The sequence below is a fragment of the Arachis ipaensis genome, chromosome B4 (genome assembly GCF_059453495.1).
Source record: "Arachis ipaensis isolate K30076 ecotype BB chromosome B4, ASM5945349v1, whole genome shotgun sequence".
Lineage (NCBI taxonomy): Eukaryota > Viridiplantae > Streptophyta > Magnoliopsida > Fabales > Fabaceae > Arachis > Arachis ipaensis.
Window position 1 is genome coordinate 12900430 of NC_142439.1, and position 72089 is coordinate 12972518.

Here is a 72089-nt window from a genome sequence, read left to right on the forward strand (position 1 = left end):
AAATTTCAAATTTCAATATTTAAATTCCAAAAATTCAAAATTCAAAATTCAAAATTCAAAATTCAAAATTTAAATTTAAAATTTTAAAAATCAAACCTTTTCAAAATTTAAATCTTTTTCAAATCTTTATCTTATATTGTTGACTTTTTCAAAATTCAAAATTCAAAATTTAAAATTCAAAAATCAAAATTCAAAATTTAAAATTTAAATTTTAAATTTCAAATTTTAAAATTTAAAATTCAAAATTCAAAATTTTATTTTCAAATTCAAAAATTTAAATTTCAATAACCTTTTAATTTAAATTTGTTTTTATTTTTGTTTTTAATTTTTTATTAGCTACTATGAATTCTCACCCCTTTGGCTATGAATTTGGTTACAATCATGTTATAGGAAGAGGAGATTACAATGAATACCTGGGTCATGGATGGGACAATCAAAGATGGGAGGAGCCATAAGGATTTGATCAACCCTCTTGGCGACAACCACCTCCAAGGCACTATCAACAACCATTCTTTGATGCGTACCAAGACAATGGTTATGGTGGACCTCTTCGTGGCAATCAACACCCACCACAAAATACCTATGAACCTCCTCCCCCACGTAATTTTGAACCACCATACTTACAAGCCCCTTACCACCAAACACCACCATATGACCCTAACATATATCCACCACACCAACCACCATATGAACCACACCCAGAACCACCACCTCAATATTCACCATCTCCATATCCTTATCAAGAAGAACCACCTTCCTATTATGAACCCTTTCTCCAAAATAATGAACCCTCATATCCACCCCCAATCTCCAATGGATGACATCCTTCGTGGTCTTCTTCAAGGGCAAGCGAAGATGAAAAACAATGTACTGGAATTAGTGACTGCCTTAACCGAGGTAGTAAATCAATTAGCTTCCCAACATCTGAACACTCAAGGAACCCCCATGGTTTCATGTGGAGAATCTACTGAAGAACGTAGCATGAAGGAGACACTAGAAACTCCGGTGGACAGTGAACAGCACGACTTTGTATTGAAACAATTGGAGGAAGCCGTGATCGTTAAAGAGGAAGAAGTAGTTGCAGACTTAGGAGATGCAGATCCTCCATGGGAAAGTCAGGTTATAGAGCCTCCTTCCAAGGCGATTGAAATTGATGCTGAGGAGGGTGTACAACCTCCAAGGCATATCATAGTTGAAGACTTGGAAGAGGTTGGTCAAGAGATAGAGATTAAAGAAGAAGAAGCACAGCCTCTCATGCCCTTGGTGAGCAATGAAGAAGAGATTGAATTGGAAGAAAGCTACCAAGAGGAAGAGGTTGATATTGAAGAAACTTGCAAAGAGGTGGAAGTTGTCAGAGAAGAGCACAAGGGAGTGGAGCTTGCAAATTCGTTAGAAATACCTCTCCCAAGGCCATTACCGTCCAACACAATGTTCAAGTGGGTAAAATTCTTATCCTTGACCTTTACTTTCCCACTTGAATATGTGCTACTAGAGACGGATGGTCAACTTAGAGCTCTTTATGGCATTAAGAGTAAGAGGAAGATGGTCAGTGGTAAGAATTGTCCTGCAAGGTTCATTATGGTTGGAAGCTTTAAGTTTAAACGCAAAGGTTGGTGTAGAGCTCAATTAAATGGGTCTAGGAAGTTGTTTGGACACTTCAGTGAGAATTCTAAAGCTGAACCACCCGGATGGAATCATGATAATCAACTTGAAGACGGGTGTAGAAACAAGATTTGGGATCCAGGAATATATGAGGATCAACTTTGGGAGCTCAAAGCTTGTGAAGAACCCCATCAAAGCTTGAGGAATTTACTTAGTATTGATAGAGCTTATTGGAAGTCCAAGCATTGGTGGAAATTTCAAGACGAGTTCAAGCACAAGCCGCCATGACAAGGAGCTCAGCACATGTCCAACTTAAGGACTTTAACTAAAAGTGCTAGGTGGGAGACAATCCACCATGGTATAATCATTACTTTTTTCAGTTTTAATTTTATTTCGTTTTGTTTTTAAGTTTTATTTTATTCCATCTTATTGAACTTGGAATTATTCATAACATCTGCATCAACATCTGCATACTACATTCTGCATTTTGCATATATAAAAAAAAAGAAAGAAGCACGCACGCGACGCGGAAGCGTCGCTGACGCGTCTGCGTCACAAGTGCATTAGGAAGAAAAGAAAAATGAACAGAGAGTCATGCGAGAGCGTGGTTGGAGGCGTGCCTTAGGCACAAATATGCCCACGCGACCGCGTCGCTGACGCGGCCGCGTCATTTGAAAAATAGCTTCCCCACGCGTCCGCGTCACCCACGCGAACGCGTGGCTCTGTAAAATCGACGTAAAGGGGTGTATGGCAGTATGTTAGGCTGGAATGGGGTTGGACTCGTGATGGAAGCCCAAGCCCTCTCACGCGAACGTGTGCTCGATGCGTTCGCGTCGTTTTTCAAAAATGGCCATTTCACGCGATCGCGTCACCCACGCGAACGCGTCACCCATATTTTTGACAAGATGCATTTACAACAGAGAGTTGCGCGCACGCGAGTCTGCACTCGCGCCAATCGCACAAATCAGGCCACGCGATCGCGTGACCCACGCGATCGCGTGACCCACGCGTCCGCATCACCTAACCTTATCGCGTACCACGCGACCGCGTCACTCACGCGTCCGCGTCACTTGCGGCGCACAGCATATCCAAATTAGCCAAAATATCTTATCTTTTCTTCCCCCAAATCCTTATTTTTGTTTTCCCTTATTATTATTCCTTTCTTCTCTCTTTTTCCTTCTCTATTCTTTCTCACTTTTTACTTTTTACTTTTCCCTTTTTCTTTTCTTTTTACATCCATTTTCAAGGTTCTTTTCTTCTCCCCTCTCTACTTCTTCATTATTATTCCTTTTCTTTTATTCATGTTTTCTTATTACTTTCATTATGCATATTTTCTCTTTCCTTCTTTTTATTCCTTTAATTGGTGTTGGAAATTTATTTGGGTCATTATTTATTTCTATATTCTACTTGTGGATTTTTATATTGTTTGACAATTAATATTACTTCCTTAAAGGGTTGCTTGCATGTTCTATCTTATATTTTCCACAACATATTTACCATGCATGCTATGTGTTTGTGAAAAAGCCTGTATGAAATTGTGCATTATTTAAAAAAAAATATTCTATTCTACGACTTTAATGCCTGTTTTTCACAAAATCCCTTTTATATTTTATTGATTAAATATAATTGTCAATACAAACAGATTGTTAGTTTGAAAGAGATGATAATCTAAATAGGCATTTAATGCTTGATCTATGCTACTCATGCCTTTGCCAGCATGCCAATAAACATCTTGCATTTAATTGTCATCACATGCACTTGTTATATTTCCATTGATGAACTTTTCACATGTAGTCATGACCATGTGTTAACGACATCCTTCTTTACCGTGCATTGATTATCACTTGTACTATCCTCTCCCTTGCTCGAACCCTTAGCTGTACATGTACTTACCTCTTCCCTTTTCAGGATGGCCACCAAGAAGGGAAAAGAGAAAGCTACTCCCAAATCACCGGCAAGGAAAGGAACAAAAAGAGCACTAGCTGCGGAGCCACCCGTCCACTTGTACATCTTAGCATGCACCGAGGACGGTGCAATCTTTAAGTGTGGGGAGGTCGATACCGATCTCCATGGGTTAGTTATTTTCTTCTCAACACCAATATTTTATTTTCTTTGTTTGTTCATTGTTGCATCTGCATATTTGATTGCATGTTTTCTTGATTTTGTGCATATATTTACCACTGCTTGGTTAAAGTAACAAGTTACTTTTTAAGACACTATTATTTTTGAAAAAAAATTTCACTAATTTAAATCAAAACTTTTGTGTTAAACTTGTTTGAAGTTGTAAATTGGAACATGAATTATAGCTAAGAACACATAACCTATGAGATTTTGAGCTTATTTGTATGGTTACATTATTTAACCATAAATTTTTATTCTTGTGTGTTTTCTTCCCTATGATTGCAATCTTTGCTTTGTTCCATTCTATATGTCCACTATTTAGTGTATTTACATGCTTGCATATGATTGAGGCCATTACTTGTTTAGCTCACTAATCCCAAATAAGCCTACCTTTTACATCACCCTTGTTAGCCCCCTTGAGCCTTTTAATCCCCTCTGTTCTATAACCACATCACTAGCCTTAAGTAGAAAAACAAAAGTAAAAATCCCAAATTGAATCTTTGGTTAGCTTAAGATGGAGATTATGTATCAACTAAGTGTGGGGAAACATGGGAACATGGGTTGATAGGGAAGGATTAAATTAATAAGAATAATAAAAAATTTGGGTACCTACTCATGTGAAACAGAAAAATTAAAAATCCATATGCATTGATAAGTTATGTTTGCTTTTATATTTTCAAAAAAAAAATTCAATAAATAAATAAATAATAAGGGGACAAAATTACCCCAATGCTAAGTTAAGTTAATGAAAGATCAATGCATATGTGATAAAAACTAAAAGAAAGGTTGATGCATGAGTATGAGATGAAAAAAAGTGAAAATTATGGGTAGCTAGGCATGAATTAGAATTACATAGAATGTGTGTATGTTAGGTGAGAACTTAGGTTAGTCAAAGATTCATATTTTAGCTCACTTGGCCATACATATATCCTTACCCTTACCTTAGCCCCATTACAACCTTAAAAAGACCTCATGATGTTTGCGTTGATATGCTAAATATTTGTTGATTGGTTAGATGAAGAACATAGAAAGCATGACTAGAGAAGAGTAGAGTGATTACCCTATATACTTGAGAGATTAGAGTGATATACACTACTAGTAAGGGTTCAATGCTTAATTCTATGTTCCCTGCTTTCATGAGCTATCTTCTTACAAATTTACTTGTCTTTTATTGTATAATTTGAATTAGTGAAATCTGATTTATGTTTGTCTTGAAGAGCTTATTTACTTTTAACCAAGTAGGTAGAAACATCTTAGCATGTAGTTGCATTCATACATAGGTTGCATTGCATTGTATTACATGAGTCTTACTTTCCCCCATTCATCCTTTATAGCTTCTCTTGAGCTTAGCATGAGGACATGCTAATGTTTAAGTGTGGGGAGGTTGATAAACCACTATTTCATGGTTTATCTTATGCTCAATTGAGTGGTTTTTATCAACTCTTTACCCACTTATTCATACTATTCGCATGTTTTACGTTTTCCTTCCGGATTTGGTGCTATGATTGAAAACATGCTTCTTTAGCCTTTAAATTTGCTAATATTAATCCTCTCTTATTACCATTCGATGCCTTGATATGTGTATTAAGTGATTTCAGAGATTACAGGGCAGGAATGGCTCAGAGGATGGAAAGAAAGCATGCAAAAGTCGAAGGAATACAAGAAATTGCTAAGTTGTCCAGCCTGACCTCTTCACACTCAAACAGTCATAACTTGAGCTACAGAGGTTCAAATGAGATGGTTCTAGTTGCATTGGAAAGCTAACGTCTGGGGCTTTGCAACGATATATAATTTGCCATAGCTGCCCCGAAGTCAGGTGACGCGAACACGTGGATCACGCGGACGCTTGACCTGGCAGAAATGCAATCTACGCAAACGTGTGGACGACGCTTCCGCGTCACTTTCCCGCGACCTGTACGTACCAGAATACGCTGGGGGCAATTTCTGGGCTGTTTTTGACCCAGTTTTCGACCCAGAAAACACAGATTAGAGGCTATAAAGTGGGGGAATGCATCCATTCATTAAAAATGTCTTCCATTATTCACTTTTCATAATTTAGATGTAGTTTTTAGAGAGAGAGTTTCTCTTCTCTCTCTTAGGTTTTAGGATTAGGATTCCTCTTAAAGGATTTAGGATTTCAACTCTTTATCAGGTTCAATATTCCTTTTATATTTTTATTTATTCTAATGCTTTTATTCGTATCTGACTTATGTTGCCAAATTGGCTTATGAACTCTTTATGTTCAGATTGATTTTCTTTTATTAATGCAATTGAGGTATTTCAGATTATGATTTTTATTTAGCTCTTTATAATCTTGGCTTTCGTTGATTTATTGGAGACTCTTGAGTTATCAAACTCATCGTGATTGATAATTGTTATTTTTGCTAATTGAATTGAATTCCAATAACTCTAGTCCTTTCTTAGGAATTGGCTAGGACCTGAAGATCAAACTAATTAGTCCACTTGACTTTCTTTTGCTTTAGTAAAGGTTAACTAAGTGGGATTAAATCTCAATTCTCATCACCATCGATAATGATAACTAGGATAGGACTTCCAAATTCTCATACCTTGCCTAGAGTTTTATTAGCTATTGATTTATTAGTCCATGCAACCTATTTTTCTCATTAAACCCTTTTTCAAAAACCCAAAAATACTATTTTCCATAACCAATAATAAATCATACTTCCCTGCAATTCCTTGAGAAGACGACCCGAGGTTTGAATACTTCGGTTTATAAATTTTATTGGATTTGTTACTTGTGACGACCAAAACTTTTGTAAGGAAGGAATTCTTGTCGGTCTAGAAGCTATACTTACAACGGAAACTTATTTGTGAAAGTTCTAGATTGCGCGAGAGTTTTCGCTCTTCCAACGACATAACAAAAATTGATCTAAATTCTGAAATAATTCTATTAAAAAAGGTGAACATTCAAAACCTTGATCTTTGACATCTATTGTTACGTTTTTTTTTAAACTATGTGACAAAAATCTATTTTCTAAAAGCACTATTCAAAATTGTTACTATAAATAAAAAATTATGACTATAGACTAGTGTTCTAAAAATCGAACCGGACTGACCGGTTTGATCAAATTAATCAGGAACCGATTCTCTAGTCTATCTGATTGACACAAAAAATCACTTGACAAAAAACTAGTGAAAAAATGGTCGAACCGGAAATAAACCGGTGAATTGATCAGTTTTTTAACGCTTTTTATAATTTTAATTAAAAAAAAAAACCTCAAGCTGAGTTACAACGCCGCTAGCCCCGCCGTTTCCTCTTCAAGGGTCTCCTTGCGTTGCCAGGTCTGCTCGGGGCTGCTGTTGGCGTCGTCGTCTTTGCCTTTATCGGCGGTGGCTGCTCTGAAGTTGTGTCTCTGTCATTGTGCCATCGCAACCAGAAGTGGTCTCTACAGGTCGGTCCTCTTCTCGCCGTTGCGCTCGGAGCTCTTCTCCTTAATTACCATCGCGAAGGTCTCCTCGGAGATCTTCTCCTTGCTGTCGCATCTCTCTGCCACGATTATTGTTTACTCACAGTACGTAGCAACCCTTGCTTTCACCTTCATCCTCTAACGGTTGTTCAGGTCCACTGCTCTTCTGACTTTGAGTTAATTTTTCTGAAATAATTTTGTTGATTGCTGAAGGTACTTCTTTTAATTTTTTTTTTTTGTTGATTTCTGATGTTATTGTCTAATTGTAATAGATTTTGACTTCTGAGTTTGTCTTCTGAACTTTTAGATGTAATTGTTGATTGTGTTATAATGATGCATGTGTTGTTGGTTTGTTGATGTGATTAGAAATTGTATAAATCTTTGTTAATAATTCATACTTAATCGTTGACTGTATTTAATTTGTATAAGTTTGTGTTTGTGATTGTTGCTAATTATAAAATTTTTATTTTTGAAAATAGAATTTTTAATATTTTATTTTATATTTAATTAAACTGGTTGAATTCCATGAACCATTGAACTAATCATCTTACTGGTTTATTGATTGATTTGGTTTTTGGAACCTTGCTATAGACTATCTCTATTGTTACGGTTTTTAAACATGACATAAAGAAACCGTAGCTTAATTAAAGCTAAAAATGTTATAGTGAGTTTCGAATTCAGTGAGTATAAATGTTAAGAAAAGTGTTATTGTTGCATGGTCTTTCTACGACGTTGCCCTTAATATTATGCCGAATTCAATTTATTCTTAGGATAATTGAGATGATATATATATATTGAGGAATATTTGGGATTCTACAGTTTTACAAGTTTGTAAGTTGTGAATTGCACTATTTTTTTATGAAAATATATTTTCCATTGGTAAAATGATGAGCGAGAGAGTGACTAGTAATAAAAATTCTAGTAGTATAAAATAATATAGTCAATTATATTATTAATTTATTTGTTCAAGCAAGACTACTGCTTAATTAAAGACCGGAATCATATATGGTGGTAGACTCCATTATTGTCATCCACCCACCAAACTCCTCACACATCCAGTCAAATACATTGTCTTTGAATATTGAAATTTATATAAAATGACAAGATCGCCTTAATTATAAATATACTTAAGTACCACTAGTTAATAAATCAGACACAAATATTTTTGCTTCTAAGAGATTTAATTTCAACAAGACTTGGATGTAATGGAAATAATAAGCACGTGTGTGCAACTTTAATTTCAACATGACTTGGATAATGTTAGAGATATATCTATCTATATTATCTTTTTTTATTAGTTTAAATTTTTAGAATGAATGGTATATATCATGATATGATATCAAAATTTTATATCCAAAAATTTAAAATTCAACTCTTGATAAATTCTAAAAGAAAAAAATAAAATTATACAAAAATTAAGTAAATTCAAAAAAAATTTACTTAAAAAAAATTAAAGTATCAAAAATATAATTATTAATTCATTTATCTTTTGTTGTCAACGTAATGTTTTGGCACCAATAGTATCATGATAGATGTAATGGAAATAATATGCATGTGTGCCCAACTACCTACTGGATGCACCTATTCATATCCTTCGTAATTGGATGCAAATATATAAAATATTAGGTAAAAACTCAGGTGAAGTCGACTTCACATGAAGTTGATATTTGAGAGTCGTTAGATGAAAATTTAGTCAAATCAGTCAAATCATTTAACGGCTTTCAGGTATCAACTTTACGTAAAATCAATTACACTTAAGTTTTTATTTTGTTTTTTAAATTTTATAAAACAAAAAAGTAAAAATAGTAAAAATAATAATTTTTTATTTTTTATTTTTATTTTTAATATTTTTACTTTTTTGTTTTATAAAATTTAAAAAACAAAATACTAAAAATAAAACGAAAAAATAAAAACGGAAATCAAACCCGCACCCTTGTCTTCCCCTAACAATTCTGCAGCACAGTACACCCTATCCAACTTTGATTAAATAAACAGAGCCGCCACACATTAAATAAAAAAATTTTATTATATAATTGGATGCATGAAATAAAAGAAAGGAAATCTTTTACAAAAAATAAAAAAAAAAAGATAAAATATCTATATTTCTTACAACAAATAAAACACGTTAAATACCACAAAATTTTATTTTTTATGTAATTTTTTTTAAAAAATTCTTTAATAATATTTTCATGTTAAATGCAAGCTTTCAAAAATTAAGATATTTTTAACCAACCAAATTAAAGTTGACTGAAAAGAAAGAGAGAGAGAGAGAGAGAAATAAATACTTTATTCTACCAACCACAAAAAAATGAACCCATACATCAATTACTAAAGACGGAAAGATCTCTAAACAAATATGCCGCCAATCTGGTCCGCCATCCACACAATATCATGAATTAAATAACACTAAAACTACACAATATGTAAGTAACATGTTACATGCACAATTAATCAATCAAAGTCAAAGCAAAAGAATACTTCGTTTTTGAAGTTAACTAATTAAATAATAATCATTGTCACCATTACGACACTTTGAGTTAGCACGTTTTCAATTGAAAGTTCCAATTCACCCATTTAATTCCACATATGCCCCTACTCATGCATATAAATATTCCCCTTCTCCCTGCCTAAGTCTTCACCAAAATACAAAGCACATAGCTAAAGTTTGCTCTCCCAAACAACATAGCTAAGCTTTGTTGTCCCAAAGAACACAGCTAGGAAAAGATGGTCGCTGTTAGTGAGATCCGCAAGGCTCAAAGGGCAGAAGGCCCTGCAACGGTACTGGCAATTGGCACAGCAAATCCATCAAACTGTGTTGATCAGAGTACATATGCAGATTATTATTTTAGAGTCACCAACAGCGAACACATGACCGATCTTAAGAAGAAGTTTCAACGTATTTGTATGTATTTTTTATTTTTACTTTTGTTTTATTTAATATTTATCAAAGTAAAATTTATTATTTTATTATTATATTAATTAATACACAATATATAACATATCATACCAAACAGTAAAAAAAAAAATTTTAGTAAAGATAAAAAAGTGAAATTGTCATGCATATTAGTTTCATTAAAAATATCAATAAACTTGTACAACGTATTGGGTAAACTCTAATAATATTTTAAACTCTCATTTTATTATTTCACCATAAAGGATTTAGGGAGAAATGAGAATTATTAGCTATTCAAATACAAGGTAAACGTAAAGAAAAAATTTTGTCCATCGTCAAATATTTTCATAAATTTAAACACTGATAATTAAAACAATGAAAAATATAAACCAACTTATATCCTATAAAAATTGGGTTAGTTTAACAAAATTATATACAAATGAAAATTTACATATTTTACGGTCACCATTTAAATTTTCATAATTAGAAATAATAACTTGTTCAGTACATATATTTACCATTTTTGAAACTTCATCAAGGATATTGATAGATGTGAATTACATATTATTACAGGTGAGAGAACACAGATCAAGAACAGACATATGTATTTAACAGAAGAGATACTGAAGGAGAACCCCAATATGTGCGCATACAAGGCACCGTCGTTGGATGCAAGGGAAGACATGATGATCAGAGAGGTACCAAGAGTTGGAAAAGAGGCTGCAACCAAGGCCATCAAGGAATGGGGTCAGCCAATGTCTAAGATCACACATTTGATTTTCTGCACCACCAGCGGTGTTGCGTTGCCTGGCGTTGATTACGAACTCATCGTACTCTTAGGGCTCGACCCAAGCGTCAAGAGGTACATGATGTACCACCAAGGCTGCTTCGCTGGTGGCACTGTCCTTCGTTTGGCTAAGGATTTAGCTGAAAACAACAAGGATGCTCGTGTGCTTATTGTTTGTTCTGAAAATACTTCAGTCACTTTTCGTGGTCCTAGTGAGACAGACATGGATAGTCTTGTAGGGCAAGCATTGTTTGCCGATGGAGCTGCTGCAATTATCATTGGTTCTGATCCTGTTCCAGAGGTTGAGAATCCTCTCTTTGAGATTGTTTCAACTGATCAACAACTTGTCCCTGGCAGCCATGGAGCCATCGGTGGTCTCCTTCGTGAAGTTGGACTTACATTCTATCTTAACAAGAGTGTTCCGGATATTATTTCACAAAATATCAATGATGCACTCAGTAAAGCTTTTGATCCACTGGGTATATCTGATTATAACTCAATATTTTGGATTGCACATCCTGGTGGACGTGCAATTTTGGACCAGGTTGAAGAGAAGGTGAACTTGAAGCCAGAGAAGATGAAAGCCACTAGAGATGTGCTTAGCAATTATGGTAACATGTCAAGTGCGTGTGTGTTCTTCATTATGGATTTGATGAGAAAGAAGTCACTTGAAACTGGACTTAAAACCACCGGAGAAGGACTTGATTGGGGTGTGCTTTTTGGTTTTGGTCCTGGTCTCACTATTGAAACCGTTGTTCTCCGCAGCATATCCATATAATGCGCTTAATTATATATCTCTGCATATATGCAATTATGTTATTTTTTAATAATTTTTTTTACTCTAAAATAAGGTTCTAAATGGCTCATATTCTTAGATGAGTGAAAAATTAGACAAAGGTGTCTAAAGTTACTTCTTTATGCGAAGATTCAATATCAAAATTTGTAATTGTTATTAAAAAATATATCAAATTCTTTTCAATTGATGAGCAACATGACACATACCAATATTTGGGTTGTAATTTTATCTAAAAACAACTATAAACACCTTTGTATGAGGTTCCATTAAGATAAAGTTTAAAGTAGTAGGTATGATAGTACAAGGCTTGATGTTGTATTATGCTTGTAAGTTTTTATATTATCGCTCGTGTGTTTGATGCCTCTCATATAATTATCTAATAATGTCATTTTTATTGTCTAATTTTTAATATGTTGTCACTTGTCATACAAGATTGAATATAACAAAATTAATTTTATTGAAAAAGAATACTCATGTTATCTTGTATACTCATGTTATCTTTTATTGATATATAGTTGATTTTGATTTGTTAGATTAGTTTGTTCGTGTTTTATTTTTTATTTTGAGAATTTTGATTCTAATTAATATACTGATTTTTAAGGATTTTTTTATTCTAAATATATGAAAAAAAAAATGTGAGACGTTAATTTCTAAAAAAAAAACACGATGCTAGTTTGTGTGGTAATATAAAAGAAATGGTGAAATGTGTTTTATGGGTAAATATTCACTTTTTTTTTTCCGTAAGATATAGTGTACCTTAACCATCTTTAAACTTCAGCAAAGTCTCCACTCATCAAGAAAAATAGACAGTAATAATAAATATATATTTTATACTATTAGTATTATTATTTCATTACAAGAAAATCACTCATTCAACAACACTTTTTTAAGCTACATTTAAAAAGAGTAGCCTATTCATAGAACTAGAATAAGACCCACGCGATACGTGAGACGGTAAATTAATGATAGTATATAATAAATATTAGAAATTGCTATGTTTTATAGAATTAAATTAAATATGTGTAAACTAAAGTTAAATTTGAAAGGTGTTTTATTTAAAATAATTTGTAGTACAAAAGATTTGGATGTTAGAATTGTACAAATTAATATTTTTATTTGGTGGTTTGATTTTGCATTTGCTTTTGTTGATGGACTTAGTCTTCTTATGTAGTGCTCATCCTCTTTTTTTTTATTGGTTGTTGTTAGAGTTGTTGCTTTCTTCTTTCCGTCGTAGATTCTTGTGAAGGCATATTCTTTATGAATTGTTGAATTGTATGCACTTTCTATTGTGTTATTTGTTCCATCTTTGCATGTATGTTCTTCTTCCGAAGATGTGTCTTGAATTTGTATGATTTTCTTTCTCCTTAATCTCTTGATGGGTATGTGATCTTCGTCCTCATGATATTAGTGTTGGCGAAGTTGGTTCCTATAATCAATGAATAATTTAAATTAGAAATAAAAATGATGTCTTGAATAAGTGAACTTTTTCTAGAGTATTACCTGTTTTATTTGTTGTAATGGGTGTTGAGGTTCAGTGTATTGTTGACAATCTTTTTTGAGATTAAAATCATTTACTTTGACTTCAAATATAAGTGTAAGGTTGCACAAGTTTTTCAATTGGGATGTTGTTTCAATGTCATTATTTTTCTGGAGTGTCATTAGATTTGAAGCAGTTGTGCCCAACACTTTTTTCTTCGCCATCAAATAGTACAAAAATTGTTGTAGCACTTTGATATGAAATAAGTATTGGGTTGGTAACTAATAATTTGATAGATGAGATTATGAAAAGTATATAGGGTTACCTTATTGTTGGATATTGTGATGTTTGATTACATGTGCCACAAATGTAGTTGTCTCATTTTCATCTAATATAATCATTTCTAAGCAAAGAGGTTCCTCTTCGTTTGTGGTTGTTAATGTTTTTTACAGACGAATCACGCAAATTTTGATAAACCAATTGTCTATTTGTTTGGTAATATTGTCCAAGGAATGATACTTCATTAAGTAAGTTTGAGATGTTATGTAGTTTGGAAATAAATTTGTTGTGCTAAATTTGATGTTATTTGAAGGAATAGTGATAACTGATAAGAGACTTATATAAGTAGGTCAAATAGTATGAAATTTGAATATTTGTAACGTAAAATTTATTATGATTAATAATATTATTATGACATTTATAATATAGATGTTTATTATATTTAATGAGTTATTTATAGAAATTAATTATCGGGGGTTATAAACTTAGGGAGCCACTTAGATAAATACGCTAAAAACGTCTTTTTATAAAGATATTTTTTAATAATTAAAATTTAACATATATAATCGATTAAATCATGTTATTTTTATCAAAATTAGGCTAGACAAATTGATCTGACCGAAAAATGGGGAATCAAATCTTGAACTGGTCTAAATTAATATTATTTTTTATAGAAAATAACTACAATACCCTATTATAAAAAATGACTAAAATACTTCTATTATACATATTAATTTTGAGAATCCTAAATATTAGTCCTTTATTTTTCTATCGTAGGGTTAGGATTTACAATTTTTAAAATTATATATATATATATATATATATATATATAATTAGAGTATTTTAATCATTCTCTATAATAAGGATATTGTAGTTATTTTTTATAAAAAAAAATATTAATTTATATCAGTTCAAGATTTGATTCACCATTTTTTTGGTTAAATCAATTTGTTTAGCCTAATTTTGACAAAAATAATATAATTCAATCGATTATATATGTTAAATTTTAATTACTGAAAAACATCTTTAAAAAAAGACGTTTTAAGCGTCTTTATCTGAGTGGCTCCGATAAAGTTATTGTATAGTTTGTTACATTTAATGAGTTTTTTTTTGTATAGTTTATTTTTTTGCTGATTTGGAAATAATAAGTGATTTGGCAAAAATTGTGTTGTTGATTCTAAAATTTTGCCAAGTAAGCGATGTTGCTGACATGGCATTAGTAGGAGGAGAAACATGTCATAAAAGTAATGTGGGTAAACTTATGTATCTACTTTTATATATTAAGAATAGATAGGCTACACTTTATTCTCTGTGGTCTTTTTTTAGAAGAATAGAAAACACAGTTATCACGTCACTTAAAAAGTGTCTCCTTAAATATTAAAAAGATCACTTATAAAGCGTAGCCTTAATTTAATGTTTATGAATATACTTTTTTTTACCAAAAAAGACGCTTTTCAAGAGGAGTCTAATTGTTATGTTTTGGGTACGCTTCATAAACGTTTCATAATATAAGCGCGCTATAATAACAACGAATTTTATTTTCTTTTCACACCCATGCCCTTCTCCTTCGCAGAAAGCTAAGAGAGTGTTCTTTTGCCATTTTCTTTCGTTTTCACCTTCGTCTCATCATCTCTTCTTCATTGTCACTGCTCATCACAGCGCTCACCGGGTAAGCATTCTCTATCTCATTCTCCATTCTCTCTTCTCTCTCATTCTCTAACTCCCCCTCCCTGTTCAGTGTCAAAAAAGTGTGTGCACGCTCTGCTCTCTCGCGACCCCTCCTATTTTAACGAGTAAGCACGTAAACCACCTTTTGAAGGTTGATCCGCTGCTCCGATGAATCTATTGAAGAGTCAAGGTTTTCGATGAGGCGAAGCATCAATCCCTATTGAGCGAGGTAAGCGCCTGATGATGATGATGGTGAACAACAATAGCTAGTGAAGACAGAGAAAGTATGTATCAATTTTCAGTTGGTTCTGTGAAATTTGGGGGGTTTTGGGTTTTGATTTTAGGATTTTTAATTGGGAATTTTTGCTTCTGAATCTATATTGTTTCTTATTTTTAGGATTATAAGTTCTGTTTTGGGTTCTGATTTGCCAAAAATAAATTAAGTCAGGGGATCCATGTATTGGTCCGTCAATTACATTGGGAATATTAGTGCAAAATCGATATATCTGTCTCCATTCATATATAAAATTATAATAATTATTGATAGATAAGTAGATTAAAATTTATATTATTTTAATCTTATAAGAAAGGAATAAAGTATATTTTTGTTTCACTTGATTTTTGGTAACTTCGACAGGGTATCAAATCCAGCTTGTATCAAGATTTCAATTCGAGAAATAAATACGACTCTTCTAAAAAAAAGTGGGCTCAACGCAGGAATTACTAAGCGTTTGTGTCAAAACAAACTGTGTCGAAATACTGGTAGCAAATTGTAGCAAATAAAAGGAAGTACAAAAAAATGTAAGCTTTAAATAAATGAAAGAGTAAAATTAAAATTGAAAGAAAGTAAAATAACAATAAAATATTGAAAGCAAAGAAATAAAAAGAAATGAATTAAAATGAAAAAGAAAGAAAACAAAGGAAAATAAAATAAAAATGAACTTCTGGCACTCACATGCACTTGCACTCCATGATCTTCCGTTGCGTCACTGGGATTGAAAATTTTTGCAGAGTTTGGTGTGATGGTGAAGTATTTTTTATTGAAGTCTCTGAACTCTTGTGAACTTCTCCTATTTATAGACTATGAGAATAGACTTGACCATGAATAATTTTGCCCACGATCTCGCTTCCTCCTTTTTCTCAGGCCACGACCCTGCCTTGACTATAAAGAATCTTGACTCCCAAATTTTGACATTCCACGTATTCTCTTACCTTGGTCTTCAAGTAACTGCTTTTCGACGTTGACATTCTTTGCACTATCTTTCTTCGACTTCAGCTTGATCGTCTCTGCTTCTGTAGTCGAAACAATTGGTAGTCAAAATGTCTTCTGGTAAAAAAAATCTATTTTTAGTACCAACAATTTTATAAATGAATAGAAAGAAAATACCATTTACATCGATACGAGAAGGAACTGTCAATATTTCTTTAAGCAATAATTTCTCTGTTAGGATGGCAAAAAAATCTACTAAAATCAGTATCTGTAGATATTATTTGTGACAAGAAACTAATTGAGAACTCTCGAAATATCTACCGGGATGGGATATAGGTATCCACCCCACAAAGATCTACTAAATTTTTGTGAATAAAAAGTTATCTAATAATTCAATAAGGGTCTTGTAACACCCTAACTATCAAAATGTCACGCTTCCGGCTGCGCCACTCTGATAGTTCAGGTATTACGACGACTCTTATAATATTTAATACTAAAGTATGAGCCTGTTTAAAACTTAGACCGAATTTTTAATTAACATACATTCATACTCACAATATAAAGTACTATACTCACAGAAAATACATACATACATATATATATATATATATATATATATATATATATATATATGTATGTATGTATACATACATATACATACATATTAGTTTACAAGTATCTCATATCAAAATCCTTTCCCTCTTACAAAGCTTGTAAAGTTAAAGGCGAGGAAACATAAATACTAAAACAATACAGAAATATCGTCTAACAGAAAAGAAATAAGCTCTTCTAGTTATATTATATATATTATCACAATGTTTATAGGAAAAACCTCTAACAAAAAATCCTAATGATACCAAAATATTAATTAAGTAATTGCAACTAACATATAACCCAGAATAATGTATCTAAAGTAGGATTCTTTAATTATATCATCGTCCGATCCTTTGGCTGGCGACTGAAGAAGTTCTTGCATTGCTTTCTTGGGGAATAGAGAAATTCAATTGATAAAATCATTTTCAGACTGAGAACACAGTATACTTGAGTTTCCCTGTATCACACAAACCAAGATATTGATACACTTGTAACTAATAACTGCTACAACATCAATTTAAACTCTATATATATATATATATATAAGTGAAAACAAGTCATAGAATCAATTACATTTTGTGACTTTGTTTATGAATCATCGGTGATTGGTTAACATTTGCGATAGCAGAAATATTGTCAACACACTATAGCTAATGCTAATTACAGCTATTTACTAACGAGAATCATGCATGGACAACTTTAACTCTTGTCATTTTCTTTGGTATTCAAAAAACTGAATTATCAAAGTAGTAAGTACTTTCCAGACTTCCACTTTCAAGGAACACAAATCCAAAACTAAATCGTAAGATAAAAAATTGAAACTTGAAAACCTTAGTAGACACTTTTAAATCACAATTTTTAAATACGACATAACAAAAATTGATCTAAAGTCTGAAATAATTCTATTAAAAAAGGTGAACATTCAAAACCTTGATCTTTGATATCTATTGTTACGTTTTTTTTAAAATTATGTGACAAAAATCTATTTTCTAAAAGCACTATTCAAAATTGTTACTATAAATAAAAAATTATTACTATAGACTAGTGTTCTAAAAATCGAACCGGACTAACCGGTTTGATCAGATTAATCAGGAACCGATTCTCTAGTCTATCCGATTGACACAAAAAACCACTTGACAAAAAATAGTGAAAAAACGGTCGAACCGGCAATAAACCGGTGAACTAATCAGTTTTTTAATGCTTTTTATAATTTTAATTAAAAAAAACCTCAAGCTGAGTTACAACGCCGCTAGCCTCGCCGTCTCCTCTTCAACGGTCTCCTCTCGTTGCCAGGTCTTCTCGGGGCTGCTGTTGGCGTCGTCGTCTTTGCCTTCATCGGCGGTGGCCGCTCTGAAGTTGTGTCTCTGTCATTGTGCCATCGCAACCAGAAGTGGTCTCTATAGATCGGTCCTCTTCTCGCCGTTGCGCTCGGAGCTCTTCTCCTTAATTACCATCATGAAGGTCTCCTCGGAGATCTTCTCTTCGCTGTCGCATCTCTCTCCCACGATTATTGCTTACTCACAGTACACTACAAGAAAAACACCCATTCAGGTACACTTGAAAAGTGTAGCCAAAAGTGAAAAAAATGATGCATTAGGCTACGGCTACGCTTTCTGGGCTACGGCTACGCTTTTTGGAGTGATTCCTATTCGGCCGTTGCCTATTCTCAAAGGCTACGCTTTTCTGCACCAAGGGCTACACTTTTGGCGTTTGGAAATAGGGTGCGTTTTTCAAGTGATGCTGTCTAGGACCAAAGGCAACGCTTTTCAGCTTCCATTTTTGCCAGAATAGGCTACGCTTTTCAACACTACTGCATCACCTGTAAAGCGTAGCCACATTGTATACCATGGCTACCATTTATAAGTGTAGCCTTAGGTCCCTCTTTTTTTTATTTTCTGTATATATATATATATATATATATATATATATATATATATATATATATATATATATATATATCGCTCAATAAACGCTTTACTCCAATGAACAGACGAACCGAATCCTTTCTCGATGGGAAAGCTTGACCTTAATAGAGTGGACAGGCTCTGATCCTCGCTTTGCTGTCATTGGGTCACGAACGGGAAAAGAAGAAGGAGTTAGCGCTTTCACCTGGTTTGGTTCAGGAATTGGGTGCTATGGAGAAATAAAAGTAGTTTATCCCGTCTCCTTAAAAGGGGTGGATTGGTTTTCATAGCCCTATTGACCAGGAGAGGAGGCATTACCGCTCTTTGCTTTTCCTTTTAGAGAATCGACTGTGAACTCTGGTCATGGCATGGGAAGCTATCCTTCCTTATTATTTATATATTCTTTCCACGCTCCCTGAGAAGTTATTCTGGTTTTTTATTCTTTAGTAATGCATTGGTGCCTGACCCTTGCAATCCACTTTCATACTTTTACGCATCTCTGAACAAGCAAATCTCAATATATATATATGTATGTATATATAATATTCTAATAATTTTTTGTACAACATAATATTTAGTAATATGATTACATGTATCATTTTACATTCCTAATTAAATGAGTTAAATATTATAAAATAAAAATAAATACATAATAATAAATAATTTCTTTAAATAATAAAAATGATCTTTCAACAAAAAATATATTTATAATGAACCGAAAGCATTAGAATGAACATAATTTTGAATATTTATACATCTCACACTAAATTAAACATACCCACTAAATTAAACATATTCTAAATCAATTATCCATCTCAAAATCTGGCCTAAAGAGCATTTTTCTAGGAGGGACTATTAAAAATCAAGCTGGATGAGCTAGCATTACTGTCATAATCAAGATTCTCCTCTTCTATTGTTCTCACCGGGTGAATAGTGCTTGAACTTCCACCATCAGCCTTTTGAAGATGCTGTATCTTGGTAAGGCCGGTGTCACCGTTTCCCTTTGGTTCATACTGAGTCTTTAACGAGGGAACTTCTAAGCTGGGAAATGTAACTGGAATTAAGGAATTAATGAAGTCATTGCCATTCATCATATACACACAAGAAATAGAAAGAAATGAAATGCAGACTTTCATCGTCAGGGTTGCCATTGTTAGAGGGTAGTAAACTGTTGACAAATTCAGCATTATCAATTCTGGAAGGAAAAGTTCTGGATGAGTTAATGTTGGATCCATCCTTCTTTCTGTGACCTATAAGCTTCATCCTCAGTTTACTTGGGGAAATTATTCCAGTCTGCATAACAAACAACTTAATTAACAAATTAGAAGGAAGGCATCAACGGTGGCTAACTAATTTGAACTCCATAATGAAGAAGACAATGCAAAAGGTAAATTGAAATGGAGCTAAATGACATGAGGTTTGTGAATCCTCTCGTAGTCCATGAATAGAGATGAGATATCTGTGTATGCTTAACAAATGCAACAGCAGTGCAGTTCACTTCAACTTAGCTGCTTCAAGCTTGGTTTGCACAATGAAGGAATGAAGCATAATACACAAGAAACAATGAATCAATCAATGAATTTTTTGCATCAAGTTTCGGTTGCTGTATAAAAGTTGAAGTAGTTTCCAAAACATAATAAAGACTAAAGAACGTAACTACTATTTGACCTGACATGGTAATTATTTTGGTACCTTGTTTTCATAACTTGCTAGGTAGTCACACTTGATATTGTTGGGATGAGGCTCATAAAGATTGAAACGAAGGTTTCCAACATGTAAAACCATATTAAATGGTGCATTCCATTGAGGGGTTGATCCAAGTCTGACATCTGTTCTCCTGATTAAGTCCCCAACTTCTACCTCGACAAATGTTTGTAGGTCCTTGTCATCAAAACTGTCCACCGAGAAATTGGTTGTACCATTTTGAGGCCTCCTAGATCCCCCCCCCCACCCCCCTTGAAGCAACTCCTTGAAAGTTTACTAGCCGAAATCACTCTAATATATATACTGCCACCAACAGCCTTCTTCATCAAATAACCAGCAGGCAAAGTAAAAAGCTTCTTCCACCAGGGTCTTAACCAAGGTGTCAGTAAAAAGCTTTTCCTACAACAATTTAAATTCAAAATAAGCATGATTACATGAAAGGCTTCAAGCTAATATCCATTTACATAGAATCAGCTTCATAATCCATAATGCATTACAATTTCTAAGAGTTGCATCAAAACCGAAGTTCATATTCTTTCTGCAACAGCACCGCAAATAGAAGTCTTTTACGAAAAACAACACAACTCAAATTTTATTATTTTTCTTGGAACAATTATATTAAATCAAACGTAGTAGAAACACACCAGACAAGAAGAAACATTGGGCTATTCAGTGGCGGGAAGTGACTGGCTTCCACCGCTTCCAAAGGCGATTCCTATTCTCACCTCAAAAGTTGATACAACTGAATACAAAAGTGTTTTTCCATCCAGGATTGGTGTAAATAGAAGCTGCAAAATGAATATGAATCTTAGTAACAAAAAGATAAAGCACCAAACCATGTTTTTAATTAATGCATGAAAATCAGTTCACAGCCCCAAAAGTAAAGATACATATCCACATGTTTTCTTTTTCTCTAAATTTGCTTCTTTGAAATTCAAAATGCCGACATTGCTTCTACATACATCACCCAATGGAATAAAGAATCTAATCAGCTTTCACATAAAATAAATCAAGAATTATTATCCAAACCATCAACAATACAACACTCAAGAACTAGAATAACATGTTCAAAGTTCACTAACTAAAGCTAATTCTAATTTGAAATCCTAATTCAAACTAAGTTAAACCTAAAAATTCAAGTCTAATTAAATTCAAACAAAATCCAAACAACAAAATTAAAATTAACCTAGAGACTTCATCAGCTGTAAGATCAGAAAAAATGGAACCTAGTGCAAATTGACAAATATGAGTTACAGGGAGAGGGGGAGGATGCTGTTTGAACTTAGAAAAGATGGTCATACCAATCCAAAGTTCTCTACCTCTTAATTTGACCCAAAATGCAAATGTTGCAGCAAGTGAAATCCCACATAGATAGAATGCTCCTAGATTTATGAAAGGCCCAAGGTGCTGCCATCCATAGCCTCTAGATATGCAAACAGAAGATTTATGGTAGATAGTGTTTAATCTAACCTGGCAGCAGCCCCAATTCCAAAAGGAATAGAATAGTGTTAAGATCGTATCGAGACTGCACAAGAAAAATCTGACTTAGATTTCTAACAAGAAAAGTTATGCTATGTTATAAAACTTACCAAACTGAAAGAACTGATGTTTCAAGTTCTGGATCTGCTAAAATGATAGAATCAAAATTCAGTAAACAATCTCAACTAGAGGAAACAGAAAATAGTTCATAAGGTATTAGTTATAAATTCACTCAATTGTTTAGAGCTTCACACATTTATCCGATGTTATCAATCCAAATATCATCATCACCTACACAACTGAATGAGCACTTCCAGGTTCCAACATCAATTAAGATGAAAGAAATTCTCATAAGCTGCACACATGGTGCACGAATTGTGAATCACACTTTTCACAACTCGTACCACTGACCAGCAAGTACACTGGGTCGTCCAAGTAATACCTCACGTGAGTAAGGGTCGAATCCCACGGAGATTGTTTGTTTGAAGCAATCTATGGTTATCTTGTAAATCTTAGTCAGGAAGTCAATTATGTTTATCAGTTGAATTGCAAATAAACAAGAGAGCATGGATTAAAGGTTACTTGTTATGCAGTAATGGAGAATATGTTGGAGTTTTGGAGATGCTTTGTCTTCTGAATCTCTGCTTTCCTCTGTCTTCTTGTTCACGCACGCACGTCCTCTTATGGCAAGCTGTGTGTTGGTGGATCACCATTGTCAATGGCTACCTTCCATCCTTCCAGTGAAAACTACGCTCACGCGCTCTGTCACAGCACGGCTAATCACCGGTTGGTTCTCGATCCGGTTGGAATAGAATCCCTTGATTCCTTTGCGTTTTTCACTAACGCCCAGCCTTCAGGAGTTTGAAGCTCGTCACAGTCATTCAATCCTTGAATCCTACTCGGAATACCACATACAAGATTTAGACTTTCCGGATTCTCGTGAATGCTGCCATCAATTCTAGCTTATACCACGAAGATTCTGATTAAGAGATCTAAGAGATACTCATTCAATCTGATATAGAACGGAGGTGGTTGTCAGGCACACGTTCATGGGTTGAGAATGGTGATGAGTGTCACGGATCATCACCTTCATCACAGTTAAGCGCGAATGAACATCTTAGATAGGAACAAGCGTGTTTGAATAGAAAACAGAAATACTTGCATTAATTCATCGAGACACAGCAGAGCTCCTCACCCCCAACAATGGAGTTTAGAGACTCATGCCGTCAAAGAGTACAAAGTTCGGATCTAAAATGTCATAAGGTACAAAATAAGTCTCTAAAAGTTGTTTAAATACTAAACTAGTAGCCTAGGTTTACAGAAAATGAGTAAACTCTGATAGATGGTGCAGAGATCCACTTCTGGGGCCCACTTGGTGTGTGCTGGGGCTGAGACTTAAGCAATTCACGTGCATAAGGCTGTTTTGGGCGTTCAACGCCAGGTTTGGATCCATTTCTGGCGTTGAACTCCAACTTTTGATCCTTTTCTGGCGCTGGACGCCAGAATTGGGCAGAGAACTGGCGTTGAACGCCAGTTTACGTCATCTATCCTTGTGCAAAGTATGAACTATTATATATTTCTGGAAAGCCCTGGATGTCTACTTTCCAACGCAATTGGAAGCGCGCCAGTTCGAGTTCTGTAGCTCCAGAAAATCCACTTTGAGTGCAGGGAGGTCAGAATCCAACAGCATCAGCAGTCCTTTTTCAGCCTGAATCAGATTTTTGCTCAGCTCCCTCAATTTCAGCCAGAAAAATACCTGAAATCACAGAAAAACACACAACTCATAGTAAAGTCCAGAAATATGAATTTTTCCTAAAAACTAATGGAATTAAACTAAAAACTAACTAAAACACCCTAAAAACTATATGAAATTAACCCCAAAAAGCGTATAAAATATCCGCTCATCACAACACCAAACTTAAACTGTTGCTTGTCCTCAAGCAACTAGACAAATAAAATAGAAGACTAATAGGTTGAGAAGCAATAATATCTCAGAGTTTTTGAATGAAGCTCAGATTCTAATTAGATGAGCGGGACTAGTAGCTTTTTGCTTCTGAACAGTTTTGGCATCTCACTTTATCCATTGAAGCTCAGAGTGATTGGCATCTATAGGAACTCAGAATTCAGATAGTGCTATTGATTCTCTTATTTTAGTGTGATGATTCTTGAACACAGCTTCTTTATGAGTCTTGGCCGTGGCCCTAAGCACTTTGTTTTCCAGTATTACCACCGGATACATAAATGCCACAGACACATAACTGGGTGAACCTTTTCAGATTGTGACTCAGCTTTGCTAAAGTCCCTAATTAGAGGTGTCCAGAGTTCTTAAGCACACTCTTCTTTTTGCTTTGGACCTTGACTTTAACCGCTCAGTCTCAAGTTTTCACTTGACACCTTCACGCCACAAGCACATGGTTAGGGACAGCTTGGTTTAGCCGCTTAGGCTAGGATTTTATTCCTTCTTGGCCCTCCTATCCACTGATTCTCAAAGCCTTGGGATCCTTTTTATTACCCTTGCCTTTTGATTTTAAGAGCTTTGGCTTTTTCTGCTTGCTTTTTCTTTTTTTTCTATTTTTTTTGCAAGCTTTGTTCTTTGCTGCTTTTTCTTGCTTCAAGAATCATTTTTATGATTTTTCAGATTATCAATAACATGTCTCTTGTTCATCATTCTTTCAAGAGCCAACATATTTAACAGTCTTAAACAACAAATTCAAAAGACATATGCACTGTTCAAGCATTCATTCAGAAGACAGAAAGCATTGCCACCACATTTAACTAATTAGAATTTCTCTTATTAAAACTCGAAATTTTATTGCCTCTTATTCAAAAGATCTACTATTTTATTCATGTTTGCTGATGATGAGAAAAATAAACTATGGCTTAATTGGAGATAAAATCAAAATAGATACTAATTACTACTATATGACTCCTAAGGTGAACTTCTATACGACACTATCACAGAGTTAAAGTAGAAATTGGAATTTAACAACCTTTATTCTGGGGGAACAGGGGTTCCTCTGATCCTTGGGGTGCTCGGTCCTGCAAGAGATAACTTCTGGCGCTTCAAGTCCCTTAAGTCACGCCCTTGCTCCTCTTGTTCTTTAAACATATAGGTAAGAATTTGACTGTGTTCCTTCTGTTCTTTTATTATTTGCTCCATAGCTTCCCGGATCTTGGTGACAGACGTCTCAAGATACTCCCAATATTCAGATTGAGGGATTTCTGGGAGAAATTCCTGTGTTTTCTTCTTGGTGGGATCCTCCTGTGCTTGTTGTTTTTCCATTGATGCCTTGGTGATTGGTTTCTCAACTGAGATGTACTCAGTTATTCCCATCCTTACTCCAGCATCCTTGCAGAGCAGCGATATCACGCTTGGATAAGCCAACCTGGCCTCCTTAGAATTTTTGTTAGCAACTTTGTAGAGTTCAGCTGAGATCAGCTGATGAACTTCCACTTCCTTTCCCATCATGATGCAATGGATCATCACTGCTCTTTTAACTGTGACTTCAGAACGGTTGCTAGTAGGCAACAGAGAATGCCCAATGAAGTCCAGCCATCCTCTGGCGACTGGTTTGAGATCTTCTCTCTTGAGTTGATTTGGGATACCCTTTGTGTTGGTGGTCCACCTGGCTCCAGGGATACATATGTCCTCTAGAATCTTATCCAGACCCTTGTCTGTTCTCATCATTCTCCTGTTGAAGGAATCTGGATCATCTTTCAGCTGAGGTAGCTTTAAGATCTCTCTGATCTTGTCAGGGGTGGTATGAACAATCTTTCCTCTGACCATGGTCCAATATTCATAGAAGGCAGTTCCATATTAGCATAGAACTCCTGGATCATATTCCTTCCCACCTTCGTTTCAGAATTAGCTAGGACTTCCCAGTTCCTGATTCGAATTTGCTCCTGGATCTCCGGATATTCATCTTCTTTCAGATCGAATCTAACTTCCGGGATCACTGATCTCAGACCCATTATTTTGTTATAATGGTCTGAATGTTCTTTAGATAAGAACTTCCCTTGATTCCAAAGTGGTTTTGGAACACTCTCTTTCTTGCCTCTTGGAGTGGGTTGTTTTCCTTTGGGGGCCATGATCTTAGTGATCGCGGATAAACACACCAAACTTAGAGGTTTGCTTGTCCTCAAGCAAAAGAAAAGAAAGGAGAGGGAAAGAAGGAGAGCTAGGTGCACTTGTTGATGGGAGGGGAGGGAGGCCGAACCCAAATTTATAGGGAGGGAGGGGGTTTTCGAAAAAAAAAGAGATAAAGATATGATAAAAAGATTTATTTGGAAAAGATAAGATAGAAGATATAGTTTAAAATTGAGAGGATATGAAAGATTTTTCTGAAAAAGATAGATTTAGATTTTGAAAAAGATAAAGTGGAGGTTTTGAAAAAGATATTGATGAGTTGAAAAAGATAGATTTGTAAAAAAAAAAAATTTTGAAAAGAGTTGGATTGAATTTGCAAAGATGCCTGGTGCTTATGGATTAAAATACATTTGATATTTTTAGTGGTAGGGTTTTTAGAAATTATGGAATTTAGAAATCAGGGTTCTTAACATGTTTATGTAAGAAATCATGAATTGAAGTATGAAAATCAAGATTTAGAATGAAAAATTTTGAATAAAAATGAGTTTTGTCTCCTCCCTGCCATCCTGGCGTTTGAACGCCCAAACACTGCCTGTTTTGGGCGTTCAGCGCCCAATTGCTGCTCTCCTGGGCGTTCAACGCCCAGCTGCTGCCATTACTGGCGTTCAACGCCCAGTGGGTGCCCATTTCTGGCGTTGAACGCCCAGATTGCTACCATTACTGGCGTTCAACTCCCAGTGAATGCCCATTTTGGGCGTTGAACGCCCAAAATATACTTTTACTGGCGTTTTCTTGCCAGTGAGCTCTTTTTCTCTGTTTTGTGTGCCGAGGTCTTCTGTAAATGATTCCTCACCTTAGTGTCAGTGAAGTTTATATAAACAAATAAAAAAAATAAAAGCAGGGCAAAATGCTTAGAGGATTGTTGCCCCATGGCTGGGTTGCCTCCCAGCAAGCGCTTCTTTATTGTCTTTAGCTGGACCTTGCTGAGCTTTTAATCTAGCTTCAGCCTTGAGCATTCTTGCTCAATGTTGCCTTCAAGATAATTCTTGATTCTCTGTCCATTGACAATGAACTTCTTATCAGAATCAATATCTTGAAGCTCCACATAACCATATGGTGATACACTTGTAATCACGTATGGTCCCCTCCACCGGGATTTTAGTTTCCCGGGGAATAGCCTGAGTCTAGAGTTGAACAACAGAACCTTCTGTCCTGGTTCAAAGATTCTAGATGACAGCTTTCTGTCATGCCACTTTTTTTATTTTTCTTTATAAAGCTTGGCATTCTCGAAAGCTGTGAATCTGAATTCCTCTAGCTCATTTAGCTGGAGCAATCGTTTTTCTCCTGCTAGTTTGGCATCAAAGTTTAGGAATCTGGTTGCCCAGTAGGCCTTATGTTCCAGTTCCACGGGCAGGTGACATGCCTTACCACACAAGAGTTGGTATGGAGAGGTCCCTATAGGGGTCTTGAATGCTGTCTTGTAAGCCCACAGAGCATCATCCAAGCTCCGTGCCCAATCCTTTCTACGGGTATTTACTGTCCGTTCCAGGATTCTCTTTAATTCTCTATTAGAGACTTCAGCTTGCCCATTGGTTTGTGGATGATATGGAGTGGCCACCTTGTGGCGAATTCCAAACCGAACCATGGCAGAGTAAAGCTGTTTATTGCAGAAGTGAGTGCCCCCATCACTGATTAGTACTCTAGGGACACCAAACCTGCTAAAGATATGTTTCTGGAGGAACTTCAGCACTGTTTTAGTATCATTAGTGGGTGTGGCAATAGCCTCAACCCATTTTGATACATAGTCAACTACCACCAGAATATAAGTGTTTGAGTATGATGGTGGGAAAGGTCCCATGAAGTCAATTTCCCATACGTCAAACAACTCAATTTCCAAGATTCCTTGTTGAGGCATGGCGTAACCATGAGGCAGATTACCAGCTCTTTGGCAACTGTCATAGTTACGTACAAACTCTCGGGAATCTTTATAGAGTGTGGGCCAATAGAAGCCACATTGGAGGACCTTGGTGGCTGTTCGCTCACCTCTGAAATGGCCTCCATATTGAGATCCATGGCAATGCCATAGGATCCTCTGTGCCTCTTCTCTAGGCACACACCTACGGATTATTCCGTCTGCACATCTCTTAAAGAGATAGGGTTCATCCCACAAGTAATACTTTGCATCAGTAATTAATTTCTTCTTTTGTATCCTGTTGTACTCCTTGGGTATGAACCTTGCAGCTTTATAGTTTGCAATATCGGCAAACCATGGTGCTTCCTGAATGGCAAATAAATGCTCATCAGGAAACGTTTCAGATATCTCAAGAAAGGGGAGGGACGTCCCTTCCACTGGCTCTATCCGGAACAGATGATCAGCCACTTGGTTCTCTATCCCTTTTCTGTCTCTTATTTCTATATCAAACTCTTGCAGAAGCAATACCCATCTGATGAGCCTGGGTTTTGAATCCTGCTTTGTGAGTAGATATTTAAGATCAGCATGGTCAGTATACACAATCACTTTTGATCCTACTAAGTATGATCTGAACTTGTCAATGGCATAAACCACTGCAAGTAATTCTTTTTCTGTGGTTGTGTAATTTTTCTGGGCATCATTTAGAACGCGACTGGCATAATAAATGACATGCAGAAGCTTGTCATGTCTCTGTCCCAATACTGCACCAATGGCATGATCACTGGCATCACACATTAGCTCAAATGGTAACGTCCAGTCTGGTGCAGAAATGACTGGTGCTGTGACCAGCTTAGCTTTCAGCGTTTCAAACACCTGCAGGCACTCTGTGTCAAACACAAATGGCGTGTCAGCAGCTAGCAGATTGCTTAGAGGTTTTGCGATTTTTGAAAAATCCTTTATAAACCTCCTATAGAATCCTGCATGCCCCAGGAAGCTTCTGATTGCCTTAACATTGGTAGGTGGTGGTAATTTTTCAATTACCTCTATTTTTGCTTGATCCACCTCTATTCCCTTGTTTGAGATTTTATGCCCAAGAACAATTCCTTCAGTCACCATGAAGTGACACTTTTCCCAGTTTAAAACTAGGTTGGTCTCTTGGCATCTTTTCAGAACAAGTTTCAGGTGATCAAGATAGGAGCTGAATGAGTCTCCATATACTGAGAAGTCATCCATGAAGACTTCCAGAAATTTTTCCACCATATCAGAGAAAATAGAGAGCATGCATCTCTGGAAGGTTGCAGGCGCATTACATAGCCCAAATGGCATCCTTCTATAAGCAAACACTCCGGATGGACATGTGAATGCTGTTTTCTCTTGATCCTGGGGATCTACTACAATCTGGTTATAGCCTGAGTAGCCATCCAAAAAGCAATAATAATCATGACCTGCTAGTCTTTCTAGCATCTGGTCTATGAATGGTAAAGGAAAATGATCCTTTCTGGTGGCTGTATTGAGCCTTCTATAGTCAATACACATGCGCCACCCTGTAACTGTTCTTGTAGGAACCAGTTCATTTTTTTCATTATGAATCACTGTCATGCCTCCCTTTTTTGGGACGACTTGGACAGGGCTCACCCAGGGGCTATCAGAAATAGGAAAAATAATCCCAGCCTCTAGTAGTTTGGTGACCTCTTTCTGCACTACTTCTTTCATGGCTGGATTTAGCCGCCTCTGTGGTTGAACCACTGGTTTGGCATTATCCTCCAATAAGATTTTTTGCATACATCTAGCTGGGCTTATGCCCTTAAGGTCACCTATGGACCACCCAAGAGCTGTCTTGTGTGTCCTTAGCTCTTGAATAAGTGCCTCCTCTTCCTGTGAATTTAAAGCAGAGCTTATGATCACTGGAAAAGTGTCACCTTCTCCCAGAAACGCATATTTCAAGGATGGTGGTAATGGCTTGAGCTCGGGTTTAGGAGGTTTCTCCTCTTCCAGAAGAAATTTCAGAGGCTCTTTCATGTCCTCTGAATCCTCTAAATCAGGCTGAACATCTTTAAAGATGTTTTCCAACTTTGATTCAAGACTCTCAGCCATGTTGATCTCTTCTACCAAAGAGTCAATAAGATCAACTTTCATGCAATCTTTTGATGTGTCTGGATGCTGCATGGCTTTGACAGCGTTCAGCTTGAACTCATCATCATTGACTCTCAGGGTTATTTCCCCTTGTTGGACGTCAATGAGGGATCGTCCAGTTGCTAGGAAGGGTCTTCCTAGAATGAGAGTAGCACTCTTGGGCTCCTCCATTTCCAGCACAACAAAGTCAGTGGGAAAGGCGAATGGCCCAACTCTGACAATCATGTCTTCAATCACGCCTGATGGGTATTTAGTAGAACCATCAGCAAGTTGGAGACATATCCGGGTTGGTTTAACTTCTTCAGTTAAGCCAAGCTTTCTGATAGTGGATGCAGGTATTAGGTTGATGCTTGCCCCAAGATCGCATAAAGCTGTCTTGGTGCAATTACCTTCTAATATGCATGGTATCAGAAAACTCATGGTCTTTAAGCTTTTCAGGAAAGCTTTTCAGAATGACTGCACTGCATTCTTCAGTGAGGAGAACTCTTTCTATTTCTCTCCAATCCTTCTTATGACTCAAGATCTCTTTCATGAACTTGGCGTAAGAAGGTATTTGCTCAAGTGCTTCTGCAAATGGAATCTTTATTTCAAGAGTCCTGAGATAATCTGCAAAGCGAGCAAATTGCTTATCCTGCTCCTCTTTCCGTAGTTTTTGAGGATAAGGTATCTTGGCTTAATATTCTTCAACCTTAGTTGCTGCAGGTTTATTGCCTACAGAAGTGGTTGAAGAAGCCTTTTTAGAGGGGTTGTTATCAGCATTTGTGTGTGTCTGATCCCTCACTGGCGATTGAGTGCCAGAGTTAGAAGCTGGAGTGAAACTGGACGCCAGCTCCTTATTTGCTCCTGGCGTCTGAACGCCAGAACTGTGCCCATTTTGGGCGTTCAGCGCCAGATCTTGCCCATTTTGGGCGTTCAACGCCAGATCCTTGCCCATTTCTGGCGTTGAACGCCAGTCCTGCCTTGTTTCTGGCGTTGAACGCCAGTCCTGAGCATGATCTGGGCGTTCAGCGCCAGCCTTCCACCAATTTTCTGGCGTTTTAGTTCCAGAATTACTTTTCCCTGGGCTCTTACTGTCCTCAGGTGAATTTTGGGTGGTTTGCTCATTTCTTAGCTTTTTGCTGCCTTGAGGTGGGGTATTTAATGTTTTCCCACTTCTTAGTTAAACTGCTTGGCATTCTTCTGCTATTTGCCTTGACAGCTGCTGTGTTGTTTGCTTAAACTGTTCGTCCATATGTATATTAGCCATCCTTGTCTCTTGTAACCTTTCTTTGAATTCGGCTAACTGCTTTGTTAGAAAGTCCAATTGCTGATTGAATTCAGCAGCTTGTTTTACAGGACTGAGTTCAGCAGTTGCTGCCTTAACCTCTTCTTTCATGGAAGAGTCATTGCTTAGGTACAGATGCTGATTCCTGGCAACTGTATCAATGAGCTCTTGAGCCTCTTCAATTGTCTTTCTCATATGGATAGATCCACCAGCTGAGTAATCAAGAGACATCTGAGCTCCTTCTGGAAGCCCAAAATAGAAGATGTCTAACTGAACCCACTCTGAAAACATTTCAAAAGGGCATTTTCGTAGCATCTCCCTGTATCTTTCCCAGGCATCATAAAGAGATTCATTATCTCCTTGTTTAAAGCCTTGGATGTCCAGCCTTAGCTGTGTCATCCGTTTTGGGAGAAAGTACTGATTCAGGAATTTTTCTGTCAGTTGTTTCCATGTCTTTATGCTGGCCTTAGGTTGGTTATTCAACCACCTCTTAGCTTGATCTTTTACAGCAAATGGAAACAGTAATAGTCTGTAGACATCCTGATCTATTTCTTTATCATGTACTGTGTCAGCAATCTGTAGAAACTGTGCCAGAAACTCTGTAGGTTCTTCCTGTGGAAGACCGGAATACTGGCAACTTTGCTGCACCATGATAATGAGCTGAGGATTCAACTCAAAGCTACTGACTCCAATGGAGGGTATGCAGATACTACTCCCATATGAAGCAGTAGAGGGGTTAGAATATGACCCCAGAGTCCTCCTGGACTGTTCATTTCCGCTTAGGTCCATGATGGAGAAAGGAAGATGATGTAAAATAGAAAAAATATTTTTATTTATTTATTTATATATTTATTTCGAAAATGAAATAAATTAAAATAAATAAAAATTGAGTGAAGATTTTCGAAAAACTGAGGAGAGAGAAAGTGGTTAGGAAGTTTTGAAAAGGATATGATGATTTTAAAAAAAAAAGTTTTAAATTTTGAAATAAAAATCTGAATTTTTAGAAATATATTTCGAAAAATTGTTTTTAAAATAGAGAGAAAAGATATTTTTGATTTTTAAGAGGAAAGAGAAAAACAATAAGATAGCACAAGATTTAAAATTTTTAGATCTAATGGTCCTTATTTTCGAAAATTTTGGAGGGAAAACACTAAGGAACACCAAACTAAAAAATTTTAAGATCAAGACACAAAAAAAACTCAAGAACACTTTGAAGACTCACAAGAACACAAGAACATGAAGGACGAACACCAAATTTAAAATTTTTAGAAAACCAAAATAAATTTTCGAAAATTTTAAGAAAAATCAACAAGAAAACACCAAACTTAAAGTTTGGCACAGAATTTAGTAGAAAAATTATTTTTTTGAAAAAGATTTTAAAAAGAAAATAAGGATTCTAAAATTTTAACACAACAATAATAAGAGACTCTAAACAAAAAAAAGGAGAAATTTTTCCTAATCTAAGCAACAAAATAAACCGTTAGTTGTCCAAACACGAACAATCCCCGGCAACGGCGCCAAAAACTTGGTGCACGAATTGTGAATCACACTTTTCAAAACTCGTACCACTGACCAGCAAGTGCACTGGGTCGTCCAAGTAATACCTCACGTGAGTAAGGGTCGAATCCCACGGAGATTGTTGGTTTGAAGCAATCTATGGTTATCTTGTAAATCTAAGTCAGGAAGTCAATTATGTTTATCAGTTGAATTGCAAATAAACAAGAGAGCATGGATTAAAGGTTACTTGTTATGCAGTAATGGAGAATATGTTGGAGTTTTGGAGATGCTTTGTCTTCTGAATCTCTGCTTTCCTCTGTCTTCTTGTTCACGCACGCACGTCATCCTATGGCAAGCTGTGTGTTGGTGGATCACCGTTGTCAATGGCTACCTTCCATCCTTCCAGTGAAAACTACGCTCACGCGCTCTGTCACAGCACGGCTAATCATCGGTTGGTTCTCGATCCGGTTGGAATAGAATCCCTAGATTCCTTTGCGTTTGTCACTAACGCCCAGCCTTCAGGAGTTTGAAGCTCGTCACAGTCATTCAATCCTTGAATCCTACTCGGAATACCACAGACAAGATTTAGACTTTCCGGATTCTCGTGAATGCTGCCATCAATTCTAGCTTATACCACGAAGATTCTGATTAAGAGATCTAAGAGATACTCATTCAATCTGATATAGAACGGAGGTGGTTGTCAGGCACACGTTCATGGGTTGAGAATGGTGATGAGTGTCACGGATCATCACCTTCATCACAGTTAAGCGCGAATGAACATCTTAGATAGGAACAAGCGTGTTTGAATAGAAAACAGAAATACTTGCATTAATTCATCGAGACACAGCAGAGCTCCTCACCCCCAACAATGGAGTTTAGAGACTCATGCCGTCAAAGAGTACAAAGTTCGGATCTAAAATGTCATAAGGTACAAAATAAGTCTCTAAAAGTAGTTTAAATACTAAACTAGTAGCCTAGGTTTACAGAAAATGAGTAAACTCTGATAGATGGTGCAGAGATCCACTTCTGGGGCCCACTTGGTGTGTGCTGGGGTTGAGACTTAAGCAATTCACGTGCATAAGGCTATTTTGGGCGTTCAATGCCAGGTTTGGATCCATTTCTGGCGTTGAACTCCAACTTTTGATCCTTTTCTGGCGCTGGACGCCAGAATTGGGCAGAGAACTGGCGTTGAACGCCAGTTTACGTCATCTATCCTTGTGCAAAGTATGGACTATTATATATTTCTAGAAAGCCCTGGATGTCTACTTTCCAACGCAATTGGAAGCGCTCCATTTCGAGTTCTGTAGCTCCAGAAAATCCACTTTAAGTGCAGGGAGGTCAGAATCCAACAGCATCAGCAGTCCTTTTTCAGCCTGAATCAGATTTTTGCTCAGCTCCCTCAATTTCAGCCAGAAAAATACTTGAAATCACAGAAAAACACACAACTCATAATAAAGTCCAGAAATATGAATTTTTCCTAAAAACTAATGGAATTAAACTAAAAACTAACTAAAACACCCTAAAAACTATATGAAATTAACCCCAAAAAGCGTATAAAATATCCGCTCATCAACACACAAAAAAAGATACTCACCCTGTACTAACTCTGGACTCAACTAACTTGGAGAGCTGTGTCAATGCCTCCCTTGAAAGCTTAACTTTCTGAATGTCACTGTCCTGCCTGTACCCTTCATCTCCAACAACAAATCCATGTCCTGATTTTATATTTGTACACCATAACCAACATAAAAATAAAATAAATAATCAATTAGCTAAATAACAGATTAAATCTTGTTTGCCTACAGAAAAACATAGCTTAATTCTTTAGTTTTTAGATGAATTCCGGGTTTATGTGATTAAGGAGAATTTAAATTGGTAATCAAATTTCCATGTAAAACACCCAAAGCAAAGAAAACATAACCAAAAAAAGCATCAGAGAGGAATATAGCTTGAAGCTGGAAATTGAAAGCAACCACTATGTTCAAGGAATTCATCATATTAACTAGATTTGGAAGGTTAATTTTACCAAAAGAGAATTCATCATATTAACTAGCCTCCTCAAAACATATTTACATGTCATTGGAAAAAAACAAAAATGGAAAATTCATAGGAAAATGTAATTGCAATTACCTACCTATTGATATCAATCTTCTCATCAGATTCAACAATAGTAGCTTCAAAACCATAAATTCCACCTCCATAACTAGTAACAGGTTCACCTTCAACAGTTACGATGTAAATCTCAACTTTCACATACACAATAAGACCACATAGAACTGCAACCAAGCACCCAAACTCCAACAACCTCATTGTGCCAACTCCAACACTTCACATCCACAAGATCTGTTTCATAATCCAAATGATGACACAGTTGAGTTAGACTGAAAAAACAAAGAAAGAAGGTTAGTTCCAATGTGACACTGATCCGAGTAAATCAGCTGAACGTGCATTGGTAGTTGGTGTTTAAAATAATATAACTTCTGAGAACATAGAAAAGGATCAGCAACTCATTCATATATGGTGTTTTGAAAAAACAAGTCATTAGCAAATCTTCTATTTTGCTTTTTAATTGATATCAAAATTCAGGAAACACAGTTGAGCTGCAATAGGGGACTGAACCGACCACTTAGAATTTAGAAACATGCAAGATTACAGCTCTTGAATCAAATTCCTTCCTGTCAAGTTCTACAATGATCAGATTTTGAAACTAATCGACACTAACTTTTGAAACTAAAATAACTGTTATAACAGATGCTAGTCTAATAGATATAGTGCAGCAAATTGTTAAAAATTGAAACAAACAAACTAACTTCTAATTTCTAACTAACCTGACAATTATAACAAATTAACCAACTCACAAATTCTTCAACAGATATAGTACCAAAGCAAACTGAAAGTACCTCCTCATTGTCACCCTCAGGATCTGAATGTGACTCAGTAACACTACAAGTAATTCCTCTCTTCCCTCTTTATTCCAAAATAACATCACCACGCGAAGCAGAATCAGTAACAATTCAGAAAAAATAAACAAATAAACAAATAAAACGCAAATTCCACTAAGAATGGAAAGCAAAGCCGCTTCCTGAAGCTCGAGCTCAGCTTGAAGGAACTCCAACGCCGTAGAGGGTAGCAGGTGCGTACGGAAACTGGGTAACGGGTTTGGCGAGAATAAGGAAAAAAAGGGTATTCAAGTTGAACCATGCATGTTCATCAACAACGGTGATGAGCGGCGACGGAGAAGAGATGAGCGGTGACGCAACATCTTGGAGACGGTGCAGCAGCTCAACAGCGAGCTCCAGTCGACGACAGCGCGGCGACAGAGCACAACAGTGGCGAGACATCCCTTCGAGATCCTTGGCAGCGGTACATCAGCCTGGCGGTGGCAGAACGGCGATGACAACAAGTGTAACACCCTACCATACAGAATCTTATGCTTAAGTCATAATTCAGAGATGGCAAGGTATTACGACCTCTAAAATAAAAATTGAGTACGTATAGTAGTATGAATGATTGATTATAACTAGGAGCCTTTATAGAAAAAGGGGTAAACAAAAAAACGTAACTCGAAAGCGCTACACTCCGATCGATAACGTAACGAGTAAAGGATAAGCGAATGCGAGATCATATATATAAAGAGTGTCAAAAACGGGAATAACAAGGCTCAAAATCCGGCCGCGAAGATAACCGGTCCGAGCATAGCAATATATACATATAATAAAATAAGGAAAACCCCAAGGAAAACCCAAAGGGACACAAATACAGAAACCTATTCTCCAAAACCTCCTATAAGAGGAGTCATCACAGTTTGTATTATTTAATGGAGATAAAAGTATCTAAACAAGATATATAACCCAAAACAGAGTCCCGAGAACAAAGGATCTTCGCTAATCCAGAAGTCTCCAGCATGCCTCAACGAGAAGCCTCGCGTCCTGCATTTGAAAACCACAAAATCTGCATGGGTGAGAACCAGAGGTCCCCAGCACGGTAACAGCTTTCACATATATAATACATAATAATAGAGGAAAGCCGAAGGCAATCCTAGAACTTTCTCCAGATAATATCAAAGCTTATAAACAAACTAAACCGTAAGTGGCAACTGACTAAAGATTCTTCAGTCTAACTAATACTTCCCTTTCCAATTCCTTCAGACCTCCCAACCACCAGCAGGAGTATAATATAGCAAACACAGTTATATCAGACAAGAGATTTACAAATAGGAATAGATAAGGCATTTAGACAATTAGCAAGTAATATGAAGTCAAATAGGCAATCTCAAACAATTCATGTAGTATGCTTATGATGCATGCCTGTCCCTAGTGGCTGATGATATCATTTGTCGGTTATAGAGCCAACCCGACAAGTCCTGGTAGCTAACCATTGGACTGTCCCTCTGTCGCGCATCCCCAACTCGAGTTGTACTCATCATAAACTTGATCATAATCATGATCCATATCCATCACCCTCACTGGTGAATATTTACGGGGGCGAGCTCATCCGAGCCTTTCACAGTGCCCGGCCACACTTACGACATAGGGTCAACAGAGTATCAAGTCTCAACCTGGAGCACGTGGTGGCTAGCCACTGCTGCTACCTAGGGAAACTCGTATCTCAGATAGTGGAAGTGCAACATTCACAATTCATTCAACAGCATATATGCATTTATACTTAGCCATAATCATGGCTCCGCCGTAACACGGCAATAATCTAGCCATCCGGCTTACGGTTAAATCCATAACCAGCCAATTCATTAACAATTACGGCCCTTCGGCCCATGGCATAACAAGCACTTCCACCGCCATTCTCCGCATCTCACGTAATCATCTTTGATCATCATTGATCATTCATTTTTCCCTTGCTTCACTCGCAAGTTACCACATTCACTAGCCCTTTTCCTCATGCTAGGCATATCATAATGATTTAAGATATAAGTGGTGAGATCGGAGGCTTAGAAGTATGAAATTTGGCTTTTAAAACTCAAAAATCAACTTTGGGATGAAAACAAGGCCACGCGTACGCGCACTCCACGCGCACGCGCGGATGGCCAAAAACTCATCGACGCGCAAGCATCATACGCGCGAACGTGCGGGTTGAAAAATATCCAAACGACGCGCAAGCGTCAGCCACGCGTACGCGTGGGTGCTCTTGCGCCCAGGCACAAAACTGGCACAATTCTGGCACAACTCTCTGGAAAATAGCTGGGAATATGGCGCAGCGCATCGACGCGCCCGCGCACACCACGCGCACGCGTGGATGGTGCTTCCTGGAAGAATGGCGTGCACGCGCCAAGTGCGCCTACGCGCGGAGGGTTATTCTGCTAAAAATTTTCTAAGTTAAAAGCTGCAGAATTCACAGATTCAACCCCCAATCTTCCGACGGTCATAAGTCTCTCATTTTAAATCATTTTTCACCCGTTCTTCGAACGGCATGGACATCCCGGATCCAATTTCATTTCTAAATAGATTTGGCACAAATCAGAGATCCTTAGTCCAGGTTATGTCCCGTCAAAGTATGCCCAAAAACCATGTTTTCATACAAAACCACAAAGTGCCATTTTCAAAACAAGTCACTTTCAACTCTTTTCAAAATCAATCAAAACATGCCAATTTCAAGCCTTTTCTTTGAAATCATTCGAAATGTACCAAAATCAACAACAAGCCATCCTCAACTCACACATTGACACTTTACCAAAATTTCCAAAATCACCATCCAACCCTTTTAACACTTCTCAATCAAATTGCTAAAGGACAAACACAATATCATGTCATACATCCTCCCTCATCCCAATTTCCAATAATACCATTTCCAATCAACCATCATTATACATAATCAACATCATACTCACCATCAACATGGTATCACCCATCAATTCAACCTCAATCATCCATCAAGCATATATCACAACATGCATTTCTCATATATCACACAATCAAGGCATCAATATTCATAATCACATATATGATCACATCATATATCTCAACCATTCAACCACATCAACAATTCAATTCCTATCTTAGGGCCTCTAGCCTAAGTATTTCCTACCACATTACATATTAGATACGGGAAACCGAAACCATACCTTAGCCGATTACCCAAGCTCAACCGGAACACTTCCAAACCACTTGTCCACAAGCTCTCAAGGTCTCAACACCTCCAAGAACAGATTTTATCACACAAAACCCTCTCCCAAGCTTTCCAAAATCACCAATCAAGCTCCAATATTCACATATACACAACCTAAGCCACAATCATCATATCCATACACAACATCTCAATACCCAAACATCATAGAACAACAAATTACACTAGGGTTGAGAATCTTACCACACCCAAGGTCCAAGGAGACAAGATTAACCTTCTCCTTCAAGAGAGTTGGGTCCTATAACATCAAAGAGCCCAAAATCTCAATATTTTTGCTCATGAAACTCGAAATCAAGGCTGGAAATTCGAAGATAAAAACGTGGCTTACCTCAAGATTGATTGTATGGGTTTTGTAGAGATCTTCGCGGTGAACGCGTGGCCGCAAACGGTGCGGCAATCGGAGCTCTAGATCAAAAGTTATGGTGGTTTGAAGATCAAGTGAGAGATAGAACTTGAGAGAGTGTTCTTCCCCTCCCTTACTCCATTTCAGCGTGTTTGAGTGATAAGTGAGGAGAGAGAGTGCTGAAATAAGTGTTTTAGGGTTTAGTTATGTTGGGCCAAGGGCCCACTTTGGGTCCGGTTGGCCCGGTTTGGCCCGTTCGGTCCAATCTTGGTCCGATTTCTATAAAATTGGTACCGAAATTCTCGTCTCAATCTCCTCTATCATATTAAGCCATAAAAATAACATTTTTGGCTTTATAGAATAAATTCTCATTTATGGGTTAATTAGTCGTTAATTAACCGGGTCTTACAACAAGCCCTAGCAGCGGCGGTGGAGCTTCAGCGGCGATAGAGCACCCCTTTCTTCTCTCCTCCATTGCGTTTTCTCTCTTCCTCAAGCTCTCTCTCTCTCTCTCACTGGCATTCGACGACGACGATGACAGAGCCCTAGCCAGTTAGCCGCCGTCGTTCTCTCCTTCCTTCCCTCTCCTCTCTTCTTCTTCCCATTCTCCCCCTTAGTTTTCTGATTTCTTCGCTCTTTCGTGTGTCTGTTGAGTGAGGATGAGGGTGTGTGTCGAGTGAGGATGAGGGACTGAGGGTGATCGATTGAGGGCAAACAAAATTTCACTAAGTGTTTATTTGGTATTTTAATATTAGGAGACACTTCTGAAGCGCACCCAAAACTTAATAAATGAGTTACGTTTTAAAAGTGCTCCCTTTGGTTTAAAAAGTGTACCCATAGCTTTTTAGATTTGGCTACACTTTATAAGTGATATTTAAAATATCTAAGGAGACGCTTTTGAAGTGATGCCTCAATAGTGTTTCCTTTTCTCTTATAAAAGGGCACCATGCAAAAAAGCGTAGCCTATTCTAGGAATAGGCTACGCTTTTCAAATGTAACTTAAAAAAAGTGTAGCTGAATGGGTGTTTTTCTTGTAGCAGTAACAACCCTTGCTTTCACCTTCGTCCTCTAACGGTTGTTCAGGTCCACTGCTCTTATGACTTTGAGTTAATTTTTCTGAAATAATTTTGTTGATTGCTGAAGGTACTTCTTTTAATTTTTTTTTTGTTGATTTATGATGTTATTGTCTAATTGTAATGGATTTTGACTTCTGAGTTTGTCTTCTGAACTTTTAGATGTAATTGTTGATTGTGTTCTAATGATGCATGTGTTGTTGGTTTGTTGATGTGATTAGAAATTGTATAAATCTTTGTTACTAATTCATACTTAATTGTTGACTGCATTTAATTTGTATAAGTTTGTGTTTGTGATTGTTGCTAATTATAAATTTTTATTTTTGAAAATAGAATTTTTAATAATTTTATTTTATATTTAATTAAACCGGTTGAATTTCAGTTGAACTATTGAACTAATCATCTTACCGGTTTATTGATCGATTTGGTTTTCGGAACCTTGCTATAGACTATCTCTATTGTTACGGTTTTTAAACATGACATAAAAAAACCGTAGCTTAATTAAAGACCGGAATTATATATGGTGGTAGACTCCATTATTGTCATCCACCCACCAAACTCCTCACACATCCAGTCAAATACATCGTCTTTGAATATTGAAATTTATATAAAATGACAAGATCACCTTAATTATAAATATACTTAAGTACCACTAGTTAATAAATCAGACACAAATATTTTTGCAATTCTAAGAGATTTAATTTCAATAAGACTTGGATGTAATGGAAATAATAAGCACGTGTGTGCAACTTTAATTTCAACATGACTTGGATAATGTTAGAGATATATCTATCTATATTATTTTTTTTATTAGTTTAAATTTTTAGAATGAATGGTATATATCATGATATGATATCAAAATTTTATATCCAAAAAATTTAAAATTCAATCTTTGATAAATTCTAAAAGTAAAAAAAAAATTATACAAAAATTAAGTAAATTCAAATAAAATTTACTTAAAAAAAATTAAAGTATCAAAAATATAATTATTAATTCATGTTATCTTTTGTTGTCAACGTAATGTTTTGGCACCAGTAGTATCATGATAGATGTAATGGAAATAATAAGCATGTGTGCCCAACTACCTACTGGATGCACCTATTCATATCTTTCGTAATTGGATGCAAATATATAAAATATTAGGTAAAAACTTAGGTGAAGTCGACTTCACGTGAAGTTGATATTTGAGAACCGTTAGATGAAAATTTAGTCAAATCAGTCAAATTATTTAACGACTCTTAGGTATCAATTTTACGTGAAATCAACTGCACCTAAGTTCTTTCTTTCTTTCCAAAATTTTGAAAAATATCCAAATACACAATTAAATAAAGATGTCCATTGGAGCTATAGTAAAATCACTAGAAAGTCAAATTTACTTTTAAAGTAAGTGCAATTGCGTAAACCAGTAAAAGTACAGACAAGGTATTAGAAAGAAATAGTTGTTAAACTGCATAAATAATTTCAAAGTCTCATATATAGAAAAGTATATATCTAATCAACAGCAATTTATAAAATCTCAAAATTGGTTGTGATCACTGTCCAGTAAGAGAAAAACTGAATCAACAATTTCTCAAAGAATGGAATCAGAACCCGGAGTTAAAAGTCACAGCACATTAAGACAAGTTCAAGGCTATATCAAAGAATACTTGAATCAAGAAGAACTCAAACAGAGGAAGATAGATGCAACAAGGATTTTAAACAAGCATATGCACTTAAGATCAAACAAGAATGCATATGAATAGAGAAACAGAGTGGAAGCATCAAATTACTTTTCAGGAGGAGTAGCAAACAAGAACTTCAAGTTAGGGTATGAAGAACAGGTCGACTCGAACAAAATCCAAGATACACAACTGAACAGTCTCGAGAAATAGTTTCTAACGTTTCCAAAACCAGCGATTCGCTTCACTCAAAACTCGTATATCATCTATGATAACCCATTAGTGCTGTTATATACAAGATTCACTGGTATTAAGCCGGCCAAACTTAATATCAGGAATTATGCAATGCAAGACTAATAGCGTTAATCAATAGATCGTCATGTGCATAAAGCTCTAATTCTCGTCATTTGACAAGACCTATTCCATGACAAACGCTCAGAGCATGCAATTGAAGCATAGTCAGTCCATTCCTCAGGCTCTACAGGAAGAACTGCTCTGATACCATAATGTAACACCCTAACTACCAAAGCTCACGCTTCCGGCTGCGCGACTCTGATAGGTCGGACATTACGACGACACTTATCTTATTTAATACTAAAATATGAGCCTGTTTGAAACTTTAAACCGCAATACCGCTCCCAAAAACTTTCATCCGATAACATACGTCCATAAATACCATACAACTTACAAAACTCATAAAGAGTACATCCATATATATACATAAATATATATAAATAATATCACAAACATAATCCAACACAATTCCTATCCCTCTTACAGAATATCTCAAGATAAAGGCGAGGGTACAAATAATAGTCTAAAGCAATACAAAGCATTTCAACCACAACTAAAAGAACTCTTCGTAACTTCTGCGCCCATATCCTGAAAGGGGAAAAATGTAGGGGGGTGAGAACATCATCCTCGAAAGGATTCTCAGTAGAGGGTTTTTGGGAATTACTGTAATAGGATACATGAAGATAAACCGTACCAGTGATTAATAACCTTCTTATGCCTCTTTTCAAAAACACGGTTTTCAATAAAAGTAAAGTCAAAAATCTTTACTGAAAGAGGAACCATTCAATTCTCAAAACTCAAAAGCCTTTCAAAACGGTTTATCTATGCGGAACAAAAATAGCCTTTCATAATTTTATTCCAAACCAGAAACACAAAACCGAAATCAACCATCAGTTCATCTCTTTCCAACCACGGCCCTAGGCCCAAACAATCCAACCAACAACCAATCACCACAAATCCAACAGAGTCCCAGATGCAAACACAGATAGGAAGTTCAAGCACAAACAAACAGTTATTACAAGTAGAACAGTTAGCAATTAATCACATAGGCAAACCAAGTATAATATGCACACCCAACCAATGTCACACAAATGCATATGATGCATGCCTGTCCCTAGTGGCTGATGATATCATCTGTCGGTTATAGAGCCAACCCGACAAGTCTTGGTAGCTAACCATTGGACTGTCCCTCTGTCGTGCATCCCCAACTCGAGTTATACTCATCATAAACTTGATCATAATCATGATCCATATCCATCACCCTCACTGGTGAATATTTACGGGGGCGAGCTCATCCGGGCCTTTCACAGTGCCCGGCCACACTTACGACATAGGGTCAACAGAGTATCAAGTCTCGACCCGGAGCACGTGGTGGCTAGCCACTGCTACTACCCAGGGAAACTCGTATCTCAGATAGTGGAAGTGCAACATTCACATTTATCAATGATTCAGCATAAACATGCATTCAATCTCATCCATGGATCAACATCCATCTCAGCCATCCGGCTCACGGTTCAGTCCAGAACCAGCCAATATTCATATCATACACAGCCATTCCGGCTCACGGTTCAATCCAGAACCAACCAATATGTATAATCATACACAGCCATTCCGGCTCACGACAAAACATCACTTCCACCAATCAACATCATTAAATTCATAAAGTCGGCATTTAAGCCATAAATCATTTTCTCAATTCATTTCACTTTGAAATCGAGTTTCAACTCTTTTCAGCATTGGCTTTAGAAATCTCATTTCTCAAATCATCTCAGGCTCATAAGCCGAATTTACTCAAAGTGAGTTCCCTTTTTAAAACAAAGCCACTCTTGGCATTCTCTTTCCAAAACTTCCAAAACCATGGAAAGTTAAAGATTCCTTTTGAATCATTCAAAATCACCCATCCAACAATGAGATTTTTGCAACAAAAGTTCCTCGGCAGAGTCCCAAGTCCTTAGGGGAGAACAGCATAACTCATTTTGCCAAATTCATTTAAAATCATTAAAACATTGGCTTTCCGATTTGAGTAATAAAATAGGATCCAAGCCAAACCGAGTCACGTAATCATTTACTTCCTTCAAAGCCGTTTCCTCTACTTAGGCAAAACCAGCTTTAACCCCCATGACAAATTCTAAAACGTTTCATCTGTTAAAATTGTTTTAGTCTTGCAAGGATTCAGAATTCAAAGAGTACTCAAACCTTTCTCAAAACATTTCAAAATGAAACTTGTCAATAGACACTCAGGTTCTTTCAAAGTCATTGAAACTCCTTTAATTAAAACCCCCAAGTCAAATTCAAAGGCATAAACCCTTTTCGCATTCAAACAGCTTTAAAACACAAGTTTCATCTAAATAACTTTCTCTTGAAAGAGATACAATGCCTTTCTTAAGAAGCAAGACTAAATCACAATTTCCTCTTTACTAACTCATTTCGAAAGCATGAATCTTCCTTTTCTTGATAATTCAAATAAAATAGCAGAAGTCTTTAACTCATCATTTTCCAGACAACATTTCAATAAAGACTCAGGTTTTATAGAAATTTCGGCAGCACCTCCCCTAAAACTTGGACTTTTGCCACCCGGTTCGGGTCCCAACTAAACTGTTTCTCATTCCTTCTCAACAGCTCAAAACCAGAAATCAATTCAAAAACAAGCTAAGTCCAACAATCGCCTCAGTGGCATATCTCAAGGAAACCATTTCAAAAATCAACTCAATATCAACCGATTTAACTCATTTCCAAAGCTTTAAAGAATCAGTTCAGCAATAAATCATTTATCAAAACCACATCAATTAAAGCAACCCAGGCTGAATTTCAAGAGTATTCTATCTTCACATCATCAAAATAGTTGACTCAATTCAAACCAATCCTCAACGGATTAAACTCATTTCAAATCTTTAAAGAATCAACTTCAAACATTACATCTCACAAGCCACACAACAATTCAGCCAAACCAACATCCATAGTCATTCGAGTCAATCAAATAATACATAAGGCAGATACAATCACCAAATACACAATATCTCACATCAGTACCCATATGTAATAATTCCAATAATAAACTATAGTTTTCGGAAAGCGCCCTACCTCAAAACGCAAATCCATAACTCAAACGCGCCACAAAGTCCTTTCCGCCTCGACCCGAAATCCACAACCACAATTCCGGCAGCCAAAACCTCAGCTTCCAGTCACGTTCGCAATAACCATAGCAACACTAATCGTAACATACAATAATCAGGACTCGACGCCACGTTATCAAAACTCGTATTCATTAACCGAACACAACAGAATACTAACGCGAGATCATTCGAAACATAATTTCTTACCGAAACAACACAATGAGGCAACTACGATTTCGAACCGGCCCGGCAACAGCTCCGGCGGCGGCCAGAAGCTCCGGCGGATCAACTGGAAGAGCCGTACAGCATCAAAACCTTCTCGAAACTCAAAATGACCGAAGCCACAAATTTAAAACCCTTACCGGCAAAGTTCTCCAGCGACGGCAGCGAAGTTTTGGGCGGCAGGAGCGGCGACTTGAACGGCACCCAGGAGCTGGCAGCAGCGGCAAAGCCTTGGAACAACCCCAACCAGCTCCATTAACGGCGACCTGAACCATTTCTGATGGCGGCGCTCGAGAATGTCGGCGACGACAACGACAGCACAGGCAGCGGCGGCGGCACGGTGCTTCTGGCAGCGTCCACCTCCCTCGCGCGTCTCTGCTTTGGTGATGGCTGAAGGACGACGACACGGATCCACGGCGAGGAGCAACCGCGGCCACACATAAGCCCCGCGAAGACGGCGGCGGATGCAAGGCTACCTCGCGACGGCGCCTGCACAAGGGTGACAGCAACTGGAGTCTGAACGGCGGCGAGTTGAACGCGGATTCTGGGCCGCGCAGCAGCTTCTCCGGCGCTTCTCCTGGACGACCGTGGCGGCGCGATCCTCTCCCTCTCGTGTCTGTTTGCTCGCTCACTCGCCCTCCCTGATGCAACACGGCGGCGCGGCGGCAGTGACGCCCGCCGGCGCCGTGCTTCCTCCCTTTCCCTCATCTCTCTCAGAAGTTCTCCTCCCCTGTTTTGTGTGTGCTTTTCATTTTGGGGGGGGGGAAGAAGGGGCTTGCGGCTGCTACTGCAGCTTCTGATGGGAAACGGTAATGGGTTAGGGTTTTTAGGGTTAGGATTTTATTTTCAAAAATTAGGGTTAGGGGCATTTTAGTAATTTCACTTAAAAATAGGGATAATATAGTAATTAGAAATAAATTCTAATCCATTAATAATAATGTATAAAAATACTATTTGCTCATCAATTTCATAAATTATTTTCAATAAAATGTCCCCACCAAATAATTAGAAATAATATACTTATTTTCTTCATTTTCCAAAATAGTAATATCAATATTCTAAAATATTAATTATTTAGTCCAAAATCATATAAAAATCCTTTTTATTTCACAACTACCAATTATATGATTTAAATATAGAAAATAATCCAATAATTGTAAAATTGGATAATACCCATAACTTATCTCAAATTCAATAAATCAAAACTTGCCTTAATTATCTTTAATAAAATAATCTCTGAAATTAAGGCTATAAATAACTGTAGGATTTGAGACTTGATCATAATAAGACTTTTCAAAGATTCTGGGTCTTACAGAAAGCTAAGAGAGTGTTCTTTTGCCGTTTTCTTTCGTTTTCACCTTCGTCTCATCATCTCTTCTCCACCGTCACTGCTCATCACCGCGCTCACCAGGTAAGCATTCTCTATCTCATTCTCCATTATCTCTTCTCGCTCATTCTCTAACTCCCTCTCCCTTTTCAGTGTCGAAAAAAGTCTGTGCACGCTCTGCTCTCTCGCGACCCCTCCTATTTTAACGAGTAAGCACGTAAACCACGTTTTGAAGGTTGATTCGCTGCTCCGATGAATCTATTGAAGAGTCAAGGTTTTTGATGAGGAGAAGCATCAATCTCTAATGAGCGAGGTAAGCGCCTGATGATGATGATGGTGAACAACAATAGCTAGTGAAGACAGAGAAAGTATGTATCAATTTTCAGTTGGTTCTGTGAAATTTGGGGGGTTTTGGGTTTTGATTTTTGGATTTTTAATTAAGAATTTTTGCTTCTGAATCTATATTGTTTCTTATTTTTAGGATTATAAGTTTTGTTTTGGGTTCTGATTTGCCAAAAATAAATTAAGTCAGGGGATCCATGTATTGGTCCGTCAATTGCATTGGGAATATTAGTGCAAAATTGATATATCTGTCTCCATTCATATATAAAATTATAATAATTATTGATAGATAAGTAGATTAAAATTTATATTATTTTAATCTTATAAGAAAGGAATAAAGTATAGACTAAAAGACAAATAGGTCCCTGACCTTTTAAAACGGGGACATTTTCGTCCCTCAAGATTGGAAAATACATTTCAATCCCCCACGTTTTAAAACGGGAGACAATTATACCCTTCTGTCCGTTTTGGGCCAAAAACGGCAACGGAGCCAGCTGACATGGAAGGGCAGTGAATGACGTGGCCGTTACAGTTGGTGAGGTGGATTGGGACGAAATTTTAGTGGACAATTATACCCTTTCTTTCTTTTTCTCTCATAAACATTTCATCAAACACCATGTCAGCTCCACTACCACTAACCCTTTTCCTCTTCTGCATTATCATCTTCTTCTTCCATTGCTGCATGTGCAATGACTCATCATCAACAACAACCCTTCAAACCCTTAAGCCCATCCTCCCAAACAAAAGCCCAGGCCCAGGCCCATCTCATCCATCAACAGCAACCATCCCTGCATTCCCTGAACAATCTGATGTCAAAGGTTGCCCCTTGACACTCTCAGATGAACTCTTTGACGGTATAAAGAATGCTTGTGGAGGCGGTGGTGGTGGTGGTTCTGACATGGAGCTCTACCGCATACGGTGCTGCCCTGTTCTTGCATCATGGTTATACTCTGCATATTCTTCCACTGCATTAACCCATAGCCATACCCACACATCATCATTGTCATATGAGATGCCATTGTTACCAGATGACTCAGAAACATGTGTGAATGACTTAGAGAATGCACTGAAAGTGAGAGGGATTCAGCTGAAAAGACCCAATGAGACATGTGATGTTGTATTCTGCTTCTGTGGGATAAGGCTTCACCCTCTGAGTTGCCCAGATGCATTTTTAGTTAATGAAAATGGTGAACTTGTTGGGGATAAAACTGTGAGAAAGTTAGAGAAGAATTGCATCAGTAGAACCAACAATGTCAATGGCTTTCCTGGTCTTGGTGGCTGCTCCAAGTGCTTGAACACACTCTACAGGGTCAGTTTTCTATTAATCTTTTCCCAAAATAGATAAAAAAAAAGAAGTTTTTGTTTTGATTTGGGGGTTGTTTGATTCGTTATTTTGACTTAGAATTTGATGGATCTTTGTTGAATATGATGAATTTGAGTTCATTTTATTGATGTTTATCTTCTTCATGGTTTGGTGATTTGGTAAAGTTGTGTTTATTTTATCTTTCTGTTTGAGAGTTTGGTTGCTCTCTAAGTTATCTTGCAATGTCACCATCCTTCACGCGCCTTTGGAGCTTGTGCGCTTCACGGAAGTCATAAGAACCAATTGAAGCCAAAGTTCTTGAAAAGGGTTGCAAGGAGATGAGGGCTAGTGGCCTATTACTGAAGTTTCTTGAGGCAATTCTCAAAGCTGGAAACCGGATGAATGCCGGAACTTCTAGGGGAAATGCACAAGGTTTCAACCTAAGTGCTCTTAGGAAGCTTCCTGATGTGAAAAGCATTGATGGGAAGACTAGTTTGCTACACTTCATTGTAGAGCAGGTGGCTCAGTCAGAAGGAAGAAGAGAAGCTATGAATCAAAAGCATAACATTCCCAAAATCAACGGTGATATAAGCAACTCCAATGAAAACAATAATAGCCTTGTGCAACATGAGACAGAGAAAGAGTATCTGATGCTTGGTTTACAAGTGTTATTGGGAGGTATAAAGGATGAGTTATCTGAAGTAAAGAAAGAAGCAATAATTGATCATCAGAATTTCATTAGGATGTTATACATTCTCAATGCTCGTGTTAGCAAAATTCGAGAGATTGTAACCAAATGTTGCAGCGAGAACAATGAGAGAGGTGGATTTGTTAAGGAAATGAAAGGGTTTGTAGAGGAATGTGAGGAGGAGCTTAAAGTTGTGAAAGATGAACACCTTAGGATCATGGAGCTTGTGAAGAAAACCAATGAGTATTATCTAGGAGGTGGAGGAGGATCAAACCCCTTTGAACTGTTTCTTATTGTGAGAGATCTTGTGCATGAAGAACCCCCCTCGCTCATCATGGACGATCGCACAAGCAGCGGCCATGACTTCCACCTTGCGTTTGGATGAAATAGGGCTCACCGGTGGAAACGGCGTCGTTTGGCACTTCAGGGACGAATTTGTTTAGTTAAATTTTGTCCCAATCCACCTCAGCGAGTGTAACGGCCACGTCATTCACTGCCCCTCCATGTCAGCTGGCTCCGTTGCCGTTTTTGGCCCAAAACGGACGGAAGGGTATAATTGTCTCCCGTTTTAAAATGTGGGGGATCGAAATGTATTTTCCAATCTTGAGGGACAAAAATGTCTCCGTTTTAAAAGGTCAGAGACCTATTTGTCTTTTAGTCTAAAGTATATTTTTGTTTCACTTGATTTTTGGTAACTTCGACAGGGTGTCAAATCAAGCTTGTATCAAGATTTCAATTCGAGAAATAGATACGACTCTTCTAAAAAAAGTGGGCTCGACGCAGGAATTACTAAGCGTTTGTGTCAAAACAAATTGCGTCGAAATACTGGTAGCAAATTGTAGCAAATAAAAGGAAGTACAAAAAAATGTAAGCTTTAAATAAATGAAAGAGTAAAATTAAAATTGAAAGAAAGTAAAATAACAATAAAATATTGAAAGCAAAGAAATAAAAAGAAATGAATTAAAATGAAAAAGAAAGAAAAAAAAGGAAAATAAAATAAAAATGAACTTCTGGCACTCACATGCACTTGCACTCTATGATCTTCCGTTGCGTCATTGGGATTGAAAATTTTTGCAGAGTTTGGTGTGATGGTGAAGTATTTTTTATTGAAGTCCCTGAACTCTTGTGAACTTCTCCTATTTATAGACTATGAGAATAGACTTGACCATGAAGAATTTTACCTACGATCTCGCTTCCTCCTTTTTCTCAGGCCACGACCCTGCCTTCTTGACTATAAAGAATCTTGACTCCCAAATTTTGACATTCCATTTATTCTCTTACCTTGGTCTTCAAGTAACTGCTTTTCGACTTTGACATTCTTTGCACTATCTTTCTTCGACTTCAGCTTGCTCGTCTCTGCTTCTGTAGTCGAAACAATTGGTAGTCAAAATGTCTTCTGGTAAAAAAAATCTATTTTTAGTACCAACAATTTTATAAATGAATAGAAAGAAAATACCATTTACATCGATACGAGAAGGAACTGTCAATATTTCTTTAAGCAATAATTTCTCTGTTAGGATGGAAAAAAATATACTAAAATCAATATCTGTAGATATTATTTGTGACAAGAAACTAATTGAGAACTCTCGAAATATCTACCGGGATGGGATATAGGTATCCACCCCACAAAGATCTACTAAATTTTTCTGAATAAAAAGTTATCTAATAATTCAATAAGGGTCTTACGATAGTTCAGGTATTACGACGACTCTTATAATATTTAATACTAAAGTATGAGCTTGTTTAAAACTTAGACCGAATTTTTAATTAACATACATTCATACTCACAATATAAAGTACCATACTCACAGGAAATACATATATATATATATATATATATACACATTAGTTTACAAGCATCTCATATCAAAATTCTATCCCTCTTACAAAACTTGTAAAGTTAAAGGCGAGGGAACATAAATACTAAAACAATACAGAAATATCGTCTAATAGAAAAGAAATAAGCTCTTCTAGTTATATTATATATATTATCACAATGTTTATAGGAAAAACCTCTAACAAAAAATCCTAATGATACCAAAATATTAATTAAGTAATTGCAACTAAAGTAGGATTCTTTAATTATATCATCGTCCGATCCTTTGGCTGGCGCTTTCTTGGGGAATAGAGAAATTCAATTGATAAAATCATTTTCAGACTGGGAACACAGTATACTTGAGTTTCCCTGTATCACACAAACCAAGATATTGATACACTTGTAACTAATAACTGCTACAACATCAGTTTAAACTCTATATATATAAGTGTAAACAAGTCATAGAATCAATTACATTTTGTGACTTTGTTTATGAATCATCGGTGATTTGTTAACATTTGCGATAGCAGAAATATTATCCTCCACTATAGCCCTATGTCAACACACTATAACTAATGCTAATTACAGCTATTTACTAACGAGAATCATGCATGGACAACTTTAACTCTTGTCATTTTCTTTGGTATTCAAAAAACCGAATTATCAAAGTAGTAAGTACTTTCCAGACTTCCACTTTCAAGGAACACAAATCCAAAACTAAATCGTAAGATAAAAAATTGAAACTTGAAAACCTTAGTAGACACTTTTAAATCACAATTTTTAAATACGACATAACAAAAATTGATCTAAAGTCTGAAATAATTCAATTAAAAAAGGTGAACATTCAAAACCTTGATCTTTGACATCTATTGTGACGTTTTTTTTTTAAATTATGTGACAAAAATCTATTTTCTAAAAGCACTATTCAAAATTGTTACTATAAATAAAAAATTATTACTATAGACTAGTGTTCTAAAAATCGAACCGGACTAACCGGTTTGATCAGATTAATCAGGAACCGATTCTCTAGTCTATCCGATTGACACAAAAAACCACTTGACAAAAAACTAGTGAAAAAACGGTCGAACCGGCAATAAACCGGTGAACTGATCAGTTTTTTAACGCTTTTTATAATTTTAATTAAAAAAAAACCTCAAGCTGAGTTACAACGCCGCTAGCCCCGCCGTCTCCTCTTCAAGGGTCTCCTTGCGTTGCCAGGTCTTCTCGGGGCTGCTGTTGGCGTCGTCGTCTTTGCCTTCATCGGCGGTGGCCACTCTGAAGTTGTGTCTCTGTCATTGTGCCATCACAACCAGAAGTAGTCTCTACAGATCGGTCCTCTTCTCGCCGTTGCGCTCGGAGCTCTTCTCCTTAATTACCATCATGAAGGTCTCCTCGGAGATCTTCTCCTCGCTGTCGCATCTCTCTCCCACGATTATTGCTTACTCACAGTACACTACAAGAAAAACACCCATTCAGGTACACTTGAAAAGTGTAGCCAAAAGTGAAAAAAATGATGCCTTAGGCTACGGCTACGCTTTTTGGAGTGATTCCTATTCGGCCGTTGCCTATTCTCAAAGGCTACGCTTTTCTGCACCAAAGGCTACGCTTTTGACGTTTGGGAATAGGGTGCGCTTTTCAAGTGATGCTATCTAGGACCAAAGGCAACGCTTTTCAGCTTCCATTTTTGCCAGAATAGGCTACGCTTTTCAACACTACTGCATCACCTGTAAAGCGTAGCCACATTGTATACCATGGCTACCATTTATAAGTGTAGCCTTAGGTCCCTCTTTTTTTTTAATTTTCTATATATATATATAATATTCTAATAATTTTTTGTACAACATAATATTTAGTAATATGATTACATGTATCATTTTACATTCTTAATTAAATGAGTTAAATATTATAAAATAAAAATAAATACATAATAATAAATAATTTCTTTAAATAATAAAAATGATCTTTCAACAAAAAATATATTTATAATGAACCAAAAGCATTAGAATGAACATAATTTTGAATATTTATACATCTCACACTAAATTAAACATACCCACCAAATTAAACATATTCTAAATCAATTATCCATCTCAAAATCTGGCCTAAAGAGCATTTTTCTAGGAAGGACTATTAAAAATCAAGCTGGATGAGCTAGCATTACTGTCATAATCAAGATTCTCCTCTTCTATTGTTCTCACCGGGTGAATAGTGCTTGAACTTCCACCATCAGCCTTTTGAAGATGCTGTATCTTGGTAAGGCCGGTATCACCGTTTCCCTTTGGTTCATACTGAGTCTTTAACGAGGGAACTTCTAAGCTGGGAGATGTAACTGGAATTAAGGAATTAATGAAGTCATTGCCATTCATCATATACACACAAGAAATAGAAAGAAATGAAATGCAGACTTTCATCGTCAGGGTTGCCATTGTTAGAGGGTAGTAAACTGTTGACAAATTCAGCATTATCAATTCTGGAAGGAAAAGTTCTGGATGAGTTACTGTTGGATCCATCCTTCTTTCTGTGACCTATAAGCTTCATCCTCAGTTTACTTGGGGAAATTATTCCAGTCTGCATAACAAACAACTTAATTAACAAATTAGAAGGAAGGCATCAACGGTGGCTGACTAATTTGAACTCCATAATGAAGAAGACAGTGCAAAAGGTAAATTGAAATGGAGCTAAATGACATGAGGTTTGTGAATCCTCTCGTAGTCCATGAATAGAGATGAGATATCTGTGTATGCTTAACAAATGCAACAGCAGTGCAGTTCACTTCAACTTAGCTGCTTCAAGCTTGGTTTGCACAATGAAGGAATGAAGCATAATACACAAGAAACAATGAATCAATCAATGACTTTTTTGCATCAAGTTTCGGTTGCTGTATAAAAGTTGAAGTAGTTTCCAAAACATAATAAAGACTAAAGAACGTAACTACTATTTGACCTGACATGGTAATTATTTTGGTACCTTGTTTTCATAACTTGCTAGGTAGTCACACTTGATATTGTTGGGATGAGGCTCATAAAGATTGAAATGAAGGTTTCCAACATGTAAAACCATATTAAATGGTGCATTCCATTGAGGGGTTGATCCAAGTCTGACATCTGTTCTCCTGATTAAGTCCCCAACTTCTACCTCGACAAATGTTTGTAGGTCCTTGTCATCAAAACAGTCCACCGAGAAATTGGTTGTACCATTTTGAGGCCTCCTAGATCCCCCCCCACCCCCTTGAAGCAACTCCTTGAAAGTTTACTAACCGAAATCACTCTAATATATATACTGCCACCAACAGCCTTATTCATCAAATAACCAGCAGGCAAAGTAAAAAGCTTCTTCCACCATGGTCTTAACCAAGGTGTCAGTAAAAAGCTTTTCCTACAAAAATTTAAATTCAAAATAAGCATGATTACATGAAAGGCTTCAAGCTGATATCCATTTACATAGAATCAGCTTCATAATCCATAATGCATTACAATTTCTAAGAGTTGCATCAAAACTGAAGTTCATATTCTTTCTGCAACAGCACCGCAAATAGAAGTCTTTTACGAAAAACAACACAACTCAAATTTTATTATTTTTCTTGGAACAATTATATTAAATCAAACGTAGTAGAAGCACACCAGACAAGAAGAAACATTGGGCCATTCAGTGGCGGGAAGTGACTGGCTTCCACCGCTTCCAAAGGCGATTCCTATTCTCACCTCAAAAGTTGATACAACTGAATACAAAAGTGTTTTTCCATCCAGGATTGGTGTAAATAGAAGCTGCAAAATGAATATGAATCTTAGTAACAAAAAGATAAAGCACCAAACCATGTTTTTAATTAATGCATGAAAATCAGTTCACATCCCCAAAAGTAAAGATACATATCCACATGTTTTCTTTTTCTCTAAATTTGCTTCTTCGAAATTCAAAATGCCGACATTGCTTTTACATACATCACCCAATGGAATAAAGAATCTAATCAGCTTTCACATAAAATAAATCAAGAATTATTATCCAAACTATCAACAATACAACACTCAAGAACTAGAATAACATGTTCAAAGTTCACTAACTAAAGCTAATTCTAATTTGAAATCCTAATTCAAACTAAGTTAAACCTAAAAATTCAAGTCTAATTAAATTCAAACAAAATCCAAACAACAAAATTAAAATTAACCTAGAGACTTCATCAGCTATAAGATCAGAAAAATGGAACCTAGTGCAAATTGACAAATATGAGTTACAGGGAGAGGGGGAGGATGCTGTTTGAACTTAGAAAAGATGGTCATACCAATCCAAAGTTCTCTACCTCTTAATTTGACCCAAAATGCAAATGTTGCAGCAAGTGAAATCCCACATAGGTAGAATGCTCCTAGATTTATGAAAGGCCCAAGGTGCTGCCATCCACAGCCTCTAGATATGCAAACAGAAGATTTATGGTAGATAGTGTTTAATCTAACCTGGCAGCAGCCCCAATTCCAAAAGGAATAGAATAGTGTTAAGATCGTATCGAGACTGCACAAGAAAAATCTGACTTAGATTTCTAACAAGAAAAGTTATGCTATGTTATAAAACTTATCAAACTGAAAGAACCGATGTTTCAAGTTCTGGATCTGCTAAAATGATAGAATCAAAATTCAGTAAACAATCTCAACCAGAGGAAACAGATGATAGTTCATAAGGTATTAGTTATAAATTCACTCAATTGTTTAGAGCTTCACACATTTATCCGATGTTATCAATCCAAATATCATCATCACCTACACAACTGAATGAGCACTTCCAGGTTCCAACATCAATTAAGAAGAAAGAAATTCTCATAAGCTGCACACAAAAAAAAAAAAAAGATACTCACCCTGTACTAACTCTGGACTCAACTAACTTGGAGAGCTGTGTCAATGCCTCCCTTGAAAGCTTAACTTTCTGAATGTCACTGTCCTGCCTGTACCCTTCATCTCCAACAACAAATCCATGTCCTGATTTTATATTTGTACACCATAACCAACATAAAAATAAAATAAATAATCAATCAGATAAATAACAGATTAAATCTTGTTTGCCTACAGAAAAACATAGCTTAATTCTTTAGTTTTCAGATGAATTCCGGGTTTATGTGATTAAGGAGAATTTAAATTGGTAATCAAATTTCCATGTAAAACACCCAAAGCAAAGAAAACATAACCCAAAAAAGCATCAGAGAGGAATATAGCTTGAAGCTGGAAATTGAAAGCAACCACTATGTTCAAGGAATTCATCATATTAACTAGATTTGGAAGGTTAATTTCACCAAAAGAGAATTCATCATATTAACTAGCCTCCTCAAAACATATTTACATGTCATTGGAAAAAAACAAAAATGGAAAATTCATAGGAAAATGTAATTGCAATTACCTACCTATTGATATCAATCTTCTCATCAGATTCAACAACAGTAGCTTCAAAACCATAAATTCCACCTCCATAACTAGTAACAGGTTCACCTTCAACAGTTACAATGTAAATCTCAACTTTCACATACACAAGAAGACCACATAGAACTGCAACCAAGCACCCAAACTCCAACAACCTCATTGTGCCAACTCCAACACTTCACATCCACAAGATCTATTTCATAATCCAAATGATGACACAGTTGAGTTAGACTGAAAAAACAAAGAAAGAAGGTTAGTTCCAATGTGACACTGATCCGAGTAAATCAGCTGAACGTGCATTGGTAGTTGGTGTTTAAAATAATATAACTTCTGAGAACATAGAAAAGGATCAGCAACTGATTCATATATGGTGTTTTGTAAAATGTAAATTGTAGCATCATATTGAAAGTCATTAGCAAATCTTCTATTTTGCTTTTTAATTGATATCAAAATTCAGGAAACATAGTTGAGCTGCAATAGGGGACTGAACTGACCACTTAGAATTTAGAAACATGCAAGATTATAGCTCTTGAATCAAATTCCTTCCTGTCAAGTTCTACAATGATCAGATTTTGAAACTAATCGACACTAACTTTTGAAACTAAAATAACTGTTATAACAGATGCTAGCCTAATAGATATAGTGCAGCAAATTGTCAAAAACTGAAACAAACAAACTAACTTCTGATTTCTAACTAACCTGACAATTACAACAAATTAACCAACTCACAAATTCTTCAACAGATATAGTACCAAAGCAAACTGAAAGTACCTCCTCATTGTCACCCTCAGGATCTGAATGTGGCTCAGTAACACTACAAGCAATTCCTCTCTTCCCTCTTTATTCCAAAATAACATCGCCACGCGAAGCAGAATCAGTAACAATTCAGAAAAAATAAACAAATAAACAAATAAAACGCAAATTCCACTAAGAATGTAAAGCAAAGCCGCTTCCTGAAGCTCGAGCTCAGCTTGAAGGAACTCCAACGCCGTAGAGGGTAGCAGGTGCGTACGGAAACTGGGTAACGGGTTTGGCAAGACATCCCTTCGAGATCCTCGGCAGCGGTACATCAGCCTGGCGGTGGCAGAGCGGCGATGACAACAAGCCCTAGCAGCGGCGGTGGAGCTTCAGCGGCGATAGAGCACCCCTTTCTTCTCTCCTCCATTGCGTTTTCTCTCTTCCTCAAGCTCTCTCTCTCTCTCACTGGCATTCGACGACGACGATGACAGAGCCCTAGCCAGTTAGCCGCCGTCGTTCTCTCCTTCCTTCCCTCTCCTCTCTTCTTCTTCCCATTCTCCCCCTTAGTTTTCTGATTTCTTCGCTCTTTCGTGTGTCTGTTGAGTGAGGATGAGGGTGTGTGTCGAGTGAGGATGAGGGACTGAGGGTGATCGATTGAGGGCAAACAAAATTTCACTAAGTGTTTATTTGGTATTTTAATATTAGGACACACTTCTGAAGCTAGCGCACCCAAAACTTAATAAATGAGTTACGTTTTAAAAGTGCTCCCTTTGGTTTAAAAAGTGTACCCATAGCTTTTTAGATTTGGCTACACTTTATAAGTGATATTTAAAATATCTAAGGAGACGCTTTTGAAGTGATGCCTCAATAGTGTTTCCTTTTCTCTTATAAAAGGGCACCATGCAAAAAAGCGTAGCCTATTCAAGGAATAGGCTACGCTTTTCAAATGTAACTTAAAAAAAGTGTAGCTGAATGGGTATTTTTCTTGTAGCAGTAACAACCCTTGCTTTCACCTTCGTCCTCTAACGGTTGTTCAGGTCCACTGCTCTTATGACTTTGAGTTAATTTTTCTGAAATAATTTTGTTGATTGCTGAAGGTACTTCTTTTAATTTTTTTTTTTTGTTGATTTCTGATGTTATTGTCTAATTGTAATGGATTTTGACTTCTGAGTTTGTCTTCTGAACTTTTAGATGTAATTGTTGATTGTGTTCTAATGATGCATGTGTTGTTGGTTTGTTGATGTGATTAGAAATTGTATAAATCTTTGTTACTAATTCATACTTAATTGTTGACTGCATTTAATTTGTATAAGTTTGTGTTTGTGATTGTTGCTATATAAATTTTTATTTTTGAAAATAGAATTTTTAATAATTTTATTTTATATTTAATTAAACCGGTTGAATTCCAGTTGAACTATTGAACTAATCATCTTACCGGTTTATTGATTGATTTGATTTTCGGAACCTTGCTATAGACTATCTCTATTGTTACGGTTTTTAAACATGACATAAAAAAACCGTAGCTTAATTAAAGACCGGAATCATATATGGTGGTAGACTCCATTATTGTCATCCACCCACCAAACTCCTCACACATCCAGTCAAATACATCGTCTTTGAATATTGAAATTTATATAAAATGACAAGATCACCTTAATTATAAATATACTTAAGTACCACTAGTTAATAAATCAGACACAAATATTTTTGCAATTCTAAGAGATTTAATTTCAATAAGACTTGGATGTAATGGAAATAATAAGCACGTGTGTGCAACTTTAATTTCAACATGACTTGGATAATGTTATATATCTATCTATATTTTTTTTTTATTAATTTAAATTTTTAGAATGAATGGTATATATCATGATATGATATCAAAATTTTATATCCAAAAAATTTAAAATTCAATCCTTGATAAATTCTAAAAGTAAAAAAAAAATTATACAAAAATTAAGTAAATTCAAATAAAATTTACTTAAAAAAAATTAAAGTATCAAAAATATAATTATTAATTCATGTTATCTTTTGTTGTCAACGTAATGTTTTGGCACCAGTAGTATCATGATAGATGTAATGGAAATAATATGCATGTGTGCCCAACTACCTACTGGATGCACCTATTCATATCCTTCGTAATTGGATGCAAATATATAAAATATTAGGTAAAAACTCAGGTGAAGTCGATTTCACGTGAAGTTGATATTTGAGAGCCGTTAGATGAAAATTTAGTCAAATCAGTCAAATCATTTAACGGCTCTCAGGTATCAACTTTACGTGAAATCAACTGCACCTAAGTTTTCACTAAAATATTATGGTGCGTTCGGGCATTTATATTTTTTATTTTAATTTTTAATATTTTTTATTTTTTAAATTTTATAAAAGTAAGAGATAAAAATAAAAAAACAAAAAATTATTATTTTTACTATTTTTACTTTTTTGTTTTATAAAATTTAAAAAACAAAATACTAAAAATAAAACGAAAAAATAAAAACGGAAATCAAACCCGCACCCTTGTCTTCCCCTAACAATTCTGCAGCACAGTACACCCTATCCAACTTTGATTAAATAAACAGAGCCGCCACACATTAAATAAAAAATTTTTATTATATAATTGGATGCATGAAATAAAAGAAAGGAAATCTTTTACAAAAAATAAAAAAAAAAGATAAAATATCTATATTCTTACAACAAATAAAACACGTTAAATACCACAAAATTTTATTTTTTTTATGTAAATTTTTTTAAAAAATTCTTTAATAATATTTTCATGTTAAATGCAAGCTTTCAAAAATTAAGATATTTTTAACCAACCAAATTAAAGTTGACTGAAAAGAAAGAGAGAGAGAGAGAGAGAGAAATAAATACTTTATTCTACCAACCACAAAAAAATGAACCCATACATCAATTACTAAAGACGGAAAGATCTCTAAACAAATATGCCGCCAATCTGGTCCGCCATCCACACAATATCATGAATTAAATAACACTAAAACTACACAATATGTAAGTAACATGTTACATGCACAATTAATCAATCAAAGTCAAAGCAAAAGAATACTTCGTTTTTGAAGTTAACTAATTAAATAATAATCATTGTCACCATTACGACACTTTGAGTTAGCACGTTTTCAATTGAAAGTTCCAATTCACCCATTTAATTCCACATATGCCCCTACTCATGCATATAAATATTCCCCTTCTCCCTGCCTAAGTCTTCACCAAAATACAAAGCACATAGCTAAAGTTTGCTCTCCCAAACAACATAGCTAAGCTTTGTTGTCCCAAAGAACACAGCTAGGAAAAGATGGTCGCTGTTAGTGAGATCCGCAAGGCTCAAAGGGCAGAAGGCCCTGCAACGGTACTGGCAATTGGCACAGCAAATCCATCAAACTGTGTTGATCAGAGTACATATGCAGATTATTATTTTAGAGTCACCAACAGCGAACACATGACCGATCTTAAGAAGAAGTTTCAACGTATTTGTATGTATTTTTTATTTTTACTTTTGTTTTATTTAATATTTATCAAAGTAAAATTTATTATTTTATTATTATATTAATTAATACACAATATATAACATATCATACCAAACAGTAAAAAAAAAAATTTTAGTAAAGATAAAAAAGTGAAATTGTCATGCATATTAGTTTCATTAAAAATATCAATAAACTTGTACAACGTATTGGGTAAACTCTAATAATATTTTAAACTCTCATTTTATTATTTCACCATAAAGGATTTAGGGAGAAATGAGAATTATTAGCTATTCAAATACAAGGTAAACGTAAAGAAAAAATTTTGTCCATCGTCAAATATTTTCATAAATTTAAACACTGATAATTAAAACAATGAAAAATATAAACCAACTTATATCCTATAAAAATTGGGTTAGTTTAACAAAATTATATACAAATGAAAATTTACATATTTTACGGTCACCATTTAAATTTTCATAATTAGAAATAATAACTTGTTCAGTACATATATTTACCATTTTTGAAACTTCATCAAGGATATTGATAGATGTGAATTACATATTATTACAGGTGAGAGAACACAGATCAAGAACAGACATATGTATTTAACAGAAGAGATACTGAAGGAGAATCCCAATATGTGCGCATACAAGGCACCGTCGTTGGATGCAAGGGAAGACATGATGATCAGAGAGGTACCAAGAGTTGGAAAAGAGGCTGCAACCAAGGCCATCAAAGAATGGGGTCAGCCAATGTCTAAGATCACACATTTGATTTTCTGCACCACCAGCGGTGTTGCGTTGCCTGGCGTTGATTACGAACTCATCGTACTCTTAGGGCTCGACCCAAGCGTCAAGAGGTACATGATGTACCACCAAGGCTGCTTCGCTGGTGGCACTGTCCTTCGTTTGGCTAAGGATTTAGCTGAAAATAACAAGGATGCTCGTGTGCTTATTGTTTGTTCTGAAAATACTTCAGTCACTTTTCGTGGTCCTAGTGAGACAGACATGGATAGTCTTGTAGGGCAAGCATTGTTTGCCGATGGAGCTGCTGCAATTATCATTGGTTCTGATCCTGTTCCAAAGGTTGAGAATCCTCTCTTTGAGATTGTTTCAACTGATCAACAACTTGTCCCTAACAGCCATGGAGCCATCGGTGGTCTCCTTCGTGAAGTTGGACTTACATTCTATCTTAATAAGAGTGTTCCGGATATTATTTCACAAAATATCAATGATGCACTCAGTAAAGCTTTTGATCCACTGGGTATATCTGATTATAACTCAATATTTTGGATTGCACATCCTGGTGGACGTGCAATTTTAGACCAGGTTGAAGAGAAGGTGAACTTGAAGCCAGAGAAGATGAAAGCCACTAGAGATGTGCTTAGCAATTATGGTAACATGTCAAGTGCGTGTGTGTTCTTCATTATGGATTTGATGAGAAAGAAGTCACTTGAAGCTGGACTTAAAACCACCGGAGAAGGACTTGATTGGGGTGTGCTTTTTGGTTTTGGTCCTGGTCTCACTATTGAAACCGTTGTTCTCCGCAGCATGTCCATATAATGCGCTTAATTATATATCTCTGCATATATGCAATTATGTTATTTTTTAATAATTTTTTTTACTCTAAAATAAGATTCTAAATGTCTCATATTCTTAGATGAGTGAAAAATTAGACAAAGATGTCTAAAGTTAATTCGTTATGCGAAGATTCAATATCAAAATTTGTAATTGTTATTAAAAAATATATCAAATTCTTTTCAATTGATGAGCAACATGACACATACCAATATTTGGGTTGTAATTTTATCTAAAAACAACTATAAACACCTTTGTATGAGGTTCCATTAAGATAAAGTTTAAAGTATTAGGTATTATAGTACAAGGCTTGATGTTGTATTATGTTTGTAAGTTTTTATATTATCGCTCGTGTGTTTGATGCCTCTCATATAATTATCTAATAATGTCACTTTTATTGTCTAATTTTTAATATGTTGTCACTTGATACAAGATTGAATATAACAAAATTAATTTTATTGAAAAAGAATACTCATGTTATCTTGTATATTATTCATGTTATCTTTTATTGATAGTTGATTTTGATTTGTTAGATTAGTTTGTTCGTGTTTTATTTTTTATTTAGAGAATTTTGATTCTAATTAATATACTGATTTTTAAGGATTTTTTAATTCTAAATATATGAGAAAAAAAATGTGAGACGTTAATTTCTTAACAAAAAACACGATGCTAGTTTGTGTGGTAATATAAAAGAAATGGTGAAATGTGTTTTATGGGTAAATACCCTTCTCTTTTTTCGTAAGACATAGTGCACCTTAATTATACTTAAACTTCAGCAAGGTCTCCACTCATCAAGAAAAATAGACAGTAATAATAAATATATATTTTATACTATTAGTATTATTATTTCATTACAAGAAAATCACTCATTTAACAACACTTTTTTTAAACTACAGAAGCGCCTGATGATGATGATGGTGAACAACAATAGCTAGTGAAGACAGAGAAAATATATATCAATTTTCAATTGGTTTTGTGAAATTTGGGAGGTTTTGGATTTTGATTTTAGGGTTTTTAATTGGGATTTTTGCTTCTGAATCTATATTGTTTCTAATTTTTAGGATTATAGGTTCAATTTTGGGTTTTGATTCGCCAAAAATAAATTAAGTTAGGGGATCCATGTTTGGTCCGTCAATTACATTGGGAATATTAGTGCAAAATTGATATATCTATCTCCATTCATATATAAAATTATAATAATTATTGATGGATAAGTAGATTAAAATTTATATTATTTTAATCTTATATAAGAAAGGAATAAAGTATATTTTTGTTTCACTTGATTTTTGGTAACTTCGACAGGGTGTCGAATCAATCTTGTATCAAGATTTCAGTTCGAGAAATAAATACGACTATTCTGAAAAAAAGTGGACTTGACGCAGGAATTACTAAGTGTTTATGTCAAAATAAACTGCGTCAAAATACTGGTGGCAAATTGTAGCAAATAAAAGGAAGTACAAAAAAAATGTAAGCTTTAAATAAATGAAAGAGTAAAATTAAAATCGAAAGAAAGCAAAATAACAATAAAATATTGAAAGCAAAGAAATAAAAAGAAATGAATTAAAATGGAAAAGAAAGAAAACAAAGGAAAATAAAATAAAAATGAACTTCTGACACTCATACACTTGCACTCCATGATATTCTGTTGCGTCACTGGGACTGAACTCTTGTGAACTTCTCCTATTTATAGACTATTTGAATAGGCTTGACCATGAAGAATTTTGCCCACGATCTCGCTTCCTCCTTTTTCTCAGGCCACGATCCTGCCTTGACTATAAAAAATCTTGACTCCCAAGTTTTGACATCTCACGTCTTCCTTACGACCTTGGTATTCAAGTAATTGCTTTTCATCTTCGACATTCTTTGCACCATCTTTCTTCGATTTTAGTTTGCTCGTCTCTACTTCTGTAATCGAAACAATTAGTAATCAAAATGTCTTGTCGAAAAAATCTATTTTTAGTACCAACAATTTCATAAATAGAAAGAAAGAAAATACCATTTACATAGATACGAGAAGGAACTGTCAATATTTCTTTAAGCAATAATTTCTCTGTTAGGAAGGCAAAAGAATCTACTAAAATCAGTATCCGTAGATATTATTTGTGACAAGAAATTAATTGAGAACCCTCGAAATATCTACAGGGATAGGATATAGGTATCCACCCCAGAAAGATTCACTAAATTTTCGTGAATATAAATTTATCTAATCATTCAATAAGGGTCTAGCCAATAAGCCAACAAATATTTTTGAATTACAATTTATACTAATTAATTTTTATTAATTAGTCATTATTTAAATTTTATTTTAAAAAAATACAAAATGAATGATTATTAATTGCAATAATTGTTTAAAATTAGCTGATTAGAAATAATTATTTTTCTATCCTTTTCCTTATCCATAAAATCCATTCTAACGAATCACACTCTGCTTGCAGTTCAATCTATTATTTTTGCAACTTGCAACCATTTTTGCCTTATAGAAGCACCTATCCTTTTTATATAGGAGATTAGTGAGAAACAGGCATAATAGTAATTCAACGTTTTATTTATTAAGTATATAATGTCAATAAAAATGAAACCAGTTAAAATGAAAGAGTTTGTAAATTAACTAAGATATATCTTGAATAATTTAATATTAAAAATAATAAAAAAAATACATGTTTTAATAGATATAGATGATAAAAGATACTGTTGAAACAAAAATAAAATTTTATATAAAAATTAAACTCCAATCCCTGTTATACACATTGGTGGTGGTAAGCTTCGTTACAGATTTAGTGACTATATATATTTGATGTTAAAAAAGGTATCACTGCATAGCTTTTCTATGACATTGCCCTTGATATCATGCTAAATTCAATTTATTCTTGAGATAATTGAGATCATATATATTGAGAAATATTTGTGATTCCAGAGTTTTATAAGTTTATAGGTTGTGAATTGCACTAATTTTGATGAAAATAACTTTTGCATTGGTAAAGTGATGAGAGAGTGACTAGTAATAAAAATTCTAGCTAGCGGTATAAAACTATATAGTCAAACATATTATTGTTTAATTTGTTCAAGCAAGACTACTTAATTAACACCAGACCCATATATGCTGGTAGACTCCAATGTCATGTTATCCACCAAACACCTCACACACCCAGTCAAACACATCGTCTTTGAATGTTCAAATTTATATAAAAATGATGACATTTTTGCTTCGAAGAAGAGATTTAATTTCAACAAGACATGGATGTAATGGTAATAATAAGCACGTGTACCCGCTAACTATTCATATCCGGCTAATTTTTTTTGTTATGGAAGTAGAAGTGATGATATTCCTTAACATTGTAATTTTTGGTATTTTTCAAAACTGTGGAAGTATAGAAATCGGAGGGTCCGATTTCTGTACCTTAAATTTTTTTTTTTTAACCACAAATCGGACGGTCCGATTTGTGTACCTCCCACAAATCGGACGGTCCGATTTCTGCACCTCCCACAAATCGGACGGTCCGATTTCTGCACCCCTACAAATTGGACGGTCCGATTTCTGCTTCTCTAATTAAACGATCCCATATTTGAATATAACACACCCAACAATCCACATTTTAAAAAAACACCACTACCACTCCAATATTAAAAATAAAAAATTCTTCATATCCTTCACACTTGGATAGATATATGTAATATAAATAACGACTATGTTAAGTGTACAGTAAAATCAACTACTAAATTCAGTTTTCAGTATAAAATATATATTAGAATATAAATATACATTAAAAATAAATTAAATTATATATATATTTATACACAAATATATTAATAACTAATTTTAAAGTACGAATAATAGTTTTATATAACTAAACAGGGCCGCCATACATTAAATAAAAGATTGTTATAATATGATTGGATGCATGAGATAAACGGAAGGAATTTTTCCAAAGGAAAAAAAAAAGAAAAAAAATAAACTCTTTATTTTTTACAAAAAATAAAACACATTAAATACCACAAAATCTTTTATCTTTTTTATGTAATTTTTTTGAAAAATACTTTAATAATATTCTCATGTTAAATACAAGCTTTCAAAATCCATACCCAAAACTAAGATATTTCTAACAAAGCAAATCAAATTTGATTGAAAAAAAAAAAAGAGAAAGAGGAAGAAAAGAAATAATAAATACTATATTCTACCAAGCACAAAAAATTGACCCATATACATCAATCGGTAAAGACGAAAAGATCTCTAAACAAATATGCCGCCAATTTTGTCTGCCATCCGCACAATAATGAATCACAGCCAAAGTAAAACAATTAAACAGCCAAGAAGCTAGAATGCATCGTTTGAAGTTGACTAAAAATAATTGTCACTACTATTACGACACTTTTGAGTTGAGCCCGTTTTCTATGTAAGTTCCCAATAGTCCATTTAATTCCACATATGCCCCTACTCTCCTGCATATAAATATCCCCGCTCTCCCTGCCTAAGTCTTCACCAAAATACCAAACAACATAGCTAATAAGCTTTGCTATCCCAAAGAACATTGCTAAGCTTTGCTATCCCAAAAGATACAGATAAGAAAGGATGGTGGCTGTGAGTGAGATTCGCAAGGTTCAAAGGGCAGAAGGCCCTGCAACTGTATTGGCGATTGGCACAGCAAATCCATCAAATTGTGTTGATCAGAGTACATATGCAGATTATTATTTTAGAGTAACCAATAGCGAACACATGACCGATCTCAAGAAGAAGTTTCAACGCATTTGTATGTATTTTTATTAAGTGTTTTAATTTAATTTTATTTAATATTTATCAAAATAAAATTTATCGTTTTTCTTTTAGATTAATTAATATGCAATAATTAATCATTATACAATCTATCATATTCATTGCTTAATATAATAATATTAACTATTTAATGATGATATCATTTCTATAATTATAAAATTTTATATAAACTGTTAAATGGTATCTAATGAAGATTCAAGTTACTACAAGAATAACTCACAAGATTTCAAAATGTGATAAAATATATAACAAAAATAACAATTTTAAAGTAAAGAATAAACAACTTTTATATTTGGCAAATGACTTGTGTCAATTCGAGTTTAAAATGATCACAATCCAATTATTACACATATATATAATTTTCTATACTTCAACAAGGATATTCATGGATGTGAATTTCATATTATTATTTCAGGTGAGAGAACACAGATCAAGAATAGACATATGTATCTAACGGAAGAAATACTGAAGGAAAATCCTAACATGTGCGCATACAAAGCACCGTCCTTGGATGCAAGGGAAGACATGATGATCAGGGAGGTACCAAGGGTTGGAAAAGAAGCTGCAACTAAGGCAATCAAGGAATGGGGTCAGCCAATGTCTAAGATCACACATTTGATCTTCTGCACCACCAGCGGTGTTGCGTTGCCTGGAGTTGATTACGAACTCATTGTACTCTTAGGGCTTGACCCAAGCGTCAAGAGGTACATGATGTACCACCAAGGCTGCTTCGCTGGTGGCACTGTCCTTCGTTTGGCTAAGGACTTGGCTGAAAACAACAAGGATGCTCGTGTGCTTATTGTTTGTTCTGAAAATACTTCAGTCACTTTTCGTGGTCCTAGTGAGACAGACATGGATAGTCTTGTAGGGCAAGCATTGTTTGCCGATGGAGCTGCTGCGATTATCATTGGTTCTGATCCTGTTCCAGAGGTTGAGAATCCTCTCTTTGAGATTGTTTCAACTGATCAACAACTTGTCCCTAACAGCCATGGAGCCATCGGTGGTCTCCTTCGTGAAGTTGGACTTACATTCTATCTTAACAAGAGTGTTCCGGATATTATTTCACAAAACATCAATGATGCACTCAGTAAAGCTTTTGATCCACTAGGTATATCTGATTATAATTCAATATTTTGGATTGCACACCCTGGTGGACGTGCAATTTTGGACCAAGTTGAAGAGAAGGTTAACTTGAAGCCTGAGAAGATGAAAACCACTAGAGATGTGCTTAGCAATTATGGTAACATGTCAAGTGCGTGTGTGTTCTTCATTATGGATTTGATGAGGAAGAAGTCCCTTGAAGGAGGACTTAAAACCACTGGAGAAGGACTTGATTGGGGTGTGCTTTTTGGCTTTGGTCCTGGTCTCACTATTGAAACTGTTGTTCTTCGCAGCGTGGCCATATGATATACTTAAATATATCTCTCTGCATATATGCAATTGTTTTATATTTAATATATAATTATCTGTTGCTCAAGAATAAGGTCTTGATTGGCCCATATATATTGTTAGATGTGTGAAAATTTAGACAAAGATGTCTAAAGTTGATTCTTTAGGAGAGGATTCAATATCCAAATTTGTAACTGTTAGTAAAAAAATATATCAAATTCTTTTCAATTGAACAACATAACATATACCAATATTTGGGTTTTAATTTCGTTTGAAAACAACTATATATAAATACCTTGTATAAGGTTCCGTTTAAGATAAAGTCAAAAGGTATTAGGTATGATAGTACGTACATGGCCTGATGTATTATATGTTTGTAATCTTTATATTATCGTGTGCTTGAAGTATCTCATATATAATTATATAATAATGTTACTTTTACTGTCTAACTTTTAATATGTTGTTATACAAGTTTGAATATAATAAAATTAATTTTATAGAAAAAGAATACTCGTATCATCTTGTGTTGCAGCAAATACGGAATAAAATTCATTGTCATAGTATTTTGTATTGTTCCAGTCATAGCTTGAGTTACACATATTAAAGTAGCTTGTATGGTAGTAGAAATTTATTGGGATAATATTTCTCTCAGTCGTTCAATATTTGTATAGTGACGATTTTCTTTAAAATAGTCGTAGCAGATGTGCAAAAGTATAATACTAGTTTTCAAACATATATACTTAAAGTAATTTTTTTATTTATTTGTTTCTTGTAAATATATTTTCTTTAATATTTTATTATATTTAAATATTTATTGACACACCTTTATCTATAGCAATAATTTGTATATCTGACCGTGTGAAGTGCTCTTGATGGGTGATACTTAATTGATATTATTGTCATCTTATATTGTGCACTTGCTAGCAAAGAATGATAATTTAAAGATTGTAATCTTCTTGTTATTATTTTTTGTAAGCAACAAAAGCGAACAACTGAGTTCCGCAGACTATATATGCGAAATCATAAGAAACCATTTGGCCAATCTTAATAAGTATCGTGATCAACGTGACAGGCCAGATCTTTCAGCTCCGGAGAGCTTGCAACTGTATCTGGATACAAAGTTTGAGCAGCTGAAAATTGCAACAGAACTCGAACTTTGGTAGGTTAGTGGTGATTCACAAATTATTTTTACTAGGTTTGACACCAAAAAGTTGTTAACAAATATAACATCATAATTTGCTTACCCATTTGTAGGAAGCTTTTAAATCTGTTGAAGAAATACATGGACTGATATGCTTGGTCAAAAAGATGCCGAAGCCATCTTTGATGGTTGTTTGCTAAATTGACAAAAATATATTGGATCAGTTCAAGTCATTTATATCACATGCATATACATGGTTCACTTTTCGTGATTCCTCATGATCACACTCATGGAGTATCTCATTTGGAACTGGAGCATGAACATTATTAGAAACAATTATACTAATGAGCTATTATTATTAATATTAGAAACAATTACAAAGAACACATGATACTGTAATTCTTCAAGTGTTTAGTTCTAATTGACATGTGGCCATTTAAGGTCACTGAAGGTGTTTATTATAAACTTATGATTGTTGTTACATACAAGATCAAGAGAAATAATTTTCTACGGAAGAAATCTCATCCATGGTTCTTATTAAAATGCAAGAGATTGCAAAGGTATACTTAGATAAGAAGAACGAGAATAAGTGTTATATTTTCAAACCGTACAATTTCAAACAAATAAAGATAAACAAGTAAAAAAAAATATGAATAAGAAGACAACTTACTAATGGTGAATTGGAGATTTGGGAATTTACAACGTCAAATGATTGTTATAGATGAAGGTGTGTAAATAAGGATTTGAATATAACAGAGAATCAAAGAAAATATATTCACAAAAAAGAAATAAATGAAAAAATTATCAAAGAATATATTTGTTTCTCTAAGAAAGTATTTGGTCATTCTCTCTATATATTATAGAAACTAACCCTTTTTAATAATTTTTATATTAATGATCCTTTTTAATAATTAAATCTCTCTAATAGTTCTTTATAATAATTTTTTTCTTTATTTTACTTACATCCAATTCAACAAGTATGTCTGCTAAGCTCATCCTAGCTAGATGCATATGTGACAAAAATATATCCAATATTTTTTTGGTACTTTGATTCTCATTCATGCAGTCCCTACAAAATTCAATTTTAATGTAAGAAATAACATTGAGCAACTAGAATAGCATAGATCAAGTTAATACATATTATTCATAGTGCAACAAAAATTTTTAAAGATAGCATTAGGAGGAAAACTTTTTCCCAAAATACCCTTTATATTTCTTTCCCCTAAACTAAATATGGCTACATAAAAGACTTATTAATTCATCTGGCACTCATTTGTATTTATCTATTCAGTTATAGGATACGTTCAAATAAAATGCTTTAAATCATTCGAAGAGATATGGAAGAGATGAAGAGATGAAGAGATGAAGAGGTAGTCAATTTCTATTTTGTTTCACATATTTCTTCAGTTTTGTAATATTCATTTGTTAGTTATATGATTGTGCCAATATCAATGTTATTATAGAAGTAATTACAGAAAAAGCACATTAGTAGAGGAGAGATATGGAATATGGTTCATAAAAGAAAGGATGGCTATATCCATGATGATGTGCATGTTGTTAGTGTAAGTATCATTTTAAAATTGTCTAGTTCTAGTTTTGTATTTATATTGCTAAATTTAAAATCATTATAATGAAATTCTAGCATGTTTACAACAAGCGATTGCGAATATTTTAGAGCCAAGATGAATCCTCCAAGAAGTTTCATAAAATGATTCGCTTGCACAAGTCCTTAGAAAGGAGCACCCAGTATGAGTTTGTGGTGTAGATTTTGGACTATGTCTCACCCAGCTTTTTGGTAATACTACACAATAGTCAGACTCTGGTGTGCAAATAGAGGAGTATCAAGAGATGATTGTCGAATTAAACGCTGAAGCAGCAAAAGAGAAGATGAAAAGACAAACAATGGAAATCTTTTGAGATACCTCATTCAACAGCAAGAAAATAATTTGTCACCTGACATTGCTGCATAGCTGGATTCTTTAGGGAGCACACCAACTTTATCTTGTGAAAGGCCATCTATCTTCTTCTGGCAATGATAACCTGCAAAAAAAAAAAAAAAAAAATCATGAGTTTGAATCAATTGGTACAAATACTATAGAATTCTATTTGATTTTGTCTTTACTATTTATTTACCTAAGGATAGATACTTTTTTTTAGTTTATAGCCAATGATGCACTTATGACAAATTACTTTTATATATATTATTTTTGCATGTGTGTTTTGATTTGATTGAACGCTATTTATTTTAATTACTTTCTAATAAATTAAACAAAAATAAAAAATGGCACAAAATACAAGATAGAAAATTATTGATTATGAAATAGAGTAAAATGCCTACCAAACCGAGAAAAGAACTAATAACAAAAAAACAAAATATGACGGCGGTTTATAGAATCGCTGCAATAAGATCGTAATGTTATATTTTCGTTTTAGTTTTAGCGACGGTTGC

The 72089-nt window shown here is 35.3% G+C and overlaps 6 protein-coding genes, 1 long non-coding RNA gene and 1 pseudogene across 7 annotated transcripts; 5 read left to right on the top strand and 3 right to left on the bottom strand.

Moving 5' to 3' along the window:
* Positions 1-9788: 9788 nt before the first annotated feature.
* On the top strand, positions 9789-11821 carry LOC148566694 (stilbene synthase 3-like). Its single transcript, XM_088484076.1, has 2 exons — positions 9789-10053; positions 10618-11821. The coding sequence occupies exons 1-2, from the start codon at positions 9876-9878 to the stop codon at positions 11607-11609; spliced, it is 1170 nt and encodes a 389-aa protein (XP_088340202.1). The 5' UTR covers positions 9789-9875; the 3' UTR covers positions 11610-11821.
* A 9368-nt stretch (positions 11822-21189) lies between these two features.
* LOC110270916 (uncharacterized) lies at positions 21190-35036 on the bottom strand. Its single transcript, XM_088483454.1, has 4 exons — positions 34970-35036; positions 34430-34550; positions 21783-21988; positions 21190-21251 (listed from the first exon to the last, which is right to left on the bottom strand). The coding sequence occupies exons 1-4, from the start codon at positions 35034-35036 to the stop codon at positions 21190-21192; spliced, it is 456 nt and encodes a 151-aa protein (XP_088339580.1).
* A 12920-nt stretch (positions 35037-47956) lies between these two features.
* Positions 47957-48768, top strand: LOC148566695 (putative GPI-anchored protein At4g28100). Its single transcript, XM_088484385.1, has 2 exons — positions 47957-48654; positions 48748-48768. Exons 1-2 carry the CDS (start codon positions 47962-47964, stop codon positions 48766-48768), a joined length of 714 nt encoding a protein of 237 aa, XP_088340511.1. The 5' UTR covers positions 47957-47961.
* Positions 48769-48773: 5 nt separating this feature from the next.
* LOC148566696 (formin-like protein 8 pseudogene) lies at positions 48774-49721 on the top strand (annotated as a pseudogene).
* Positions 49722-54854: 5133 nt separating this feature from the next.
* LOC107638910 (uncharacterized) lies at positions 54855-56599 on the bottom strand. The gene is made up of 4 exons (XM_021120767.2): positions 56533-56599; positions 55993-56113; positions 55447-55652; positions 54855-54916 (listed from the first exon to the last, which is right to left on the bottom strand). Exons 1-4 carry the CDS (start codon positions 56597-56599, stop codon positions 54855-54857), a joined length of 456 nt encoding a protein of 151 aa, XP_020976426.2.
* Positions 56600-60506: 3907 nt separating this feature from the next.
* LOC148566697 (stilbene synthase 1-like) lies at positions 60507-62539 on the top strand. The gene is made up of 2 exons (XM_088484855.1): positions 60507-60771; positions 61336-62539. The coding sequence occupies exons 1-2, from the start codon at positions 60594-60596 to the stop codon at positions 62325-62327; spliced, it is 1170 nt and encodes a 389-aa protein (XP_088340981.1). The 5' UTR covers positions 60507-60593; the 3' UTR covers positions 62328-62539.
* Positions 62540-66818: 4279 nt separating this feature from the next.
* LOC107636078 (stilbene synthase 1-like) lies at positions 66819-68740 on the top strand. The gene is made up of 2 exons (XM_088484439.1): positions 66819-67087; positions 67526-68740. The coding sequence occupies exons 1-2, from the start codon at positions 66910-66912 to the stop codon at positions 68515-68517; spliced, it is 1170 nt and encodes a 389-aa protein (XP_088340565.1). The 5' UTR covers positions 66819-66909; the 3' UTR covers positions 68518-68740.
* An 817-nt stretch (positions 68741-69557) lies between these two features.
* LOC148566698 (uncharacterized) lies at positions 69558-70340 on the bottom strand. The gene is made up of 3 exons (XR_015880839.1): positions 70311-70340; positions 69744-69836; positions 69558-69629 (listed from the first exon to the last, which is right to left on the bottom strand). It is a non-coding gene; the product is annotated as an uncharacterized LOC148566698 (long non-coding RNA).
* Positions 70341-72089: the final 1749 nt, after the last annotated feature.

What these genes read in the sequence shown, in the direction of transcription:
- LOC107636078 (XM_088484439.1), top strand. Translation starts at nt 66,910, where the DNA reads ATGGTGGCTGTGAGTGAGATTCGCAAGGTTCAAAGGGCAGAAGGCCCT. An exon ending in GAAGAAGTTTCAACGCATTT is followed by an intron (nt 67,088 to 67,525) that starts GTATGTATTTTT and finishes TTATTATTTCAG; the next exon opens with GTGAGAGAACACAGATCAAG.
- LOC110270916 (XM_088483454.1), bottom strand. Translation starts at nt 35,036, where the DNA reads ATGGAGGTGGAATTTATGGTTTTGAAGCTACTATTGTTGAATCTGATG. An exon ending in GAGTCCAGAGTTAGTACAGG is followed by an intron (nt 21,989 to 34,429) that starts GTGAGTATCTTT and finishes TTTCTTGTGCAG; the next exon opens with TCTCGATACGATCTTAACAC. An exon ending in ATTTTGGGTCAAATTAAGAG is followed by an intron (nt 21,252 to 21,782) that starts GTAGAGAACTTT and finishes TTCATTTTGCAG; the next exon opens with CTTCTATTTACACCAATCCT.
- LOC107638910 (XM_021120767.2), bottom strand. Translation starts at nt 56,599, where the DNA reads ATGGAGGTGGAATTTATGGTTTTGAAGCTACTGTTGTTGAATCTGATG. An exon ending in GAGAAGATTGATATCAATAG is followed by an intron (nt 56,114 to 56,532) that starts GTAGGTAATTGC and finishes ATATAAAATCAG; the next exon opens with GACATGGATTTGTTGTTGGA. An exon ending in ATTTTGGGTCAAATTAAGAG is followed by an intron (nt 54,917 to 55,446) that starts GTAGAGAACTTT and finishes TTCATTTTGCAG; the next exon opens with CTTCTATTTACACCAATCCT.
- LOC148566695 (XM_088484385.1), top strand. Translation starts at nt 47,962, where the DNA reads ATGTCAGCTCCACTACCACTAACCCTTTTCCTCTTCTGCATTATCATC. An exon ending in GCTTGAACACACTCTACAGG is followed by an intron (nt 48,655 to 48,747) that starts GTCAGTTTTCTA and finishes ATTTTGACTTAG; the next exon opens with AATTTGATGGATCTTTGTTG.
- LOC148566694 (XM_088484076.1), top strand. Translation starts at nt 9,876, where the DNA reads ATGGTCGCTGTTAGTGAGATCCGCAAGGCTCAAAGGGCAGAAGGCCCT. An exon ending in GAAGAAGTTTCAACGTATTT is followed by an intron (nt 10,054 to 10,617) that starts GTATGTATTTTT and finishes ATATTATTACAG; the next exon opens with GTGAGAGAACACAGATCAAG.
- LOC148566697 (XM_088484855.1), top strand. Translation starts at nt 60,594, where the DNA reads ATGGTCGCTGTTAGTGAGATCCGCAAGGCTCAAAGGGCAGAAGGCCCT. An exon ending in GAAGAAGTTTCAACGTATTT is followed by an intron (nt 60,772 to 61,335) that starts GTATGTATTTTT and finishes ATATTATTACAG; the next exon opens with GTGAGAGAACACAGATCAAG.